At 33.7% G+C, this 71,754-nt stretch overlaps 6 protein-coding genes and 2 pseudogenes across 8 annotated transcripts; 2 read left to right on the forward strand and 6 right to left on the reverse strand.

Moving 5' to 3' along the window:
* The first annotated feature begins 915 nt into the window (after window positions 1–915).
* LOC107032639 (putative anthocyanidin reductase) lies at window positions 916–3,126 on the forward strand. Its single transcript, XM_015234229.1, has 4 exons — window positions 916–1,075; window positions 1,234–1,400; window positions 1,676–1,888; window positions 2,749–3,126. Exons 1-4 carry the CDS (start codon window positions 916–918, stop codon window positions 3,124–3,126), a joined length of 918 nt encoding a protein of 305 aa, XP_015089715.1.
* A 6,411-nt stretch (window positions 3,127–9,537) lies between these two features.
* On the reverse strand, window positions 9,538–11,000 carry LOC107032640 (annotated as a pseudogene).
* A 701-nt stretch (window positions 11,001–11,701) lies between these two features.
* On the forward strand, window positions 11,702–15,011 carry LOC107002747 (putative anthocyanidin reductase). 3 transcript variants are annotated; one of them, XM_015200902.2, is made up of 5 exons: window positions 11,705–11,890; window positions 12,046–12,227; window positions 13,018–13,230; window positions 13,760–14,133; window positions 14,716–15,011. In XM_015200902.2, exons 1-5 carry the CDS (start codon window positions 11,770–11,772, stop codon window positions 14,849–14,851), a joined length of 1,026 nt encoding a protein of 341 aa, XP_015056388.1. In that variant the 5' UTR covers window positions 11,705–11,769; the 3' UTR covers window positions 14,852–15,011. The 3 variants fall into 3 exon arrangements, with proteins under 3 accessions (XP_027768332.1, XP_015056388.1, XP_015056389.1); XM_015200903.2 differs by having other exon boundaries at window positions 11,707–11,890; window positions 12,061–12,227; XM_027912531.1 differs by lacking the exon at window positions 13,018–13,230 and having other exon boundaries at window positions 11,702–11,890.
* A 62-nt stretch (window positions 15,012–15,073) lies between these two features.
* On the reverse strand, window positions 15,074–17,464 carry LOC107002748 (probable WRKY transcription factor 30). The gene is made up of 3 exons (XM_015200904.2): window positions 16,637–17,464; window positions 16,402–16,530; window positions 15,074–15,847 (listed from the first exon to the last, which is right to left on the reverse strand). The coding sequence occupies exons 1-3, from the start codon at window positions 16,861–16,863 to the stop codon at window positions 15,331–15,333; spliced, it is 873 nt and encodes a 290-aa protein (XP_015056390.1). The 5' UTR covers window positions 16,864–17,464; the 3' UTR covers window positions 15,074–15,330.
* Window positions 17,465–33,522: 16,058 nt separating this feature from the next.
* Window positions 33,523–38,335, reverse strand: LOC107002443 (rhodanese-like domain-containing protein 4, chloroplastic). Its single transcript, XM_015200478.2, has 9 exons — window positions 37,651–38,335; window positions 36,902–37,004; window positions 36,747–36,830; window positions 35,965–36,039; window positions 35,813–35,887; window positions 34,836–34,916; window positions 34,553–34,696; window positions 34,130–34,318; window positions 33,523–33,763 (listed from the first exon to the last, which is right to left on the reverse strand). The coding sequence occupies exons 1-9, from the start codon at window positions 38,277–38,279 to the stop codon at window positions 33,716–33,718; spliced, it is 1,428 nt and encodes a 475-aa protein (XP_015055964.1). The 5' UTR covers window positions 38,280–38,335; the 3' UTR covers window positions 33,523–33,715.
* A 2,507-nt stretch (window positions 38,336–40,842) lies between these two features.
* On the reverse strand, window positions 40,843–42,668 carry LOC107032395 (hydroquinone glucosyltransferase-like). Its single transcript, XM_015233991.2, has 2 exons — window positions 42,137–42,668; window positions 40,843–41,910 (listed from the first exon to the last, which is right to left on the reverse strand). Exons 1-2 carry the CDS (start codon window positions 42,666–42,668, stop codon window positions 41,012–41,014), a joined length of 1,431 nt encoding a protein of 476 aa, XP_015089477.1. The 3' UTR covers window positions 40,843–41,011.
* Window positions 42,669–46,100: 3,432 nt separating this feature from the next.
* LOC107032642 (protein trichome birefringence-like 24) lies at window positions 46,101–50,400 on the reverse strand. Its single transcript, XM_015234230.2, has 4 exons — window positions 50,355–50,400; window positions 49,138–49,410; window positions 48,462–48,739; window positions 46,101–47,038 (listed from the first exon to the last, which is right to left on the reverse strand). Exons 1-4 carry the CDS (start codon window positions 50,398–50,400, stop codon window positions 46,256–46,258), a joined length of 1,380 nt encoding a protein of 459 aa, XP_015089716.2. The 3' UTR covers window positions 46,101–46,255.
* A 1,646-nt stretch (window positions 50,401–52,046) lies between these two features.
* On the reverse strand, window positions 52,047–59,752 carry LOC107001797 (annotated as a pseudogene).
* Between the last annotated feature and the right edge of the window lie 12,002 nt (window positions 59,753–71,754).

The raw sequence follows: 71,754 nt of genomic DNA on the forward strand, positions 1-71,754 counted from the left end.
GCTTTTGTATCAATAAAATCACTCAACTTAAGCTTTTATATCAATGAAATCACTAGACTAAATTTTTCATTTAAAATAAATTTGACATTACAAAATAATACATAAACATGAACTCAGCAAATAAATAAAACAAAAAATGTATTTAGAAGTTTTATGCACAAATTCAATTAGTGAAAGAGCTATTATAATATTATTATGTATTTAAAATTTGCAATATATCATGATAGGTGTATGAGAAAAATGAAGTAGCACATATATTTTAAAATTATTTCTTTGATATCAATAAAATATACTTGTATATTAGATAAAAAATTGATCAGTGTCGTTATTTTATGTTCAAACTTCAAATTGATCAACATAAAAAAGGAAATTATATCATTAAAAAACATATATTTTTTTATTTGTTAAAATTTAATCAAACTTGGCATTATCAAACTTGGAAGCAACCTAGTTCGCTTATATGTAACGCCTAGTTAAAATAAATTATATCCGTTAAAAAGTTTTACTGGTTTTAAATTTTATTTATTTATGAAATTCATATTTACATGCTATAAAAAGAAATTATTTTGTCATTTCAATTTTTTTTAAAATGATAAATTTGTAGAGTGATTTTATTGATATAAATGTCTGAGTTCGGTGATTTTATTGATACAAAATAAAATTCAATAACTTTACTAGATAAATTTTCAAAGTTAAATGACCTTTTGAGATATTGACTCCAAGTTGCATTGATACTATAAATATTTCATTAAAATGTCAACATAACTAATATATTAATTTCCATATAGTGATATAGTACCTTAATAAACTTTTAACAGATAATAATACAATAGGACAAAATAACACATGGGGTCCCCTAGTTTTATATAGTCCACAAGCTCTATTTATCAATCACTTAAGGATCATAATATAGAAATGGCTGTGGAGGAAGAGATAAAGCAAAAGGCCCAACAAATGGAGGAAAAAAACACTTATAAAGTTTGTGTCACAGGAGGTGCAGGGTATATAGGTTCTTGTCTTGTTAAAAAACTTTTGGACAAAGGTTACATTGTTCATGCTACCCTAAGAAACTTAGGTATGCTTTTAATTTCCTTTATTCGTGCTCGAATTCTTCAAAATGTGTGTAAAAAAACTGGTATTTTTACACATTCAATATTTTAATGAGAATCTATTTTTCGTTTTCGTAGTGTGTGAATGTTTTTAAGATTATTAGTTAAGTTGATTTAAATGTAGAGGATAAGTCAAATGTGGAACTACTGAAGAGGTTAAGTGGTGCTGACGAAAAATTAAAGTTATTTGAAGCTGACATTTATAGAGCTGAGGAATTTGAGGAAGCTATTCAAAGCTGTGAATTTGTTTTCCATGTTGCTACCCCTTTATGGCATTCTCAAGTATCTCAGGTATGGAATTATCAAGGTCGGATTTAGAAAGGAGCAAGGGTGTTTATTTGATAAAAAAATTACCAAGTCAACCTCTAGTCTAGAGGTTCGCTTAGTGATTTAGGCATTCAAGATTTATTTTTAACTTTAAAAGTTTAAATTCGAGATACATATCCCAATTTCGTCATGAGTTTGATTTATATGCATTGACATTACAAGCATGATTTTAGCACTATGTCTAACACATATTTTTATTTCTTTTATAAGTAACTTTGACCTTGATATATATGAAACAGTATAAAGATAGAACAGAAGCAACAGTTGATGGAGTGAAGAAAATAGGAAGGATTTGCCTTAAAAGTGGGACAGTGAAGAGACTTATTTATACTGCCTCTATTGTAGCTGCCTCCCCATTGAAGGAAGATGGAATTACTTACAAACAATTAATGGATGAAACATGTTGGACACCTCTTAATTTCTCAAATCCTTACACTGAACAATGGCTTTGGGTGAGCCTAATTAATCTATTTATTTACCTTTATATATGATGCATTATATTATTATAAGGGGTGTCAACTGGACGAGTTGGATTGAAATTGGAGATATAAAACGGTTGAAATAAAAATCGGGTTGGGTCTTGACCTGCCAAAGTTTACTTTGGACTCAAATATATTGAGTTCAAATAGACTTAAAATGGGTTGGTCTTGACCCGCTCGATTTGATCCGATTAATCTCAATATTTTTAACATAGTGATATTTAATTTTTATAATCACAATTCGAATTTCAGCTCAAGATTATTTTTTTTAAAAAAAAACAAATGGATAGATAAATCCTAAAAGATGTCAAATAGATAATAATTCATACCTTTAATATATGAACAAGTCTTAGTAAAGAGTTTTAAAACGGGTTGAAATTTGAGATTAAATTGAGATCAATTGAGGATCCTTTTGAAATGGGTTAGGCTTGACGGGTTAAGATTGAACCCAATTCAAATTATCTTGAGCCCAACCCTTAAAATTATGGGCGGATTGGGTGGGTTATTTATGTTTGGGTTCATTTTTGACACCCCTAATTATTATCATCTAAATTTTTTAATTTCAACTATCTGTTGTTTCTTTTTTCTATATTAACTATCATTATCTCTCTCTCTCTCTATATATACACACAGTAAAACACACCTAGTTCAGTAGATGTTGATAGTTCAGATAGGAAAATGAAACAAATTATTATACTAGTTAGCGTCGAAGTATGTTTTACTAATACATAAGTAGTGATAATTCAGGTAGAAAAAACGAACAACTGATTTATAGTTAGAGCGTGAAACTTTAAAAAAAAAAACATAAATTTTGGTTATTTATTTATTTATAGGACTATACAGAGTCAAAGATGCTAGCAGAGAAAGAGATATTGAAGTTTGAGAAGGAAGGTTTGGAGGTGGTTGCATTATGTTGTGGCCTTGTAGGTGGACATACTTTTTTGCCTTATATCCCAACAAGTGGTGCTATGTTCTTGTCAGTGTTAACTCAAGAGAAAGAATTGTACAATACACTCAAGTTTTTAGAGGATCTTAATGGAAAAGTTCCAATAGTGCATATTGAAGATGTGTGTGAAGCTCATATGTTCTTCATGAATAATGTTGGTTCACTCAATGGACGTTTCTTGTGTGCTAGCTCCTTTGTTTCTACAGCAGAGATTGGCAATCACTATCAACACAATTATCCTGAGTTTAAGGTCAACCAAGAGTAAGATGTTGTTATCAATCTTGCATTCTACATACATTACTTCCTTGATAATCGACTTGGGTTGTGCTGGGATGGTTGAGATACCTTCATACTTAATCAAAGGTTTTGGGTTCAAGTCCTAGGAATAGAATTGATTCAACTAGGTGGGTAAGGAGGATAAAATAAACGTAGAATATATCTATTAAGGAAGTCAATTTCTTCGTTTTTAAGGTCTTTTCATGTGTGGACTGTTGGATATTTTTCGGTGTGGAGACGATGGGGACACTATCGATTTCTCACAACTTGAATTTTATTATATCAAACTAAGAACCCGATTCGGTCTTACAATCTTGATCACACTTGTTGCTTGCTTCAGCACTCACTCTTGCTTGCTCTCTTGCTTACTTACTTGGTTGCTTTCTTTCTTGGTCGATTACAACTCAAATGGATCACCTCTATTTATAGGAGGTGATGGAACAATCTAACTAAGTATATTTTTATACTCTATTCTAGAATATTCCTTCAACTACTTAATTCTAGAACTATCCTATCTAGAACATTTCTAGACTATTCTCTCTAGAATACTTTTTCTAGAGATCTTCCTTCAATTCTCTGTTAGCGGAAACGTGAAACTAAAGAACAAGGAAGAACAACAATATTTAACGTGGTTCGGATCAAAATGATCCGACGTCCACCAAAGAACAACTGCACCAATATTTATTTCACTATACAAAGAATATAAGTGAAATACTACAAGAGAGAGAACACAATGCCTTAGAAGGTGAGAAGGCAAGTGAAAGGATGATATGAAAATGAATTAAGAGCTACCTATTTATAGGAATAAATTCATCCTATTGATGTCATCCATGACATCACTATGTGTCAAAATTGTCAAGGTTAAGATAGCAAACCATTTTATGGTTTGCCTAACTTTCACCTACCAAGATACAATCTTTGACTTGTATTTTGTACTAATTATCTTCCTACCAAATATTCATATTAATTCATCTTCCATTTAGTTTGATTCCACAAGAACCAAAACCAACTCTTTCAATCTCCACCTTGGTTTGTGTTCCAAGCATGCGTATAAACAACTCCGGCCAAAACTTCTAAGCTTACTGGGCAATCCCATTGTAAGAAACAAGAAGAATCAAACCTTTGTTGAACATACCAGCTCCACCTAGCAGTTGTTCTCTTAGAGTTGCATCATACTCCCGCCAAGTCCTTGCAGTGTGCAAACTTGGCAAGCGGGACTATTTTGGTCAACATGTCTGCAGCGTTATCGTCTGTGATAACCTTCTCAACCTTGATAGCTCCCTTTTCTACGACATCTCGAATAAAATGAAATCTGACATCAATGTGTTTGGTGCGCTCATGAAATCTTTGATTTTTAATCAAATGAATAGCACTTTGACTATCACATTTTAGAATTGATTTAAGCTGAGCTGAACTCAATTCTGCCACCAAACCTTTCAACCAGATAGCTTCTTTCACTGCCTCCGTTGCTGCCATATATTCTGCCTCTGTTGTAGACAAAGCGACAATCGACTGTAAAGTCGATTTCCAACTAACGGCACTGCCAACGAGAGTAAAGATGTATCCAGTTGTGGACCTCCTTCGATCAAGATCCCCTGCATAGTCAGAATCAACATAACCGAGAATTGAAATACCTTCACTTTTCCGAAAGGTTAGGCCAACATCAGGAGCTCCTTTGAGATATCTCAATATCCACTTGACAGCTTCCCAATGCCTTTTTCCTGGATTTGCCATGTACTTGCTTACTACACTTACAGATTGGGCAATATCTGGACGTGTGCATACCATAGCATACATAATGCTACCAACTGCACTCGCATAAGGAACCTTTGACATATGCTCCACCTCATCCATAGATTGAGGCATTTGTAACTCTGAAAGCTTGAAATGAGAAGCTAAAGGTGTACTTACAGGCTTGCTCATATCCATATTGAATCTTTCAAGAACTTTTCGGATGTACCTCTTCTGAGAAAGATGTACAACACCATTTTCTCTTGAAATTTCCATTCCAAGGATTTTCTTTGCAACTCCTAGATCCTTCATGTCAAATTCCTTGCTCAACAGTTTCTTCAAAATATTTATCTCTGTGATGTTGTTAGCAGCAATAAGCATATCATCAACATACAACAAAAGATAAATCATAGAGTTACCAGACATCTTCTTGTGATACACACAACTATCAAATGCACTCCTCGAAAATCCATGTGTAGTCATGAATGCATCAAACCTCTTGTACCACTGTCTAGGGGATTGCTTCAAACCATACAAAGACTTCTTCAGTTGGCATACATGGTCTTCTTTTCCTTCAGCTAGGAAACCTTCAGGCTGATCCATATAGATTGTCTCTTCTAGATCACCATGTAAAAAAGCAGTTTTGACATCAAGCTGTTGAAGCTCTAAATCAAATTGTGCAACCAATGCTAGCAGCACGCGAATTGAGCTATGTTTCACGACTGGAGAAAAGATCTCATTGTAGTCAATTCCCTCCTTCTGACTGAAACCCTTTGCAACCAATCTCGCCTTGAACCTAGCAGCTTCCACTTCTGGAATACCTTCTTTCTTTTTGTAGACCCATTTGCATCCAACTGTCCTCATCCCCTTTGGCCTTTTAACTAAGACCCATGTCTCATTTCTGTGAAGAGACTCCATCTCTTCCATCATGGCCAACTGCCATTGTGCAGCATCTTTGCAAGAAGTTGCTTCAATATACGAAGAGGGCTCGAGATCCTTAATCTCTTCTTCTGCAGCTACGAACGCTTGTGCAATCAGATTTTCTTGCTCTATAAGACGTTCCGGTTTCCGTATCCGCCTTTTGTCCCTTCCCTTCGCAATTGTGTATGGTTCATTGGAAGCAAGTTCTTCTGCATCTTTTGACTCATCACTTTGAGTCTCTTGATCCCGTTTCTTGGTAAGCTCCACCGGTAGCTCCACCTGCTCGTTGTTCTCGTTTCTAGATAACTCCATAGAAACTTTACGAGGATCAAGTATAGAGGATTCATCAAAGGTAACATCTCTACTAACTACAAATTTGAGTAAAGACAAACACCATAGTTTGTACCCTTTTACTCCATCAACATACCCTACGAATATGGCCTTTTTAGCCCTTGGTTCAAGCTTACCTTCATTAACATGATAATAAGTTGGACACCCAAATATTCGCAAGTATGAATAGTTAGAGGGTTCACCTGACCAGACCTCATTCGGAGTCTTAAAGTCAATCGCTGATGCTGGAGACCGATTGACAATATGAGAAGCAGTATGAACTGCTTCAGCCCAAAATACTTTGGACATCTTAGCTTGTAAGAGCATACAACGAGCCTTCTCAAGAAGAGTTCTGTTCATTCTCTCGGCAACTCCATTCTGCTGTGGTGTGTGCCTGACCGTCTTATGCCTTGCGATCCCATGAACCTTGCAGAAATCATTGAACTCTTCACTGCAAAACTCCAAGCCATTGTCCGTGCGAAGATACTTGATTTTCCTCTCAATTTGATTTTCAACCAAAATCTTCCACTCTTTAAATGCTTCAAAAGCATCACCTTTTGTCTTCAGGAAACGCACCCAAACCTTTCGTGAAAAATCATCAATGAATGTGAGAAGATACCTCTTTCCTCCCTTTGATGGAAGCTTAGAGGGACCCCATAAATCTGAATGGATGTAGTCTAGCACCCCTCCCGTCTTGTGCTTGCCAGTGCTGAAGCTGACCTTTTTCTGCTTCCCTAAGACGCAGTGCTCACAAAATTCAAGTGTGCTGATCTTCTCACCATTCAAAAGGTTGCGGTTGCTCAACATCTCCAATCCTCGTGCGCTCATATGGCCTAGTCTCATGTGCCATAATTTTGCCTTGTCATCATTAGATAACTGCACTGTAGATGCATTTACAGAGCCAATAATGGTGCTTCCCGCAAGTGTGTAGAGGCCATCCTCCAGCTTGGCCTTCAACATGACTAAAGACCCTTTAGTCACTTTCATAGTTCCTCCTTCACTCATGTACTTATAGCCTTGTTTATCTAAAGTACCCAGGGAGATCAAATTCTTCTTTAGATCAGGAACATGACGGACTTCTGTAATAGTCCTCATGATTCCATCATGGCAGCGAACATGAACTGAACCAATGCCAACTATTTTACAAGTTGCATTATTGCCCATTAATACAGTTCCTCTGCTTGTTTCATAGCTGCTGAACCAATCTTTTCGGAATGTCATATGCAGAGTACAACCAGAGTCTAAGATCCATTTGTTGTCATAGACTCCATTATTGCATGATGTTGTTAGTACATAATCATCATCATTATCATGTACTTTCTCAACAATGGATGCACTCGCCTTTTCTTTGGACTTCGACATAGGGCAATCTCGTTCAAAGTGCCCCTTCTTGTGACAGCCCCAACACTCCGCATTCTTTTTGTTCACACGAGACTTTGATCTGTACTTCGATTTGCTCCTTCCCTTTTGGCTAGTACGACCTCTTACAAAGAGTCCACTAGCTTCGTCACTTTTGTCTCCTTCAAAATGCATCCGCACATCACAAGAGTTTAGTGCTTGCCGCACTTGCTCAAGTTTAATAGGTTGTTTGCTATACATCATTGAATTCTCAATATCACGATATTTTGAAGTCAATGAAAATAGTAAAGAACATGCAAGTGTCTCCTCGTCCTTTTTAATTCCAGCAGTTTGTAAGTCCATCACAAGTTTATTGAACGCATCTAGATGGTCTTGCAACAAAGTACCTGAATCCATCTTAAATGTATGAAGACGCCGTTGTAACAACATCCTTGTTGTCACTGACTGGTCCTGGTAAAGCCCTTCCAGCTTTTCCCATAACTCTTTGGCCGTCTCTTCGGTACTTGTACTCACTTCACAAAGTACGTTAGGTGCAAGGGACAGTTGGATTGCACTCAATGCATCTCCTTCAATCTTTTCTTTGTCGGAATCCGATATCTTATCGGGGTACTTTCCGTCAATAGCATGGATTGAACCTTCCCTCCGCAGTAACGCTATCATCTGGATTTTCCAGATATTGAAGTTGTTGCGCCCACTAAATCTATCAATTTCAAACTTCATGGAACTCATTTTTTTTTTTACTTGTTCTTCCTTTTCTACTACAATGTATTTGGAACTACAGAAAACCAAAGTAATCCTTTTCTGATGTGGAAGTTCAGACTGTGCTGCAACCACAGAGCATACTCAGACAGAACCTTGCTCTGATACCAATTGTTAGCGGAAACGTGAAACTAAAGAACAAGGAAGAACAACAATATTTAACGTGGTTCGGATCAAAATGATCCTACGTCCACCAAAGAACAACTGCACCAATATTTATTTCACTATACAAAGAATATAAGTGAAATACTACAAGAGAGAGAACACAATGCCTTAGAAGGTGAGAAGGCAAGTGAAAGGATGATTTGAAAATGAATTAAGAGCTACCTATTTATAGGAATAAATTCATCCTATTGATGTCATCCATGACATCACTATGTGTCAAAATTGTCAAGGTTAAGATAGCAAACCATTTTATGGTTTGCCTAACTTTCACCTACCAAGATACAATCTTTGACTTGTATTTTGTACTAATTATCTTCCTACCAAATATTCATATTAATTCATCTTCCATTTAGTTTGATTCCACAAGAACCAAAACCAACTCTTTCATTCTCCATAACTCTGGAATATTCTAGATTTTTCTTGACTTGTCTTAAATTCATAATTAAGTTGGTGATGAATTATTAACTCGGACATGATTCTTTTTATGAGTTAATCACGTGATAATTCTTTCTAATATAGGTGGTGATGAGATTAGATCTCAAAACCTTTGACTGCTTTGATACAATGTTAAAGTGTGTAACTTTTTCATTGAAAAACTTAAACTATTAGAGAGAGCAACACTTTTATTATTTAATTATATTTTCAACACACTCCTCGCCTATCCACCCTTTGAGTATAGAAATTTGATCAATTAGTCACATGGAGTAAAATTTCCTGTCATGAAAATGGTGATATTTTTGTCAAATGTGATTCTAAAACTTGTGAATCTCAGGTACTTGAATGACACCAAGAGAGAAATCAAGTGGGGATCAAAAAAGTTGGTTGAAAAAGGTTTTGTGTACAAATATGAAATGAAGGAGATACTTGATGATTGTGTTACTTCTGCTAGGAAGAATGGCATTTTATAAAGAGAATGAATAAATAATTTTATAATTGTAACACTTACTTCTATAAGTTTATTTTCCGTGCAATTTGATTTATGTTGTGTTTTAAAATTTGTGGCCAGACCTTTGAATTCATTATAGCTAATACATTTGGACTATGGTGTGTTTTTCGAAAAAAAATAATAATTGTTGCTACACTATTGCTTTAATTTGTCATAGACATGATATTTTATTATATTTCAGACAAATCTTAGAGCACTTGACATTTCTTTTTCGTCTGTAACAAGTGATGTCAAAATTTATGTTAAAGTACATTGCCAAAAAAGTTCTTCTAAAATTGGCATAGGAGAAAAAAAAAAAGTAGACTTTTCCAAAGAGTTGGCTCTCAAGTTAGGTCTCGATCGAAAAAACACTCGATATAACCAAATTCTAGGTCAGAGGTTCAAATTCTAGGTTTGACGCTCTGACATCTTATAAATTCCTGGCGCTGTTACTATTCTTAAGTAAGGTGAAATATTCAGAAATATCGATCATCAAGTTAGGATCATGAACATCAATTTCATCATCCACGGATAAATCCCAGTCTCTAGAAAATGGCGAATCAATTATTGAAGTTGGCGTTGAGCTAAACACAATATGATCCGATTCCGATCTCTGAAAAATCTTGTCCATCTCAAACTCCTCTTCTTGATTTGGCAACAATGACAAGTACATGGATTCTGATGTAAATGGCTCTATTGAATTGACAAAGAATTGGGCATTTTGGCTTTCACATTGTAGTGGAGTGAAAGGAACAGTTTCTTCTTTGATAGTATTCAAGTTTTCAACTCTTTGTTTCTTTATTTGACACTGATTTGGCTTTTGGTTTTCATATGAAATGAATATTGATGATTGTGAGGATTTGCAACTATGCATTCCTTTATATGTCACATCAAAGACTAAAGGGTCTTCCTTTGGTTTTTGAACTTGTTTGTTGCTAAGCAACCTTGTATATTCCTGTGAGTGCACCTATAATAAGCCCTGCAATTTCAAATGAACATTCATCTTAGATAAAAATTCAGATTAAGCTTTTGCTATGCTTATCTTGTATCTCTGCACGAGACTATTTATAAAGTTTAAACTTTTAACCTCCTGATCACATGACAATAACTTTATCAGTTACGTCAAGGCTCCCCTTCTCCCAGCTAAATACTTAGAACTAATTTTAATTTTATTAAAGAAACACACTTGTTCATGTTCAATAAGCAAACATACTTCATGAGGTATCTATAATAGAGTAATAAGTTTGTCTAAATGGAAATAAAATTGTAACTACTTCAGGGGTTTGTCTATATTTTTCAAAACTATCACTAGTTAATAAAAGTGAAGAAATGTGGTTTCATAATATGAAAAATGGTTTACCAACATAATCTAACTTGTTTGCTCCAATGCTGCATTTTCTTTCTACAAATCCAACAATAAAAAAATTAGAGAAAAAGTCAATACCTCAATTTCAAGAAACCATAGAAAATGATTTAATTGAGGAGTAAAATTAATTGACCTTTTCTTATTTTGGCCTTGATCCCTCAATGGACAATGATTTGTCAAGAGAAAGAAAGTATTTTCTCAAGAAGTAAATCACATTTGCCAGAGGATCAAACTGATTTACAAACTCTTTCCCTTGAATAAGCTCTGTAAATAGACTTTCTTTGTCCCAAGCTTTAACTTTCTCCATTTGGGGATCAATTTTTAGTGACAAAATACCAAAAAGATTTAATTTTCAGGGACAAAAGAGCAAAAAGATTCAATCTTTAGTGATAAAATAGCAAAAAGATTCAATTTTCAGGGACCAAAAGAGCAAAAAGATTCAATCTTCAGCGACAAAATAGCAAAAAGATTCAATCTTTAGTGACAAATAATGCAAAAACATTCAAACTTAAGTGACAAAAAAGTAAAAAAGATTCAATCTTTAGGACAAAAATACAAAAAGATTCAATCTTTTAAAAGATATTTTAGAAATTTTATCTTTTTCAAAATTAATTAATTGAGAATATAATAGGAAAAAAAGTTCATTTTTTTATTTGTTAAAATGGACAAATAAAAAAAAAACTAGACACATAATTAGAAATGGGGGAGTATCATGAATTTGAATAGCGATACTCAATATTTTTTGGTACTTAGCATAATAATGAGATATAAACACATGTCAAGTTGCATTGATACTATATTTCATTATAATGTCTAACATAACTAATATTTTAATTTCCATATAGAGATATAGTACCAAAATAAACTTTTAATGTCAACATAACCAATATTTTAATTTCAATATAGAGATATAGTAACAAAATAAACTTTTAACAGGTATATAATAATACAAAAGGACAAAATAATACATGGGGTCCCCTAGTTTTATATAGTCCACAAGCTCTATTTATCAATCACTTAAGGATCATAATATAGAAAAGGTTGTGGAGGAAGAGATAAAGCAAAAGCCCCAACAAATGGAGGAAAAAAACACTTATAAAGTTTGTGTCACAGGAGGTGCAGGGTATATAGGTTCTTGTCTTGTTAAAAAACTTTTAGAGAAAGGTTACATTGTTCATGCTACCCTAAGAAACTTAGGTATGCTTTTAATTTCCTTTATTCCTAAGTTACGTTGCTCAAATTCCTCAAAATGTGTGTAAAAAGACTAGTTGTTTTACACATTCAATGTTTCAATGAAAATCTGTTTTCCGTTTTTCGTAGTGTGTGAATGTTTTGTGAAATGATTAGTTAAGTTGATTTAAATGTAGAGGATGAACCAAAGGTGGGACTACTGAAGAGGTTAAGTGGTGCAGATGAAAAACTAAAGTTATTTGAAGCTGACATTTATAGAGCTGAGGAATTTGAGGAAGCTATTCAAGGCTGTGAATTTGTTTTTCATGTTGCCACACCTTCATTGCATTATGAAGGATCTCAGGTATGGAATTCCACTCATCATTAGTCCCTCTTTTCAGGAGCGGATCTAGGAGGGACGAGGGTGTTCACTCGATAACAATTATATATAGGGCTTCAGAATTATTTGTTTTGAGGTTTCATGTTCAAACCATAAATACTATTTGAACTCAGGGAAAATTTTGAATTCATCACTGCCTCTCGTCCCTAATTATAATTGAGTTTGAATTATGTGCATTGATATTATAATTTATTTATTTTTATCATCAAATGAAATTGATTTATAATAATATGTACTCTCTTCATTTTAATTTACGTGAAATAATTAAAATTTTGAGAGCAACCAGAATCTTCCTTGACTGAATTTTTTTTAGTGGTTTTTCAGTATTTTATAAGTTATGATACCATATTAATATTGATTAATCAAGAATCAAAAGAGTTGAAAAAAGTTTCAATATATACTTCGTCCCATTTTATGTTGCACTTTTCGAATTTCGACATTCAAACAAGTCTATCTTTAACCGTAAGTTTTTCATAAATCTTTTGAACATTTTGAATTATCAATTATTGTAACTTATAGTACTTTTTACGTAGTTTACAAATATGTCAAAAAAAATTGAAGATTTTCCATGCGCAAATTCCCTATCAACATAAACTGTTTAACTCTTGAAAAACAAAAAACCATCTCAATCTTTTATACTCATATTTGTTATGGTCCACACTTTCTACTTAGTATCATATATATACATTTTGTTTTTAATTTAAATAAATCTTGTTTCTTTTATTTGTAATCTTGACCTTAATATATGAAACAGTACAAAGATAGAACAGAGGCAACAGTTGATGGAGTGAAGAAAATTGGAATGATTTGCCTTAAAAGTGGGACAGTAAAGAGACTTATTTATACTGCCTCTATTGTAGCTGCCTCCCCATTGAAGGAAGATGGAATTACTTACAAACAATTAATGGATGAAACATGTTGGACACCTCTTAATTTCTCAAATCCTTACACCCAACAATGGCTTTGGGTGAGCCTAATTAATCTATTTATTTACGTTTCTATATGTTTGTCTAAAAGTTTCTTAACTGTTATAAATATAAATATGTCATTTAACTTGACTTCAGTTCACATTTATGTCCTTCAATTTTGAGTGTGCACAAGTAGACACTTAAACTTGTGTAATGTTAGACAAATAAATACACACGTCCTACGTGACATCCTACATGAAAATTTTCATCATACGTGGTGTGATGTCTTATGCGTATTATGTCATGTAGGACTCATGTGTTTACTTGTTCCATTTTATACAAGTTTAAGTGTCAAGTTGTGCACACCCAAAGTTGAAGAGTATAAATGTGAAATGAAATCAAGTTAAATGAAATATTTATGTGTTATGTCGTTATAATAAGGTGTTGTTATATGTATACACACTGATATATGACATTTATATCTCATTTAGTTGTTATGAACAGAAGTGTGCAATTTTTATTTATTATGAATACAGTTATATAAATAGTCAGTATATATAACTTAAATTCTCTTATATATTATTATAGGATTATGTAGAGTCAAAGATGTTAGCTGAGAAAGAGGTGTTGAAGTTTGAGAAGGAAGGTTTGGAGGTGGTTACATTATGTGTTGGCCTTGTGGGTGGGCATACTTTTTTGCCTTATATGCCAACAACTTCTGCTATGTTCTTGTCAGTGTTCACTCAAGATGAGAAATTGTACAATATACTCAAGTTTTTAGAGGACCTTAATGGAAAAGTTCCAATTGTGCATATTGAAGATGTGTGTGAAGCTCATATGTTCTGCATGAATAATGTTGGTTCACTCAATGGGCGTTTCTTGTGTGCTAGCTCCTTTGTTTCTACTGCAGAGATTAGCAATTACTATCAACACAATTATCCAGAGTTTAAGGTCAACCAAGAGTAAGATGTTATTATCAATCTTGCATACTACATTACATTATACAGTACTTCCTTGCATAACCGACTTGAATTGTGGTGGGATGGTTGAGTTCCCTTTCACACTTAATCAAAGGTTTTGCGATGGTCAAGCCGTCAAGGAGTAGGGTTGGGGGAATTGGGTAGGTAAGGAGGATAAAATAAGCATAGAATATCACTTATAAAACGTATGTTCCTATCATTCTATTAAGGAAGTCATTTTCTTAGTTTTAAGGACTTTTCATGTGCGGACTTGATTCTTTCATGAGTCAATCACGTGATAAATCTTTTTAATATAGGTGGCAGTGGGATTCAATCTTAGGATCTTTGCCTGCTCTGATATTATGTTGAAGTGTGTGATCTTCTCATTTAAAAACCTGAATTGTTAGAGAGAACAACACTTTTATTATTTAATTATATTCTCAACTCGCACCCCTCGACCATCCCACCACTGAATATAGAAATTTGATCAATTGGTCACATGGAGTAAACTTTCATGTCATGAATATGGTGATACTTTGTCAAATGTGATTTTTAGTTTTCTTTCCTAAAACTTGTGAATCTCAGGTACTTGAATGACACCAAGAGAGAAATCAAGTGGGGATCAAAAAAGTTGGTTGAAAAAGGTTTTGAGTACAAATATGGAATGAAGGAGATACTTGATGATTGTGTTACTTCTGCTAGGAAGAATGACATTTTATAGCAACAATGAAAAAACAATTTTATAATTGTGACACTTGCTATTATAAAATTGTTTGAAGTGTCCATCTATTCTTGGGCTTCCCAAGGAAACTTAATTAACTAGTTCCTGTATCTGAATTTGTTTGGTTAAACTCTTGTGTATGCAGCATTTTACAAAATTATACAAGTATATTAATAAGTACTGACTTATATTTTTAATTTGTCACAGACATGACATTAAATGTATTGTAAACAAATCTTAGAGCCATTTGATATTTTTTTTAACGTTTGTAACAAGTGGTGTCAAAATTTATGGTGAAGTACATTGCCAAAAAAAAGTTCTTTTATAATTGGCATAGGAGTAAAAACAGAATAGTACAAAAAGTAGATTTTTCCCAAAAAAAAACACACTGATAAGGCCCAATTCTAGGCCAGAGGTTCAAATCCTAGGTCTAACTCTCTGGCATCTTATAAATTCCTGACGTTGTTACTATTCTTAAATTAGGTGAAATATTCGGAAATGTCGATCATTAAGTTAGGATCATGAACATCAAGTTGATCATTCACTGATAAATCCCAATCTCTAGAAAATGGCGAATCAATTATTGAAGTTGGTGTTGAGCTAAACACAATACGATCCGATTCTGAGCTCTTAAGAATCTTGTCCATCTCAAACTCCTCTTCTTGATTTGGCAACAATGATAAGTACATGGATTCTGATGCAAATGGCTCTATTGAATTGACAAAGAATTGGGCATTGTGGCTTTCACATTGTAGTGGAGTGAAAGGAACAGTTTCTTCTTTGATTGTATTCAAGTTTTCAACTCTTTGTTTCTTTATTTGACACTGATTTGGCTTTTGGTTTTCATATGAAATGAATATTGATGATTGTGAGGTTTTGCAACTATGCATTCCTTTATATGTCACATCAAAGACTAAAGGATCTTGTTCTGATTTTTGAACTTGTTTTGTTGCTAAGCAGCCTTGTGTATTCCTGTGAGTGCACCTATAATAAGCCCTACAATTTCAAATGAAAAATTCATCTTAGATACAAATCCAGATAATTCAGTGCACTAAGTTTCCGCTATGCTAATCTTACATCTATGCAAGAGGCTATTTACATAGTTCCTGATCACATGATAATAACTTTGTCAATTACGTCATACGCCCCCTTCTCCCAAGTAAATACTTAGAATTAATTTTAATTTTATTCAAGAAACACACTTGTTCTTGTTCAATAAGCAAACATACTTCAAGTATCTAATAGAGTAATAGGTTTGTCTAAATGGAAATAAAATTGTAACTACTTTAGGGTGTTGTCTATATTTTTGGACACCCTTCAAGCTTAAAAGTAGAATTGTTGTGAATTTAAGGACATTCTTGCATTGAATATTCTATAATTTCAAAACTATCACTACCTAACAAAAGTGAAAAGGTGTGGTTGTCATAATATGAAAATAGTTTAACAACCAAAAAAGAAAGAAAAACAAAACAAAAGACAAAAAAAGAAAAAGAAGAAAAGGGGTTTCTTTTTCCTTCTTTTTTTATTATTTTTATTTTATTTTATTTTACCTTGGATGAATAGCTCCTAAAATGTTTTTTTGCCCATATTTTCTCCAACTATAACCATCCTCATGATTAAAACTTTCAAGCTCTGTCCCATATACTCTAACTTGTTTGCTCCATTGCTGCATTTTCTTTCTACAAATCCAACAACAACAAAAAATTAGAAAAAAAAAATTCAATACCTCAATTTCAAGAAAGTACCATAGAAAATTATTTTAATTGAGGACTAAAATTAATTCACCTTTTCTTATTTTGGCCTTGATCCCTCAAAGGAAAAGGATCATTTGTTCCATTATAAACTATACAATTCAAAATTGACAATGATTTGTCTAGAGAGGAAAGTATTTTCTCAAGAAGAAAATCATTTTCCTCTGGTGAAGCCAGAGGATCAAATTGGTTTACAAACTCTTTCCCTTGAGTAAGCTCAGTAATTAGACTTTCTTTATTCCAAACTTTAACTTTCTCCATTTGGGGATCAATCTTTAGTGACCAAATTGCAAAAAGATTCAATCTTTAGTGACAACAGAGTAAAAAGACTCAAACTTCAGTGACAAAAGAGCAAAAAGATTCAATCTTTAGTGATAAAAATGCAAACAGATTCTAATTTCAATGACAAAAGAGCAAAATGATTCAAACTTCAATGACAAAAGTGCAAAAAGATTCAATCTTTAGTGACAAAAATGCAAAAAAGATTCATTCCTCAATGACAGAAATGCATAAAGATTCAATCTTTAGTGACAAAAATGCAAAAAGATTCAATCTTGAATGACAAAAGATTCATTCCTCAATGACAAAAATGCATAAAGATTCAATTATTTTTTTTTTGGGAATTGGAAATATTTAAGCCAAAGCACTAAATGGGGTGTTTCAAAACAAGAAAACAAGTATAAAATGAGTATTTAAAATTACTGAAAATTTATATATAAAGATGACAAAATTGATCACTAAAATTTTTGAAGAAATAAGCAAGGACAAAAGAAAGAAAGTGAAGGTGTTATGTAACTACAAAGAGGTTTCTTTATGAATTGCATAAAAAAAGTAAAGAAAAGATAGGGGGGATATAAAGGAGGAAAATTTGTGGAAAGTGGGAAAGTAGAATTTGTAATGTGAACAAAGAATTCAAGAAAGTTTCTAATGTGGGCCATTTTTTTGGGCTACCACCATCAATTACATTTAACTTTCATTTGTTTTTCTTCCAATATTGTCTTTCCATTTGTCCCTTGATTGATTAGTATGTCCTCCTCTTTTTTTTTTTCATCATTAATTGTTGTTAGACAGTACTACTAAGATTTATGGCCTTTATATTTGCTACCTGTCTGTTAGGTTTTATTTGTCCTAAATTTTTTACCATAAATAGGTTTTTCTTTTAGGAAAAGGTTTTGGATTGACTAATTCTTTTTCTGGTAGGAAAATGTTTAGAACTCTATAAATAGAGGAATGTTCCTTCTAACTTAATCAGCATTCACAATGTAGTCTTAGAGGCTTTGAGAGTTTTGGTTCACAATGTAGTCTTAAGGGCTTTGAGAGTTTTGGTTAGGGGGAGAATTTATGGGTCACAAGCTTGATATGTTATCACTTGTGTGAACCTCCCATGTATTCTGAGTGATTTGGTTGAAGTTGTTTCCCTCTGTATTTTGTACTTTCATATTTATAGTGGATTGCTCATCTCCTTTGTGGACGTAGGTCGATTGACCGAACCACGTTAAATCTTTGTGTCTTTTGGTATATTTCTCGTTGTCTTTTGAGGTTTGATTTGCTAGCTTCCGCATTTACACCTGCTTATTTTCGGTCCTAACACTACCTTTTTTTTTTTTGAAAGAATTAGTTGAGTAGTGTTTATTAATGTAGAATATGATGTTGTAAAAGATCTATGTTATTATGTCATAGCTAGAATGTCCTTTTAAATGAACTTTACTTAGATCTTATGAGAAAAAATTGAGACTAAATCCAAAACTATAAGATTGCAAATTGACTAATTCTAAACTTCTTATTTTATTTGGGGATAATGCACAAGTACCCGCTCAACCTATGTCCGAACTCTCAGGGAAACACTTATACTGTACTAAGGTCCTATTACCCTGCTGAACTTATTTTATTAATAATTTTCTACTCCTTTTCGGTCTACGTGGCACTATCTTGTGGGTCCAACACTAGTTGACTCTTTTTAAGCTAGTGCCACGTAGGCCGAAAAGTGGTAGAAAATTACTTATAAAATAAGTTCAGGGGGTAATAGGACCTTAGTATAGTAAAAGTGTGTCTCTGGGATTTTGGGCATAGGTTGAGAGGATACTTGTGCATTTTCCCTTTTATTTGTAATAAGATAAGTTATAGTTACAACTTACATATGTTTATATGATTTATTTAGACCATATATTTCAATAGTCTTTCTTTTATTTTAAACTTTATATCCAGTCAAACACATTCATATATACTGATACAGAGTCACTGTGGGAGCAATTTTTGAAGCGGATCCCCTTCATTAGTTATAAACTATTTCTTTCATTTTAATTTTTTATAATTTTGATTTGATACGAAATTTAAGAAAGTACAAAAAATTTATGAATCTTGTGATCATAAACTAAAAATACATCAAATGTATCATTTAATCTTATGGTCTTAAATATAAAAAAATCAAAAAGAAAAGAAACGATCTTTTTAAAATAGATTAAAAAGAAAAAAACAGAACATATTTTCCCACAATTCTTCATGAGAAAAGATGATTAAAACTTATAGTGCTTATTTGTCAGTAAAATGAAATTTTGTAATGTCAAAAAATGTTGCAAAAATAGAGAACACATTGAGGTGGATGATGATATATATATATGACGTTGATAGGTTAGTATTCGCTTTTTTGATATTTGAATAAATATGTTAAAATGAAATTATTTTTAAAATATTTAATATAATTTTGATTATGATAGAAAAGAAAAACCAAAATGAATTGCGATTATTTTTCTTTTAACTTGTTTTGTTGAAGAAAATATTTTGATTCATAAAGAGCTAATAAGATGTTTAGTTATAAATTATTTTATAATATAAAAATAAATTGTTTTTATGAAATAGATAAATAAGCAAATAGTACAAGATAACAAGAGTAAATATATGTTTTGACTCTCCTTTTTTATTATTAAAAAACTAGTATGAGATAATGAGATTTTCAGATGTCTAAAGTGTTAACTTTTCGTTTGAACTCATGAATCCTTAATTAGCTCCGCTTTTACAATAAAACAATGAGATCCTCATATGTCCAATTCAACATAGAGTCAATCTTATTTATTTCATTTTATTTTATATTGTCAACATGAATATGAATGAGAAAACAAATAATACTATCATTTAATATGATGCATCATGTATATAGATACCCTCCGGAGATAGTTATGAAAAAGTATAAAAAAAGATGGGCAAACGTGACTTATTAAGTAGAAAGTTGGGACTTGAGACAGTTGCAAGGAAGTTTCAACAAAATTCTCATTTTCTCACTTTTTATGTGATACTTTATTTATCTTTTCATATATTGTATTCAGCCTGAAAGCTTTTGAGAAAAGTGGAGTCATTTTGCTCCTATTGATGCTAAGATACAACACAATCATGTCCTATATAGAATATCTTGTGTTACATAGAGGGCTATTCATAGAAATTGTAAATATGAGCTAATCCATTCTATTTGGATTAATTTATATAGACTTTGAAATTTTATAGATCAGTTTGGGCTAGCCTATTTTTGATATGGGCAGAAAAATGGTTGGCTCCGCCCATAAGTACATGGGCTACGACCACTCTTAAAAATATATTTTTAAATCAAATCATAATTTAAAAATATTATCATAAATATTGACAAGACAATATTACATGGTGTATGGTGTTAGTGTTATTGCTTGTTAATTAAATTCACCAAATAAATTATATTTATAATATTTATTAAGTTTGATTTTAAGTAAAAATATAAATAGCTAATAGAAATATTAACCTAATTATTTTCATATGATCATAATAAAAAACAAAAGTTATGACAATATTACATAAGCTACGACCTATGTAGTGATACCCTAGAAATTTTAGGGAGCTTTTATTTTATGTAGTATATATTTTATAAAAGTAATGTGTATCGAAATTGTAATTTTTCAAACTTAAAACATATTTTGAGTTTAAATTTTTGTTATTTTTAATAGAGTAATTAGCAAATGTAAAAATCATATTTGTATATTATACCTATAGTTTGCATAATTGCGATCAATAGCAAACATAAATATGTATATTTCGCTAAACATATAAAAAACAATTGTATAATTCGCTATGCATATACAAAAGAAAGCAGTTGTATATAAAAGATCAATTGTATAATTTATGTATGTATAAAACGAGAAAGAGAAAAAGACAAAAGAAAATTGAGCAGGAAAATATTTGTACTGCATAATTATAAGTGTATATGACGAAAATATATGTATTTGCATGTGTGTATACAGTTTTCTCTCGTTTTATACAACATAAACGCGATTTATACTTTAATTTCTGTTTGTATAAGCGAGAGACGAGGATGGTGAGTGAGATATGGGAGAGTGACGAGCGAGATCTAGGAGAGAGGAGAGAGGGGAACGAAAATATGTGTACGTATACAATTTCCTCTCATTTTATACAAACACAAACACATTTTATACATTTGTGTTTGTATAAAAGCGAGAGAGGTGAGTGAGACTGCCACCAAAACGAGAGTGGCAAGCGAGATTCCATCAAGGAGAGAGGAGAAAATAACAATAGTTTGTTATAGGGTACAATTAAATCAAATTATATTTATGACATTTAATTTGAATTAATAGTTTGATATACTCTATTTTATTTTCAATTTTTGATTAATTGGTATGTAGCCCACGGGCTGACCCTGTCCATATTTTTCAAGCCCCATAAATCGTCAAACTTATTTTGACTGGTCTAAGAAGCTCTTTTCTGAAATGAACTCTAAAATCGTAGCTCAGCCATATCAAATCACAGGTTAGGCTAGGCCGCCTCAACGGACCTAGCATATATTGACGAGTCTAGCTATTCATAACATAATGCCTATTGATGATAAGATAGCCAATAAATTTAAAATAATCATTGTTTCTAAATGTGTTTGTTGTGTAGCTGCAGGTATGAACCGTGAACCGGAAACCTCAGAACATCTCTTTTGCAAAGGAGACTTAAGGTTTTTATATTTAAAATAAATTAAAACAAAATTAATTTATATTTTACATCCATAAGTAATAATGTTTTCTATCATTCACATATTTCTTTATCATCACAAACTATTTACAAGAGGAATATAAATTTATTATTCAAGTTAATTTTGTATGCGCAACTCAATAATAATAATAATAATAATAATAATAATAATAACAACAACAACAACAACAATAATAATAATAATAATAAAAATAATAATAATAAATAAATAATAATCATAACAATAAATAATAATAATAAAAATAAATATAATAAAAATAACAATAAATAATAATAATAATAATAAATATAATAATAATAATAATAACAACAACAACAACAACAACAACAACAACAACAAATATAATAATAACAAAAAAAAAGAATAAGGATAAAAAGGTAATATACTTGGTCAACATAAAATGACTTTTAAGTTGAAAAAAAAAAACACTCTCACCTAACTTTTAGCTTTTGACTTAAAATAAGTCATTTTTTACTTAAAATAAGTCACTTTGATAATTGTCAAATACTCTAATAAGTCAAAAATTGACTTTTAAAAGTCAGTTTGACCAGCTTTTTAAGCCCATCCAAACAGGATCTACACACAACTAATTAATCTTGAGCTCCATAATTGGCAAAAATGGGCATTAATATCACAAGGCACATAAATATCAAAGAATTATTCCAAAGATGCTGGAATTTCACGTCCAAAAATTTTGTGACTGAGTATATTTTAAGAATCATCCCTCCAATCATTATCTGAGAATTATGGAGATAAAGATGCAACTTTAGATATAAGAAAGAAAGATCATCCATTAGATTTCCTTCTGATCTGTCACTTGATCCAAAAAAAATCTCCTACTTAACCCTCCTAAGAATTGAAAAAGCCTGCTTAAGCCTATGAAAATAAAGCTTGAGATACTATTCACACCACGGTTAAAGATGAATACAGATGGATCTTGTATTGGAGAATCTAGTGAAGGAGGTTGAGTGATCATGCAAGATTCAAAAGAAAGCTTTATTATGACCATCATTCTTCTCCTCGGCAATGGAACCAACAATATTGTTGAAGCAAAAGCCTTCTTCTTTGGCCTAAAGTGGTGTATTTTTAATAGGCATATATTCACTACATTTGAAACTGATTCCCTCCACCTCTTAAGTAATATACTCAAGTTATGTCTACTCCTTGGAGAGTGAGAGAAATGGTGAATAAAATCATGGAGTTGATCCTTAGGTACAACATCCAGATCAATCATTGTTATAACGAACCCAACAAAGTGGCTACAAACTTGTTTTTTGTAGCCATCTAACCAACAACACCATAGTACTTACCAACATATTTTTTTACCAATACAATTTAAGGGACTCCTCAACTTAGATAGATGAAAGTTTCCATCCTTTAGTATTTTAAAAAGAAAACCTGCTCTAATTTACAATGACTATCCTTGAGATGTTCATTGTTGTTACACCTTTTTTTCCCAAACTAATAAAGTTTTAAAACAAGACAGTCTACAATAAATCAAATAAGACGGGATATAAGTAAATTTATTAAGACAATAAGTATAATATATCCAAAATAAAGTCAAGCCAAATATAAATCAATAAAGCGATTGTGCTAGAACCACAAAACTGTAGCGGTGCCTACACCTTTCACTCGATCAATAGAATTCTTATCCGAAATTCTAGCTCGCAGACTAATAGAAATTAGATTCAATAACCTTTTGAACATTGATTCAAATAAGTAACTTGAAAAACTAAAATTCAATTTCAAATGTTTGTAAAATAAAATAATCATTTTTCAAAATGTCACTTTAATTAGATTTTTTTTCAAAACATTCATGTTGGGAAAAAATAGGGTGTGACAATTGTTAGCTGTTACCTTTGTGTAACTTCTTTTTTGCCTATTACTACTGTAACTGGGATGATTTGAAAGTGAATGATGACAACCAACAACAATACTTTGATCAAGACGTTGTAAGAAGAAAACTTATTGATGTCATCATTTTACATGAATATCCATTGTCTGTAGTTGATCATGTGGGATTCAGAAAGTTTGTTGCTAGTCTCCGGATTTTGTTCAAAATGGTGTTAAGAAACACAATCAAGAATGATATCTTGAATAATTTTGACAATCTGAAAGCTAAAACGTCCAAGTTAGTGAAAACACTCGTACAATTGCAATAACAACTGACATTTGGACTTTAGATAACAACAAAAAAGGATTCATGGCTATTACGTCACATTTTCATGACGACTTATGGAGGTTTCAAAGTCATATTTTAAGATTTGTTTATGACCACTAGTTATAAACTATTTCCTCAATTTTTATTTCTTAGTCTAGTTTTTGTTTGATACAGAGTTTAAGAAAATATAAAGACTTTTAAATCTTGTGATTTTAAATCAAAGATATATCAAATATATCAAAATGTCATTAAATCTTGTACTCTTAAGCATATATATGAAAAGTTAAAATTAAAAAATTATCAAAAGGAGGAGATATTATTTTTGAAACATATTATAAAAGAAGGGGAAAGGCTCATAAATACCCCTCAACTTTATTTTATTTGTTGATCATGACCTTATATTAAAATGAAGTTATTCTTACCCTTGTCATTACTAAATACATCATTGTGCCCCTCAATTGGATGGAAAGCTTTCAAATCAACTAAAATCATCTAATTAAACCCGATCCGACCCCCTTAATCATATAACTCTTTTTTTTTCCACCCAAATCAACTTTGTTTTCTATCATCAGCACCTCCACTTAAACAACAACCAAAGCTACCACCCTTTCCAAAATCCTCAACACCACCATCTTCTAGCGGTGGGGCAGAGAAACCAACAGATGCTTCCAGGGCTTCTGCAGGCATAAGCGCCTCTGATACTCCAGATCCTGTGAAAGATGTCGAAAGTTACCGAATCGTGAGCACTTCTCAAAACAAAATCCTTGCCACATCCCATCTTGCTCACCACAGTGCTATACTTTTTCTTCAATTAGCGGAGTTTCCCCACAAGATGATTTTTATCGAAATCCAGTTGGAATTTGGAGTTGATCTGCTCATTAAATGCGGTAGTACTGTAATAGTGCTGCTGGGAAGAAGTGTTCAGGCCACGTTGGGTGGTGTACTCCAGAAATTCTCCCAACAACTCAATTTCATGACTTTGGTGGTGGTTTCAGTGGAGTTGTTGCTGGTGGAAATCAAAGTTGATTTAGGTAAAAAAAAGTGGGTTACATGATTAAGAGGGTCAGATCGGGTTAAAATTGAGTAATTTAAGTAAAATTGAATAGTTTTAGTTGATCGGGGCTTTCCATCCATTTGAGGGGTACAAATGATGAATAACGACATGGTAAGAATAACTTCAATTTACAATAATAATATATTATATAGTCAACCAATACAACAAAACTGAGGGATATTTTTTATCCTTTTTGTAATACCTCATAAAACTTTTGAGCTAAGACTCGAACAATCGTTCGTGGTGAGTAAATTTTTTCCGAGGAATTTAAATTTTTTAAGTATTAAGTTCAGTTTACTAGATTTAGCACGTTGAGTTCCAAAGAGAATTAAAATTGAAATAGCAAAATCTGAAATTTTGCAAGTTAAGCTAGGTATGAGTTTTGGATCAAATTCAAACGATCATAACTCCTAGTACAGGATGAGTTAGTTGTTCTACAAGATATCTAGGAACGAGCTTTGAATTATATTTCCAACACCATCAAGTTTGCTAATTTTTGAGTTCGGATGAGTGAGATATGACCTTTTGAAGTTGGTTGTCCAGTTAAGGAAAGTTAGTCGAAAATAGTGAGGGGTATTTTGATCCTTTCCTTACCCAATCAAATTTAATTCATTTTTACTAGTATTTTAGGGGTATAATACTTTAGGTTCAGTTTTATAATCGTAACTCACGCCTAGAGTTTTAGTTGAGAGTTCAGGAAGAGACAAGAAGAAAAAAAGAAGAGAAAAGAGGAGAAAAGAGGAAAGGATGAAGGCGTTCGTCGACATTCTTGAGTTTAGTTGCGGATTTTCGCCATGGGTTTAATTCCTAAGAGGTATGTAAGTTTCCATAGTGTTGGGTTTGTTCACCCACACGTCAAACATGTTATTTTCAACGTAATTTCATTCTCAAAAACTTGAAGAATTCAAGTTCTTGAGGTTCATTGTATATCTTGTCTTGTTGGAATTTTGATGATTTCTTGAGATGAAATTGATTCTTTGGAGTGTTGTTTTGAGTGTACTAGTGTTTAATTAGGATGGATAATTGAATCTAAGGAAAACTTGAGAAAAGAAATCAATTAAAAGCGATTTAGGGTCAGAAAATGAAAGAGATGTTCGCAATAAACATGCCTTGGAAGATGCTAGCGCGGCGCGCCCCAAATGCGCCCAAGTGGCTGGGGCGGCACGCCTGCAGTGCTCCCAATTCCTCTGATAGTAGGGGCTGGCGCCCCGCGCCTGGAACGCGCTGAGGTCGCCTGCCCCCACTCCTTTTCCATCGGTTGTCCCGTTTGAGCTTATTTAAAGTGTATCTTCACTCCTTTTGATTCTAAACACTTTACAGTACTTCTAAACACTTAAATATCATTCATAACATGAATCATAACCTTGAAATAATAATTCAAATTCACGGCAAAGTTAAGATTATGTTTTGAAAGTTCTTTCGAACCTTTTGAGAGAGTCCCTTCGAGCCCTTTTGAGGAGTCTTCTACAACTTCTAATAACTTGTTTCAAGACTCAAGTAAGTGAGCATGAGAGTGAGGATAATGTATTCATGATTCTAAAATATCACCTAGATCTTTCATATCACGAACCATAACTCTTGAATTCATAATTCACATTCAAGAGAGAGTTTAAGAGTAGAGTTCAAGAAAACCTTTAATTTCAATTGTCAATTCTTGAGATCAATCATTGATTTGAACTAAGTTTTGAGGAAGTGAATAAGAAAATGGTAAGAGTCATATAAATGATTTCCATCTGGTTACTTAAACCTTCGGGTCGAGTTGTTCATGCCCATAACTTCGCATGAATTCCATAAATTGAGTATCATTGAGAGGAGTAGTATCTCCAAGTTCTAAGTCTTGAGTATTGAATTCGTCATTTCCTTTTTAGATTATATTCCTAATCATGGAACTCTTACATGTTACCCATGAAATCTTTGAGATGATTAGTACATGCCCATAATTCTACATGAACCCTATAAGTCAAAAAATCTTGAGGTAAGAAGTGTCTTCGAGTCCTTGAGTTGAGCAGTTCATGTTTATAATTCCGCATGAACCCTCCAAGTTGAACATCATGAAATCATTCATAACTATGATATCATGAACCTTGAATTCATAATCCAATTCAAGGAAAGTTAAGATCAAAGTCAAAGGAGTTAAGAGTTAAGTCTAGAAATTAGAAGCAAGTCAGAGTAAAGTTTCTTAAAGTTTTCAAGAGTCATTACTAAACATTTTAACTTCGTTTTAAGCCTTAAGTTTCAAGTCTAATAAAGAGTAAAGAGTTGAAGATCTTCCTTCAAATTAATATAAGGGAACTAAGTAACCCCTAAGAGTTGAGTTCATTTCTCAAAAGTTATAAGGGAACTAAGTATTCCCTAAAAGCTTATAAATGTTTTCACATTTAAGTTAAGAGGAAAGTAAGATTTCTCAAAAGAATTTTGAACAAGAAAAGGAAACATTGATTCCAAGAGACATTTTTAAAGCTAATCTGTTGAGCAAATAATCCCAACCACAAGAAAGGAAGTTATTTTAAAAGTATGAGCTAAAGCATATTTTGGAAGTAGTATTGAGCACCGATATGGGGATGCGAGTTCATATTAACTCATGTGTCCTTGTAAACCATGTAGCCATCATGGGTATTAATGGGTCATACTTTTTAAATGATCACGTAAGTTAAGCTAGTGGATCCACTAAGTTATGGAGTTCTATGCGACGGCAAAGTGTAGGACAGTTCTGGCAGCGTGGGCAAGACGTTGTATCACCACTTAGGCTCATACTGGTGGTTGTCGGTTAGAGAATCTTCCACACAATATATATTACTTTCTTATATATGTAAAGTTGAGTTTGTTATTGCATTTTCTTTAACGAACTAAATTGCTTTTACTGTTTTATAAAGTTCTTTTATATATAACATGTGTATTATTGCTTTATATTAAGTTGAGTATCCATAGTCGAGTATCATATTTTTGAGTTCAGTATTTATTCTCTGAGTTGAGTATCTTATCTATGAGTATCCTGAGTTGAATAAGTTGAGTAGCTTGAGTATTCCTTGAGTTTTTGAGAAGAGGTAAGTACATTTCCTTTTTTATCAAGTATCAAGCTTATGTTATGCTTTAGATTTCACATGCTCGTACATTCCACATACTGAGTCATTTGGCCTGCATCTTCTCATGATGCAGACACAGGTATTCAGGATCATAACAGGAGCTTTGTTGATACATCCGAGAGTTCGAGTTAGCTATAGTGAGCCTCCTTGCTTCCGGAGGATTTCATTTACTTTTCAGTTTAGTCAGGATGTTGTGGGTCTTGTCCCGACTTTCATTCTTGTTAGTTAGAGGTTTCATAGATAGTCAGCTTAGTTAAGAAGTCTGTATCATTCATTTATTTTGTTAAATGTATGAAAGATTTGAGTTGCCTATTATATGACGAGTTGAATACATTATTATATTCGAAGTTTTTCATTTGAGTTAAAGATTTGTATTCCAGTTTCATAAATTTTGTTCAGTTTTTAAGTTTTTGCATGCTTAAGTCAGTCTTTCACTTGTAGTCAATCAAGATCTTGGGACCAGCAATGGTTTTTGAGTGTCGGCCACATCCAGAGTGTAGACTCGGATCGTGAGACTCTTAAAAAGAATAATAAGACAAACAAATTGAACGGATAAAACATTTTCAAGTCTCTTCAAGAGAAAAGATGATTTAACTTATACTACTTATTTGTTATTAAAATGAAATTTTCCACAAAAATGTTGACAAAAATAGAAAACACATAGAAATGAGGCGGAGAATCCACTATTCAAGTGAAGAAAAATAATAAGAAGAAAGGAACACTCTCCTTACATGGTTCCACGTTGTTGCCTTTGACAAAAAGGAGTGATGTGACATTCATAGGGTAGTGTATGATTTTGCAACTTATTTTTTTTATATTTGATAAATATGTTAAAATGATATTATTCTAAAAAAATATTTAATATGATTTTGATAAACAAGATGAATATTAATTGGGGAGGGTTGTCCAAGGGTATTGGGGGGAGGGGGGGTGACTGAGACAAGAGAAGGCAAGTAAGGGGTGGGGTGTAGATTATTGAGATTAAAAAAAAAATTAAATGCGATTTATAAAACTTATTTTTAAAAAAACTTGTTTCGTAAGAAAAATATTTTAATTAGTTACATATAAGAAAACTTTAAAAATCAAAATTTTATAAAAATAAATTGTTATTAATTTTTTTTTTTTTTTACAAACTTTAAATTTTGATTCTAACTCTAAACATACATATTTTTCTTAACAAAGGAAAAACTCTTTTTTCTCCAATGATCTCTTGAAAATTGAAATGATGGCAAAACCCTCTTAATCTAAAACCATACTTGTATATTATTGATTAGGCATAAGAATTTTCTTTCAGTTATATTAAAATTATCATTTACATATTTAAACTATGTTAGGGTTTTATTGTATTTTTAATTAAAATCCATTGCTCTATATCATTTATAATCCTAAACTATATGTAATAAAGAGATTTTCAAAAATTTAAAATATGATGTAGGTGACATTTTTCAACAGAGTATTAGAATTTAAAGAAAATATGTATTGATTTTTTAATTGTTTCCTAGAAGTTGCGCCCAAGGTCATGAAACTCTCTCTATTGACTTGTACAAAATTTCTTGTAAATATTTTATTTGTATTTGTCATTTTTAATATATATAAAAAATATTTATTAACGTATATAAGAAAATTATTTATTGATATATATATATATTTAAAAATTTACTTTTAATGTAGGTGATATTTTTCAACATAATCCTCATTATGTCCAGTACTCCAATTCGTTGATACAGTCAAATCTTATTTATTACATTTAGTTTTATATTGAGGACGAAAGAGGAAACAAATAATGTTTTCTTTGTTTCAATTTATATATTATTTTTAAAATTTAAACAAATTTTTATTTAATCAGAAATTTTTTGAATGTTATCTTTTGAATATTTTAAATATCCATTAGTGTGACATGGGATAGTTGCACGGAGGTATCAACAAAATCATTAATTTCTCACTTTTTACGTGATAGCTTTATCTTTTCGAGAGTAATTTTTCTAGATAGTTATTTATGTTTTAAAATTATCTAAGTATATCACTTATATTTTTTATTTTAGGATTATAATATTATTTAATTTTCCTATTTATCTCAAATATCCTTGACATAAAAAATATATGATCTCTCCTATTACGATGTCATGTCACATTATTTATTTTTTTAATTAAAATTTTTTTAGACAACTCATATATTATACCCAGTAAAAGAATTACTACAAAACTATATATGAACTCCTTTGATTCTTCAAAATATGTGGCTTCCTTCGATTCTTCAAGAAATAAATTAACGAATTTATATAAGATACTCTCTCCTAGGTGTGTGAGCTTCCTAAATGAACAACTAGGTGATTGGATTTCTTATCTAAACTAACATTACCTTAATTGTAAATTGTTCACTTTTTCGATCTGAACAATGATGATATTTTAGATAAGAAATCCCACCTCTAATTATTGAGGTATTCTTTAATAAACGCACACACTTAATAATTTAGATACAAAATTCAAAAAATAAAATAAAATAAATTGAAATACTTAAGAACATGTTTTTAATCATTACTTTCTCTATCCAACAATATTTGTCCATTATCAATTTTGTATAGTTCTTAAAAAATTATAAATAAAAGAATAATTTTCCTATATCATCCTTTAAATATAATATCTTAAAAATTATAATAGAAAATCAACTATAATTAATAATAATAAAAAAAATTAAAAATTTAATATAAAATTATCTATCAATTTTATAAAGTGAATAAGTGTTCGACAGAAGAAACATCTTTTAATACTATAATTTTTTGACCAAAAATATGTGCAAGACTACACCATATGTCCCACATCACAAAGTGGAACGTGTAAGTTATGGATGACTATCAATTTATAATTGGTTTTCTTTGCTTTTATTAGTTTCGTTAGAATAAAGGGTTGAGATGTGTCCATAGATAAATTGAATTGAAAAAATATGCTATTAAGAAGTTGGGTATTGAAATGTTTTTATCGAGAAATATTTAGTGGCTAGATATTTTGAGTAAACTAGTGAGAAAAAAGATATTCTTTTCACACAAAAATTAAAAGATTTTCTAATATTTTAATGAGAACATATTTAATATACATTTTTTTTCTCAATGAGCAAATTCAATAAAAATAAAACGGAAAAATCATTTATTTTGTAATATTTCTATTATTTCACAATGAAAATATAACTCTATTTATATTAATATTAGAAGACTTGTTTTTCCTTATAAAGTCAATCAATACTGTTCTAAAGCTAGCTCCGATTCCTCCCTTAGTATCTTCCTTGATTTGGACCTAAAAATTAGGTAGGTATTGTCATCCCTAATAACAAATTAGCAATTAAAGCATCACTATTCGCAAAAAAAAATAATAATTCATTCTTCTAAATATCTTAAAGTAAATTTGTCAAATAACAAATCTGACATTATAAAATATAAATATATATGGAAAATTCGTCCAATTGCTACTTTTTTATAGAATCGTCAATATGGGCTAGGCCTGTTGGACCGGCCTGGCCTAACTCGGAATTTAATAGGATCGGGTTACGATTTTTGGAGTTCATTTGAGAAAAGAGCTTTTTAGTCCGGCTTGAATAAGTCTGCTGATTTGTGGAGCTTGAGAAATATCGGTAGGGTCGGCCCGTGGACAAAAAAAATTAATCAAAAAATATAATATAATATTAAAATTTAAAATTAAATAGAGTCCAAGCTCAAAACAATTATGTTAATATTTTTATTAGATATTTATACTTTTACTTGAAAAAAACTTAACAAATATTATAAAAATAATTTTATTTGTGGATTTGATAAAAAATAGTAACATTAAAATCACGCATTACTATTTTGTCGATATTTATGATAATATTTTTAATTTATAATTTATAATTTAATTTAATAATTCTAAAAATAATATTATTTTTAAAAAAGTGGGCTAGCCCGGCAAGCCTGTAACCCACGTATTTGTGGGTTGGGCCGATCGTTTCTGGCCCACACTAGAAATGGGCTAGCCCGGCCTGTCCCATAAAATGTCGAAACCTGTATGGATTAGCCTGGATGGGCTGGGTTAGCTCATATTGACAACTCTACTTTTTTATATGTAAAAATTAGGTGTACGGTTTCTATTTCAACATTTTTTTCTTAATTAAAAAATAAACTCCATTTCAATCCACGACAAGAAATACTGATTGAAAAATTGTAATATATTTAATTGTGAAATAAAATTAATAAATAAAAAATAATATTTGAAAATTATAAATTGCGACAGATTTGGAAAAAAAACAACGTGTAAACTGATCAACGGTAGAAAATCTTAAAATTCAACACAATTTCGTGATATGATAAATACTTTCATCTGGTATTAATATCAAATCAAGTGAATCTAACCTTAACAATTAAAAATTAAAATAATTTTTTTTATTCAATTAACATATTTAAATATGATTAGAAGCGAAGTCATAGGGCACAAGGTGAGAATGACCTTTACAAAAAAATAAAATGAGAAGAGCAAAAAATTGAAATGATTCACACATGTAAGGTGATTGACTGTAGTAGGGATATAGGTAAGTCGAAGAAGAACAATTGATGGTGAGGAAACTTATTAGATAGAATCAGATATATCATAACTTCAATTGACTATGAACATGATCTTATATAAAAAGATATAAAAATCGAAAATTAAGATTCCACTTGATTGGTATTAAGTTATTAACTTTATCCTATTATTCTCATTTCACTTTTTCACCTAAATTGAAGAGGGATATATGAAATAAATGAAATTCTTGCGTTCATACTTATAATTTATCGATTTAAAAAAGGAGGAGGAAAAAATTTAGTCCATCATGGTGGCAAATTGTATATATTATTAATTTTTGGTTCATAAATATATTAAATTGATAAATAATCAAATTAATAAAATATTTTATTATAGGTATTTTATTTTTAATTTAACTGATAAGAAAATGCTTATATAGTCATATTAATAACAAGATCACAACACAAACTTACACTCTCTCTTTTGGTTAAGACATAATAGTTTGAATTCCTTCTAAAGTCTCATGCAATAAACTACAAAAGCAACAGTGAATGTATGTCTTTGTTTGCGTAGCCATTTCAAATATGAAAAAGTAAGAAAAAGAGTCAAAAGTGATTCAACCTCTATTATATATACATATAATTTAATTTTTAAAAACATATATAAAAAGTATAAATATATTTGAAAAAATATCGAATGAACTACTTTGGTCTATTATTTTTACAGATTTTAGATGACTAGATATATTTGTCTAATGATCTTTTTACGTTACATAAGGTGTTTCATTATTTGTACTTATCAGAGACTATTAGGGCTAATCTAAAGTTAATAAAACTCCTTCTAAGGAAACATTACTATTAAATTTAATGGTAAGATAAATTGGTTCTTTTTGGGAGGTTTAGATCTTACACAGTAGGAACGGAGAACTCAATTGGGAACATTTCGAACCCTTTAGTGGGGTTATGTGACGTGAATCAAAATTAGTCAGGTCAGTGAACTTTAAATATTCGAAGGATTAAAAGAAATTTAAAGGTTTAATGATTCTAATGTTTTTCATTCCTATTACTAATATATATTGCTATGGTTTTGCTTAGAAGTGATTGTATTGCTTAAGTCACACAAAACTTCTACAACCATATCTATCTACATAACATGATGACATTCATCAATAAATTACAAAGAATGGAAATATTGTTACAAACTTTCCTTCAAATTTTACAAAAATTGGCAATTGTGGAGTTGATACACCTTGGATATGGAAATCTGCAAGTCCAAAATTATGCTTGTGTAGGCATTGGCGAAGTCGGAGGCTTGAGCTCAGGATACTACAACCACAAATAAAGAAAGGATTTAACTTATATACACTAACAGTATAAAGAATTTTTTTTACATAATTAGTGTACGTTTTATCGTGTTGCAGTAGGTAGTCTGCTTAGTTTTTAGGTCGTTAATCCTAACTTTAATGAGCGGTTATATGAAGTTATCTTTTAGATGATAAGTGTATTGATGTTATTATGAATGAGATGACAACAGCAGGGGATGTGGATGTCCCAGAGACAAATCACATGTAATTGAATCAGTCCATTCAGCAATATACTACGACAATCTCAGAATTTAATCGAGGATCATTCTCGATTGATCCTAAAATAGTGAAATGATGGGACCAACTATTGTGATAAAGAGAAACTTACATTGGGATATGGAGAAAGTGACCTTGTAATTCCAGTTAGTGCTTCTGCTGTTACTTCTGGTTTTGGAGCTGAACTGATTTCTGGAGTAGACTCGGCAGATACCTCTACCTTGGAAACTGTTTCAGTTTTCTCCACTCTGCCACTAGGTTGTGAAGGTATCGGTGACGTTGGAGGCTTGAGATCAGGATACTGCATAAACAAATTAGAAAGAGATGATGACTACCATTGATGGCTCGGTGTGGACAACTAACATTCTTTTACCATGAGCTTTGAAGTGGATCGTATAACATAGTTGTCTGGACATGAGGTTTATAAAGTGAAGGTTGATCCAGGACGAGCTAGTGACTCGTGTTATGGACAAGCCACTACACAAATCATAATGAAATGATCAAACTAACTATTCAGGATGAAGAGGAAACTTACATTAGGATATGGTGAAAGTGTTTCGACGGATGCTTCTACTTTAGATGATGCAGCATCCACCTCGGGAACTGATTCACTTGTCTCTGCAGGTTTAGGCAGATTTTTTCTAGTCACTGGAACAGGAAGAAGAGCCAGCCCAATTTGCTGAAGTTTCAAGGTGAGAAGCTTAGTTATATGATTAATGAAACTGTGACTATGAAGTATTTATCTTGTCGAAAGCAAACATACAGTTCTCTGATATGGCAAGCAAAACACTTAAGTTCTGAATGTATGACCATATTACCTTGATGTCACCTACAAGCTCCTTTGGAGCAATCTCTTTGGTGAGGAACTCATCAACTTGTTGCAGACTTTGCTTTCGGTCCTGGAAAGTGAAAATGTCCAACATATTAGTGGACCTCTCAAGTTCAAAAAATTTCTACACAGTATCAATGTTAAGTAACTTGTGGAAACCATAGAGGCTAGTCTCTAATAAAATTGGATTCACCTTCTATCATAACATAGAGCAGTTTTAGAAGTAAAATTAATAAACAAATGATATTTCTTTCATGGAAGTTATGGAGGTCGCGAACTAGGGTGGTACGTTAGTAGGTAGTTGAGCGTCGTCTCGTTGTCCAGCGAGATAGGCTTCTCCTTGCATACCAGTAGTATTAGCACCATTCTTGTTGTTTTTGGTCACTCGATTTCTGCTACTACATGTTGTTTTTTGTGTTTTGGCTGTCATTTTATTTTGTTGTGGCTACAGTTCCTTTTCTCTGTATGTTTTAGAGTACTTCCCCTATTATTTGCGATGTCTTTATTTATTCTGTTTTCTCCTTTTAAATATGCTTTGATATGTGTTACCTGGGCCGCTTCTGTTTTCTCTTTTTAGATCTGCTTTGATTTGTGTACCTGGCTGAGGGTCTTTCGGAAATGGCCCCTTTACCACCACGAGGTAGGGATAAGGTCTACGTACACTCCACCCTCCCGAGACCCCACCCATGGGATTTTACTGGGTATGTTGTTCCTGTTGATATTTATTTTACAAGTTATCATTTGAGCCTTCAAGTGGTCTTCAGAATACACAATTTTTAGATTCAAGATCTTATTACAGTTGGAAGGATATATTTGTTACTTAAAAAAGGATAAGAAACACATCAGGTAAAAGAAACGAGCAATTCAAGATAGATGACTGCAGTTAATGGCCAGATGGGCAGGACTACATTTCTGACATCCCTTTCGAGGCAAGAAATGGATACATTGTGAATGGTGCTGACGTACCTTTGCAAATAGAAGTTTTGTGCTGACTAGTTGGATAAGTCCAGCTGAACCTAACAGTTGAAGTAATGTTTCCGCCTGATAAAAAGGACCAATGGTGAGCTTTCTAACAAATTGTGCTCAAATGTTCAAGATAAGATGCATTGGAGCCCGACCTCTGAGAACACCAAAAGTCCAAACGCAGCAGCTGCGGCAACACCCAAACCTACAGCAACAGAATCAGAACCATCCTGCATATCCACATTCCACCAAAGTTATCTGAGTTAAGTCAAGTCAAAATGTTAACGCCAATTGTAGCAGTAGACTAGTAGTTTTCACCATATAGCCAAATGGATTTTGATAAAATGCAAGTTGAGTTGTCTCTTAAATAAAACTATGTGAAATATCACTTATCTCTATCATTTGTTTTAAAGGGATGTTAGGTGTTACCTGTATCTGTCATCCCAAAACCATTCACCTAGGAATTGTTATATAAGGATTGTGGAGTTAAAGTGCAGAAGATCTAGAAAACAGAAATGTACAACAATTCCTTGCGTTTTAAAATAGAATTTTTTTTTCTTAATTTGTCCACTTCTACTATATGGCAAGAAATCTAAAGAAAACCATAGCTAAGAAGCCAAGTTATAGTCAATACGACCATTAGGTTTTGACATTTTTTGTGCAATTAGGAAAAATAGAAGTTGAATGCATTGAAAATATCAGGAAGTGAGATGTCAACTCATTAAATTCTGCCGTGACATCCTAAATAAACGTCACTCCTATTGCATGCATATTTACCATGCCTTTTCCTTCGATGAGTTTATAGACTCCAAACATTACATATTACTTATTTGCAGTCACAGAACCCCATAAACTTCTTGGACTCAAATGGCATAACCATATCTGTATTTAGGAGGTCAAATGCAAAGTAACAGTACTTCAAGAGAGAAAAACATACCCCAAAAAGACCATCAAGAACATCAGACAGGCCCAGATCAAGACTAAATGTTTTCTTAGGAAGTATCCAAGGGAGGCCACTATTCTGCAGAAATCGGAATTCATTATGCTTCATGACACCAACATTCTAAAGATAACAAGATTTTTAAGTATAACCTTCCATCCTCGGGGACCTTCAGCACCATCTTTAATTGCATATGCAGATTTAAAACCATTTGCTGTGACAAGCTCTGCAACCAGTTCAGAGTTTCCATCAAATCTGGCTTCATTACAATCCAGAAAGAAAAAGGATTAGAGTTAATTTGTTCAACTAGTTGGCTGATACAAGCATATTTGTGGCGGCTATTTTTAAACAAATTATTTTTTTTAGAAATTATGCAATGCATGTTATTTTTAATATACCACACTAAACACAAGAAAGGATCTCAGTAAAACTAATACAAGCATAACTAATACCAATATTAATAATACATCATACTTAACACTATTCTTGTACTCTCTACCAAACGACCCCTGATTGGTCAAAGAAGGTAAGCACGTGATTCTTTGTCTAGTTCAGTTTTAAGGGACAACTTGCGCCAGGTTTCACAAACATTCCAAAAAGATAAACATAATGTAGAAGTGTGCGACCATCTCATCTAAAAACTTAAACGGTTAGAATGATCACACCTTTAGTTACTTAATTACGTCTTCAACACGCCCCTTCACCCGTGGGTGTGAATCTCTTTCTTAGACCAAGTTCCTTGAACAAAGGACCTCTTTTTGCTATGAAACCATATTGAAGTGTGTATCACTCTAACTAAAAATTTAAGTTGTTAAGATAGCACACACTTTTATTTACTTTAATTTCGAAAACACAAAACTCTACATACACAATCAGCATAAGAATAATTTTGAAATCTTACTTGTCTAGAATGAACAATGTGGTATTCTCTGGCTCCTTAAACTTCAAAGCTAGCTTATTCAAGAACCCCGTCTTATCTTCACCTTTATATACAACTGTAACTGGCTTCTTCTTGAAACCACTTATATCTGGACTCCCCTCTTGCTTCAATTCAGCAGTGGCTCTTATATCAACTAACTCTGAACTCACATCATCAGCCAATTTTGCATAAGCTTTCTTAGCAGACTCAACGCCCCATGATGGCTTAGGCATTTTACCAAACACCTGAGACACAATAAATGGTAAACCCAAAACAGCAAAACCACCAGCTATAACTAAAGGATTATCTGATACGAAATCAGTTAAGGTTTCAACAAATGCATTTGCATCAAAATCAGAACTAGTACTAGTAGTTGATTGCTGAAGTGCCTCCTCATATGTCAATGCTTTAGCTAAACCTGTATTGAAAACAGAGGAAAGTAAAACTAAACCCCCTTGAACATTTCTTGATATACCCTCTACTGATCTCGACAAATTGGTGCTTAAATTGGGGAAGTTCTTGAATTGGAAAGATGGGATTTTTTTGGGTTCATTTCTTCTATCAGAAAAAACTGAAACAGGGGTTAATCTTGCTGCATTGAGAGCCTCCATAGCTATAGAGGAATTTTTATGAAAATTTTAGCAAAATCTTGATATCCCATAGTGAAAGGTTGTAGATATGTGGAAGCATTGATGATTACGTGGGCCAATTTTATTGTGATTTGGCAATTTTGGTGGCCAAGAATTGCCAAAGAAAATCTTTTATGGAACTCTACATTTTTCATCTTTGCTTCATTTGCAGTACAATGTACTTTTAGTGCTGACACCAGAATGAACTCTCTTGGCTTCAATTTTTTTTTTTGGGAGAATTCTGTCATTACCTAAGGGGTTGTTTTGGTACGTGGAATGAGAATAATAATCTTCGAATAAAAATTGAGATTAGGTTTATTCAGTGTTTGACTAGTGCTTAGCTTCAAAATGGTATAATTGAATTATCAAAATGGTTTAACACAATGATCTTGTATATGAATAAGTAAGATATATGAATATAATGTAATAAAGTGATTGTGACGTGTATTTGATCCTAATAATGGATAGGAGTTTGGGAGCGAAACTTTGTAATTTTTTTTTTTGTTTTTCCATCTAATATCTGATACCGACTATTCCAGAATCCGTAGCGTAGGTCTCATTCAGTGGAGCTTTGTAACCTTTGCTGAAATGAGCTCTATGATTATATTATCGTACAATCCCTTTTGGTAATTTTTCGACGAAAATATGGATTTGCAAAGAGAAAAGAAAAGTGCAATGTTTAAGGGACAACATTTAAGAGTTAAAGGTTTTTCTCTTATTTAATTTTGTGCTTAGTTTTCTCCTTGAGCCCAAATTAAATACTTAAAAAACAACGACTATTATTATATATATATATATATATATATAATAATATATATATATTATTATCACACCCTGCCTTCTATCTATCAATCATTTCATTATGGAACTTTCTCCCCGAGCTTTGGAACTAACAAGTCTATTAGAAAGTTGAATTAGCCCTCGATGCGGAATGAATAACACACAATCTCAAAATAAATTATTTCACGATTTTATTTCATTATATATATATATATATATATATATATATATATATATATGGATATAAAATTGCTGATGTGACACCTCTTAAAGGCTAGGATTATTATTTATCTTTTTTATTATTTTTTGAGCTTTTCCTTAATTTTAATTTGTGTAAATATGTAAACGTCCATTTGCACCTTTACCTTTATTTTTTTTGTTTCATTCGCTACTAAGTACTAATAAATGTATTTAAAAGACTCATAAATAAAATACAAATAAACGTTGCAATAACAAGCCATCATTAATTCCACCTTAAATGACCATCTATTGTAACAGTTTTAACATGCACTTAAAACTCAAGAATTTGAAGCAAAATTAGAACCAATCGTTACTTTATGCAAAAGTCTCATCATAAATTTGTTATGCAAATTGGCCATCTGATGCAATTCCCCAAATATTTATAAATAAAAATTGATCCTTCTCCCCAAGTCTATACAACATCATCAAACTCAATCATAATTGTTTTGTGATTATATGCAGTTACATATTATTATCGATATCCAAATATCATCATTGAAAATGTCATTTTTTTCAAACAACAGAAGATCTCAGGTAAAATGATTAGGATCTCGGACATTTATTTAAGTGAATATCATCACTGAAAATTTCATTCTTTGTACAGGCAATAGAAATATCTCAGGTAAAATTATTAAGATCTCAAACATTCATTTAAGTGAATATCATCACAGAAAATTTCATTTTTTTGTAGGTAACAGAAAGATCTCAGGTAACATTATTAGAATCTCAGGCATTTGTTTATGTGAATGTCATCACCAAATATTTCATTTTTTTTGCAGGCAACAGAAAGATCTCAGATAAAATTATTAGGATCTCAGGCATTCGTTTAAGTGGAGCATTACAAGTTTATTATCTTTTCAAATGTTTCTATTATAATTTTCATAAGTTATTCGTTTGTTCTGTTTGTGGAGTTTGAATAACATTTCTATCTATAGAGTGAATTAAGGCAAAAGAAAAATATAAAACAATTGGTGAAGAACAAAGGAACAATCAATTAAAGGAGAAAATCTATTTGGTTTGTATATTTTTCTCCAATGCCATATGGTTAAGAAAAGAAGAAAAACCGAGCATATCGGTACGTTTTGTTTTAATTATACAGTAACTATACTATATGAGAGAGAATAATATCAAATTTGAAAAATGCACTATTAAAAATTTAAAACAATTTAAAATATGAGTTCTTACTCAACAAAGCACTATCATTCACAAGTATTTTGATATCTTTGACTCATCTATTTACCTACCATTGGTTTTGTTTCTTCTACCCAATAAAATGTTACGATTGTTATCAAATACAATGTTACTCACACTTTATATAAAAACTAACATGCTAAAATTTTATAAAGTGTATATATACATATACACGCAAATATAGGAGATGAATGAATGTTAAAACAATTCTTTATGATTTATAATATTTAAAGAATTTTTAGCCAATTAGCATTTAGTTCGTATATAGACTATAGTAGTAAATTAATTTTTTAAATTAATGATGAATTTGTAAAATGGATAATCACACCGCATGAAGCGCGGTTAAATTTACTAGTTTTGAAATAAATTTTAAAATGAACTTATCTCATGTTTGGTTAGAATAACATCGAGAGATAACTTATTCCACGGGATAGTATGACTTCAGCTTTCCAATAAATGTCTCAACAACTAAAAACACTTGTAATAATTTAGGGATAATATAATTATGTGACACATTTTTTCAACTCAAAAGCAAGTTCATCTAGTGCTTTAGTTGAAGAGCCATCTTCACTCAACACCTTTTTTGCTGCATCTTTTAGCTCTTTCATTCTAATACACACTTCTTTTCCCTCTTCACCTTCCATCAATTCTTTCACCACTTCACTAATTTCCGATCGCCCAACGATACCATTATCATGAATTTTCGGCTTTAGTGCCACTTTTAAATCTTCAATTAACATTACCGCATTCGTTCTTTGGTCTGCAAAGAGAGGCCAAGCAATAAGTGGAACACCACAAACTATACTCTCCAAAATCGAATTCCATCCACAATGAGTCAGAAATCCACCAACCGACACATGACTGAGAATTTGAACTTGTGGTGCCCAATTAGCCAACACAAGACCTAACCCTTTGGTCCTTTCCAAGAACCCATTAGGTAAAAAATCAAGAGGGTTAGTTGAATTTTGGTTGTTGAAATAAGTGCCATTTGGAATTCTATCATTTGGACATCTAATTACCAATAAAAATCTTTGTCCACTCATTTCTAATCCAATTGCTAGTTCAATTATTTGTTCATGTGAGAGGGTCCCACCACTCCCAAATGAAATATAGACTACTGATCCACGTGGCTGCTTGTCAAGCCATGTCAAACATTGTGACACGTCATCATCAAATTTTTTATCCATTAATACAAGTGGTCCAATAGAGTAAATTTTTGGCCTATTGTTATATGCCTCTTGTAGATATTTAATTGTTTCAGGTTCCAAATCAATGAAGCTGTTTAAGATAATGCCATGAGCCATTTTGAACCTCTTAGTATGGTGAAGAACCCATTTGTATGCATCATCTTTTCTATCATGAAGTGGGTCCGGAAGATCCTTTGCGTGTATAGGTCTGCATCCTGCAATCAAAGATAAACTTGTTTAAATCTCGAAATATGAAATGTGATATATAAATTAAAACAAAACGAGTATAGTACTTGTGAATATAAAAGCTAGCATGTTATGACATTTCTATATGAATTGGGCTTGCTAATTTTAGGCCCATAAAAAAAATGACATGAATGAGCCTTTTTCGTCAAACAGATAAATCAAATTTTAAACAGATGATATAAACGAGTCTCTCACCTGGAATACAAACAGGCTCTTGCAAGTCTTTATACTCACAAGAAACAGTTTGATCAAGCTCCGGAAAATACAAATCTAGAGATAACATCGTAGCCGTGGTAGTATAGAACATATAAGGTGACACATTGAACTCATTAGCTAAATCAAATGCATCAGTACCAAATAAATCAACCACAAAGGCCACTACTCTGTGGGATTTGACTAGAGACTCAAAAACCTCACGTAAAGAAGAAAGAGAGCGAGTTATAGTAAGGGAAATACGTGTTTCAATTAGAACATCATCTGATAAATCATCGAAGTTAACAGGAGGGAGAAGGCGATAATTGAGGCCCGAGGGAAGGGAGCTAAGGAAAGTGTTTTGAGATTTCGAGATGGGGCCATCAGTAGGGAGGATGATTGTTATAGAGAAGTCGTGTTGTAAAATGAGTTGTTTGGCGAATTCAACTAGAGGGATTAAGTGACCCATGCCTGGTGTTGGTAGCATGACTATATGGGGTTTTTGTGATTGTGTTAGGGTTTGTGTATTTGCCATTGTTTTTGTAGTACAAAAGAAAAGAAATGATGAAGAGATGATGGAACTTGTAGTAATGAGAATATATATAGAGACAAGACAAGTAGGGTGAGTTGTGTGAGGTAATTATTTTTCTCGATATTTTGTACTCTCACATGTATATACTAACATCTCTTTTTGTGGATCTAGGTTTGGTTACTGAACCACGTGTATTTTCTTCCTCAGCATCTACCGAAGTTTTGTTAACTTTAGCATGACACCTAATTATTTTCACTACAAGAAAACTGTGAATTACATGATTTTATTCTTTTTATCTTTACTTAATTTATTTTACACTGCGGTAAATAGTAGAAAATCTCTATTTCAACTCATCAATTTTTAACCAATAAAATATTTTTGAGAATTTTAGTAAAAAATTATGTAAATATACATGATATCAAAATAATAACTGAAATATTGGTCATCTTTGTACTGATAAATGCCAATAATAGTGGTGAAAGTTTTGTTGAAGGTGACCATTGCTTTAACGGATAACTAAGATTAGAAAACTCTTGGTAGTTGTGCCTTGTTTCACATGAATAAAATCGTTAGAAAACTCTTGGTACTTGTGCCTTGTTTTACATGATAAAATCGTATACAATGATGTCATGAAATGTCTAAATTTATGTATCGAAGAGCTATGATAGAGTTGTAGGTATTTTCTTCGCTTTTAATAGTATGTTTTGAGTTGGAGTTTTTCAAGGCGTAGTTTTTGTTAGAAATCGTTTTACCCCTCAATGTAAGATTTTTCATTGTAAATATTTTGTTGAGAAAGCTTACAATCTTCTTCAACGGAAGTTACAGCTATGGATAATTGAGAGAGGAAAAGAACTGAAAGCAAAACAGAAATAGCATATTCTATTATTCCATTCTCTCTTACGCTTTACATTGTATGCACTAATACGTATATATACAGATTACAATATGATATTCTACTCACTTCTAACTAACTTCTGACACAATTAACTAATTAACAAAATGACTAACATTCTCACTTGACAGCTGACTTCACGTTCTAGAACCTTCATCTTCACATCAAATTTATTCAAACTTTAATATGGATGTCGAATAACAAAAAATTATTTAAATTTATTTTGTCGGTCCCATATCTTTATAATTTTTCTATTTCTCTTCTCACTTCTCCAATCTACCTTCTATTATGTCTAATAACAAAAAAATATCTAAATTTATTTTGTGGGTCCCATATCTTTATAATTTATCACTTCTTTTCTCACTTCTCCAACACACCTTTGATTTAGCCCCCCCCCTCCCCCCTCTCCCCCCTCTATGTAGAGTACTTTGTAATTTTTTTAAAACTAATATCCTAAAATTAGAATCTTACTATCTCTCTTTTTATTTTTTTTTCGCATTATTTCTCTAATTCTTGAATAAACAATGGTAATGTCCTAAAATTAGTAATTTATTTTCTTTATCGTTTTCATAATTCATAATGATCATTTGTTGAAAATCAAATAGAAATAAATGTATTAATATTAATTTAGATTTAAAGTCTAATAATTACGTATTTAAAAAAAAAAGTTAAATTAAGATTTGTGCTCTTAACCTAATACAAAATCAATCATATTATTTTTAGGAGAAATCAACAATTCTTTTTAATATATTATTTTTTTCTCAAACTTCAAGCTATAATTTTTTTTTTAAAATTATATTGAGATGATAAGAATTGCAACTAATAATATTTTGGTGGAATCCAACGGTAGTCCCTTAAAGTTGGCATCAACTTTCACTTAGACATTTTAACTGGAGTTTGTTCATTTTAGACACCCCATTTCATGGACAATTGTGTCATTTTGACACTTTTTTTTTAATTATCAATCAAATATATAAAGTGTTTGTAATACACTTGTTGATGACGTGTCAAAATGACGAGTTAGATAAAGACACGTGACATATATATAAAAAGATAATTCTCAAATAATGATTTTTACTACAAAAAAGAAGTGACCAATGAGTGCATAACATGTGAAATTTTTGCCCAAAAAATTTTAAAAATAAAATAACCCAACCCCAACCAGATCGACTTCTCCACCCCACCCATCCAACCCCTGCGTTTTCTCCACTCTTTCCCCCACCCACCCAACGTCTTTTCCGCCTTTACCCACCCTAACCCAAACCCCTTCCCCACCCATATCATCTTCTCAAGTAGAATAACAAATCCACACACACCCCTACTGAAATCTAATTTGAGATTATTCATGAATTTGTGACTTTCCATTTTTTTCTTTACCATAGCAAGTTTTTTTTACATTGTGCTCTTTTAATTTTTATTATATCATTATATTATGAGTCCAATGGGTTCAAATTCATTTTTTTTCATCTGAAGTATTACCAAATTTATTTCTTCATAAAAGGAGTTTAAGTTTTGGGAGATGATGACTGAAAAATGAGGAAGAAGATGAAAAGAATAAAATAAAAATGATTTAACAAGTCTTTCACGCGCCAGTAATGAGTGTATTACACTCTCTATGACATGTCAGCAAAAAGTGTCAAAATGAAATAGCGGGATATGACATGAAGTGTCTAAAATGAACAAAGCTTAGTTGAAGTGTCTAAGTAAAACTGGTGCCAACTTAAGAAGGCCACCGAGAGATTCCGCCTAATATTTTTGGTTGAATTGCAACTTATTGAGAAGGTTATATTTTTGAACCAACACTATAAGTTGCAATTCTTATCATGTTAATATAATAATAAAATATTTTTAAAAGATTAATTAATTTTCACATAGCTTAAATTTTAAGAATAAAAAATATATCATATAAATTGAGAGAGTATGTATGTATGTATGCAAGAGTTTATGGATGATTTTTGTTTTGGATTACATGAAAATAGAAACAAAACTTTTGTTGTTATTTGTCAATATTATAAATGATTTTCTGTTATATTTTCTTGTTGTAGAAATTTTGATACATTTAAGTGTTTATGAAATTAGAAAATTATGAAATTATTGAGAAGAGAAAAAAAAATAATATTATACTCCTTTTGTTTTTCGAATTAGTTATTTCACCTTTTTACCACATTCTTTAAGAAACATTAATAAAAATTACAACTTACTAATTTATTCTTTAAGGATTTTTTTTTGCAATTTTACAAATTTTATGTACATTTTCAAGAAGAACTAATTGCTAGGATAATAAAAATACAAAAGATGATAATTTAATTTTGTTAATTGATAAATAATTTTAATAATTATTTTTAGTAATTTATATAATTAAATGTAAGGAATAAGATGAATTAGACTAAGTTTCATACTCATAAAATTATTTAAAAGAGGGTCAAACAAGAGAAAAGACGTGAACATCACAAAACAACCTTGAGGATCGTTACAATAATATGATTTAAGATATTTGTGGTACACTTTGTGTATTGAGTAAAAAGGGAACTTTTTGCAGTATACTATATATTTCAAAAATCTCAAAGGGGAAGAGGGAATGTTATACATGAAGTATCGACGATGATTTATTTAGTCGAGTCTAATTTATGTGCAGCCATGGGGACGTATATGTATAACCGTGGTGTCTGGGTCAACCTATAATACATGATGCATGTTCTCATCTCAAAATGCTGATCAAAGTTTCCATCATTAAATCATTCCAAGAGTCTATTGGACCAGGCAAGCACCAATGTAGACAATCATTTTGAACTTTTTCAAGTCTGTTTCCACCAGAAAATGGCTGGTATTGTCTGTAGACTCCTGGGTGACCGTCTGCCCGAAGCAACGAAAGAAAAGTAGTGTCAAACAGTTTTAATGTCAACCCAACTTCTGAACTTATTCTCAATGCTCTCTCAAATTCATCCAACTCAATTTTACGCATTGCCTCATCGATGTCTCTCATGTCAATCTCACCTTTTTTGAAAGGTTCTGTTCTATTACAATAACCTCCAGTGTTCCATTCACCCTTCTCAAAATGATCTGGTGTTGTCGTTCTAAAGAAAGTAAACGTCTTGTGCTTCGATCTTGTGATGTGTTTCAGAGTCGAGTTCAGTGCTTTGCGATATGCATATTCAAATCCAACCTCAGTTATGTTCTTACCTTTGCAGTTGTGGCAACCAACAATCTTACTCTTCTCATAGTAAACTGCTGTTTTCAAGTACCATTTCCCTCCAGCAATAACTACGTAATCAAAATTGTCAAACTGTTGAGTCCAAACATCGTCAAGTTTATCAAGATGGAGCTTGATGATATCCGTTGAAACTCCATTGTCATCTTCAAATACAGTGGCGTTTACAAGAAACGGTGACCAGACAACTGAAAGAGTTAAGTCATGAATTGGAAAATACCATCTTCTGCTTTTGTATTGCTTGTCATGGTAAACCTCTACACCTTTTTCCTCCTGCACGACGTCTTAAACATGAATCCAGATACTGAATTCTTTGACGTAGTTGACAACTTAATATATAACCTTAACTATAGAACGTGAAAATAGCCGAAATATTTCAACACAACAACAAAGCAAAGAATGACTTCTCAAAATAACAGTTGCTTCCGTGGGGATCGATTTATCAGCAACACGGAATTACAATCTTCTCTAAAAACAGAGAAGTGTCATAGCAATTCACCCTTTTCACGTCATTTTCACGTATGGTCACAAAATATTGTTCGTCACATTAAGTCACAAAACTATATTATCACATCAGTGTAACTGAATCAAGTCTAGATTACTCACAAAAATAATAAATACTCATGATCTGAGAGACACAACCACCAGCTTATGAAACAAGACTGTCGAACAAATTTTAGAATCTTGTTTTGTTTTTGAGATGTATATTGACCGTTTAAGAGTAATTATAGATGTTAATATGTAGTTCAAGGAGAACATCTAAACCATGACGATAACAGTTCCACCAGCTAGCAAATTTTGGACTTTATCATCATTTGAAGAATGATTTAAACAGAACAAAAGGTGTAAAGGAAAGAATAGTGTTTTACAATTGGGGTAGGAGGCATTTCATTCATTTGACTTCGCATGAAGACGAGGTGCAAGCCTCGAGACATGCGGTATAAGTTCCATGAATCTTTAGTTTTTCAGTTTTTACTTTGATAAAATAGCATAAAAACACAAAAACGTAGATAATATATTAAAAGTTGAAGAAAATAAAGAGAACTTAATAGGAAACAAAATATCTTGCGTACTTCTATAAGTATAAACAATGCAATCGAGCGCTTGGGGCATTAGGAAAGCAATCAATTTCCTCGTGACACATAATGAGGGCTTGGTTGTGTCTCGCAAAGCAAAGGAAAGCAGTCTATTTGATATTCTCCTAAAAGAGCCAAAATAGCTATGCCTGCAAAGTCAGCAACACCCTTCTTCTATCTCATACGTCACTTTCTTGTTCTATATCAACGTCATCACTTAGACACGAAACAGTCTAATCATGCTAAATTCCTTTCTTTGAGGGTTCGCTTCCTTCTCATTTAGCTTAAGATCATCCCGATGGGTTCATTTCATCTAGTCTTGTTTGTTTTCTTGAGTTCACACGCGAAGTTCTAGTTATGTCAATTTTTTGGATCGACCAATTAACCAATGGATCAATATATCAAGAACATGTTTAGCTTCTCTTAGAACTTTCCCCGCTGTCCAACCCACAACCCACACACAACACCACCTCTTCAAGTACGCGTAAAACCTATACATACTGCAATCAAGAACTCTCTACAGAGTACAAACTCATCCCAAACTATAAATAGACTATAAAAAAGGGAAAATAACGCAACACAAGTAAAATTATAGCTGATGGTTGAAGCTAGAAATGTACCTGAGAGAGAATGCAGAGCAATGACTGGACATGATTGCGCATAATTGAATCACCAATGAAGGCTAATGATTTGTGTCGCGTCATATGAAAAAACCTCTTGGGATTGAACTTAGGTAGCTCACAATCTCTTGGTTTCCATCTCCAGTAAAGATAGCCAGTATCAGGCCTCCCATTTCTCATACAATTTTGGTGAGCTTCAATGGAATAGCAAGTTTGATTAGTGTAAAATGGACCACTGGTATCTGCTACCCAATCTCCTACATATAAATCACATTTTCCTGCAAAAATATAGATACTATCAAGTCGATAACTCTTCATAGATGCCTAGCATGGTAACCTGTCAAAAGAAATTGTTTCTAATAGACTCTCGACTCAAAGGAAATGTATTCGTCGTAAATTACAACATACATACTACTCCCTCCGTCCTATTTTATGCAGCAGTTGTCAACTTTCGAGATTCAAATAAGTTTATCTTTGATCAAAAGTTTTTCACAGATCCTTTATAACATTTTGAATTGTTAATTATTGTGACTTAGTATTTTTTTAATATAGTTTACAAATATATAAATTTCATTATGAGCAAATTTTCATTTAAAATTAAACTGTTTGAAATAAAAAAAGGATTTTTCAAGAATCAAACTTTTTTGGTAATAATGTGTAAAATAAATGAACCAACCATTTCGTGAACTTGGGTCCATCATCTTCACGGTAAGATTACCGGATTCCGGCGCCGGGAACAATGTGTTTTCCGGTGGAAAATCCTTGTGAGAAACCTCAAGAGGAGAAAATTGCAGAGAGGTGGAGGAGAAGATACGATAAGCAAGACCCATCAATAGTAAACATAAAGAAAATTTTACAAAAATTACTGAAAATTTCTTCTTGTTAACAACTTTGTTGGTAACCATGCTTTTGGGTCTCTCTAAGATTTGAAAAACAAAAATATTAATGTAAAAATAGGAAATTTTTTTTAATGAGAATTGAGTGTTCATACTTCACCTTTACACTTTGTTCCAACATTTATGTGTTTGTTTCATAATGTATGTATTATATTGGCATAATACGTAAACTTGCCGTCAATTGACAACTATATTCTCTAACTTTGAGTGTGCATAAGTAGACACTTAAATTTGAATAAAATTGAGCAAATAAACACATTCGTCCAACATGACACCATACATAACAATTTTGTATTCTGCGAGACATCCTATTATGTCATGTAGGAAACTTTTATCTACTTGTTCAATTTTATACAAGTTTACGTAGTATCTACTTGTGAACATTCAAAGTTAGAGACTATAGTTGTTCGTTGAAACCAAATTAAAGGTCATTTTTATGTATTATATATGATATTATATATCATGTTTGAATAGATTATACTCCCTCCGTTTAAAAAAGAATGACCTCCTTTCCTTTTTAGTCTGTTTTAAAAAAAGAATAACCTCTTTCTTTTTTTAGTAACATTTTAATTTCGGTTTTCCACGTGTTTAAGGCCACAAGATCAAAGGACAATTTTGTAAACTTGACCTAACTTTAATTTAGGACCATAAGATTCAAAAGTCTTCTTTTTATTCTTAAATTCCGTGCTAAATCAAACCAGGTCATTCTTTGTGAAACGGATAGATTATTATTTTTTGTCCTTATATAAGATAAAATAGATTGTACGGATAAAACTATTATGATAAAATAGAATTATTAAACAATACGTAAACACAAATAAGAAGAAAATATTAAGATAATGTGATCATACCAGATTGATCGTTTATTTTGGAAGTGTAAAAACTTATCATGCCTTTTTATGTTAGAGGTACACAACAAGCTAGAGAACTACTTGGCCTACTAACTGCACAAGACATCATTTTTCGGAAATAATGGTGGGAACCTATTGTCCTTTACCTTGGCCTTCAAAGAGAAGTAGAAAGGAAACAAATGGTGAAGTCATAAACGCCAACTACCTTGTTTTGCATTTATTGTCCTTATAGGTAGGGGTTTTATTATATGAGGCGAATGTGGAAGTAAAGATTAATACACACGTCATACTTACGAAAGGAAATTTATTTAAAGATGTTTTGATCGATATATGTGTTGACATATTATGAGATATAAGATGGAATCCTGGAGAAAGAAGATATAAGGGGGTAAGGTGCACATGACTCATCTCTAGCTTACCAAAGATACGATCCTAGGTAGAAAAGTATGGAGGACAAGGATTATGATCGAGTGTTAGTCCATAGTCGAGTGATTTTCTCTTTCCTATGGGAGAGCATGATTCTAGCTTAGAACACATTATATGCTTCTTCTTCTACTTCTTAGTATCTTTTTTTATTGCTTTGGAACAGAAGGGTTTTATTATGAGCAAACTACATAAATCTCATTACTTTAGACCCTAATTACTAGAATTCTCGTTAGTTATTTATATTACTTTATATACCATTTTTTGGCTTTCGAATACATGTATCATGGCCCGTTAGATATATGTATCCATCAGATTTGAAAATCGAGATACACTATTTAATTACTTTTGAATTTAAGATTATAACTTATTTCCTCAATTAAAGGAGTAAATGATGGAGATTAACAACCAACACAGATATAGAGGATTCTTCCAAATCAACTATAATTTGTTTTACTAAAATATCAAAATCATAAATCTTAATATTTTTGAAATTGTAAACTTCATCTTCTTCGTCAATACCTTTCTGTGTATCCTCAAGTTTCGAGTTTTTTTTCCAAATAGTCAACATCACATATTATCGAGGCATTCCGATTCGTGACTCTCTGAAATCGAATACAAAAATAAAGAATGAAATATAATTTAATAGCATGCAACTGGCCGGTACTGATTTATGATCTTGACAACGTTTCTGAGCCATCAAATGGGGAGTGCTGCTTTGTTAAGTCAGCCCAACAGGTGCTCCTTGGCACCCCATCTACTCCCACTCTATGTCGATTCCTCCTCGAAAGGAATGACACACCATCAGTATTATTATTGCTAATAATGGTGAAGTATCTTTTGAGCGAGATACATCAATTGCTCCATTGAGAGTTGAAGGTAGAATTGAAACTCCATGTAATGCTACTTCATATACATATATAATATTTCGTTCATTTCTTTTCCAAAAACACAAAAAGTGTATAAATATTCTTCTTGTTCAATTTTCTTTCTTTAAATCGCGATTCCAATCTTCATTTCGAATTGTAACTGTGATAGTGATTTAGTCGTTGATAGAGAAATGCAAGGAGAGAGTATTTTGTGTGAGTCTATAGCCTATAATAGAAGTGTTACAACCAATAAAAACTGTGTGAGGCTATAATACATTTTTTCTCACACATCGATAATGTATTATTTATATAGTTCATGTGGATCTATAGACATAAAATTCTATCTGAACTATTTGTTTTCAAATGATACTAACATGGGCAAATTCACACCTATAATTGCAAGTATAATATAGAAAGAAACAATAAGCTTTCTGCTCACCACATTTTAGGAATTCTCTCTGTATATATAGATATTAGTCCAAAAAAACATAGATAAAATAAGAAATCCCAGCAGGGCTACAAGTTTTGAAAGATGCATACATAAATTTAAAAGAAAGCAATACTGGAATAGCTCGTAACAACATTACTAGACAATATTTGGATCAATGAGCTATTTTTAGGACCAACACATCTAGGGGTTTTGAATTGGCTCACCGCGCCTCCTAATCCAACGAAATGATCCAATATCTTATGAAAGGTTCCCCTCTTCACAATCTTCAGCTCAAGTGCTCCAATTGTATTCATTTTCCTGTTATTCACATAGCCTGAATCGAGGAACGATTTGTCCAGACAGTTGCAGCACTCTTGCAATATTTCATCAGTTGCTTCCCCACTCAGTTCCCAAAAGATGACATAGTGTCCTGGATCAGATGAGATGTTGGCATGGCTGGTGAAGTCCACCACTTCTAGTTTTTTGTCAACTAAGTGCTTACCTGCAGCTTCCACAGCTAGTTGCAAATCTTTCTCAGTGTTCTTGTCTATGTTAATGCTCAGCACAAGGTTCCTTCGATAGACAAACTGGATCTCTGGAGTGCCATTGTGGAATCCTTTTATCTTGACAACATCACCTAGTTTATAACGATATAAACCTGCATATACAAATGCATAACTCTTATCAATTTAACATATAGCTAAACTTGTATATGTTCCTGTAAATGACCAACTATCCCAAATTAGAGCAGAACTCGTTCACCGAGAAGAATCACTGGATATAACAAGACTATGTTGCTGTAAATGACAAACTATCCCAGGTTAAGCATGTTATGCTCACTCCATAGTTCATATACGAAGAGAGAACAATATTTGATGAGCATAAAATTTTCAAGAAAATTGTACCTGCGAAATTAGTCAAGACAATTTCATACTCTTCCCCAAGTTTAACTTCAGTCAGGCCGACAGGTGAATTTGCTTGCTCCATGCTGAAGGAATATTGATTGTATTGAAGTGTTAACCTAATAAGGGAATACATGGGAGATATATATAGGAGATATAGGAAGGAGTACTAATCCTAATAGGACTAGGATTAAGGAGTACTAATCCTGAGTTTGCAAACATGTTGAGGGAAGCGGGGATCAACATAGCCCGGTGGTTGCGTCATGTAGATAGTTTCATCAAGCATGCCATGAAGAAAAGCATTGGAAACATCCAACTGATTGATGAGCCAATTGTTGCGCACGGCGAGTGACAGTACCAGGCGAATGGTTTCCTGCCGAATAACAGGACTGAATGTCTCGGAGTAATCAAGCCCATACTCCTGATTGTAGCCTTTAGCAACCAAACGAGCCTTGTACCTGGAAATACTGCCATCTGCATTGTGTTTAATTTTGTACACCCATTTACAGCCCACTGGGTGCCGCCCATGGGGCTTAGGTACAAGAACCCAAGTTTTCTGATCAGTCAAAGCCTTAAACTCGTCATCCATAGCATGACGCCAATAAGCATTTTTTGAGGCAACAGAGTAGGTTGTTGGTTCACTATCGGGAAGGGGTGTATTTGGTAGTATGGTAGCCTGAAAGGTTTTGGGTTTAAAGATACCGGCTTTGCCACGGGTTAACATGGGATGAGTATTGGGGGGTGGCACGGGCGGTGGTGATTCGGGGGTGGCCGGGAAGGACCCAAAACGGATCGGGCTGGAGATGTTGTGGGTATGGGGTGGTTCGGGTTGGTTGTGAGTGTGGGTGGTGGTTGCGGGTGTATTGTGGGTGACGGTCGAAGGGGTGATGAGGGGTGGTTGGGTAGTGGGTGGAGGTGTGGGGGAAGGTGGTGAGGGACCCTGTGAGTATGTTGGAAAAAGGGGAAGGACGCCAATGAATGATGTATTTGTGGAGGAGGAAATAGACTCGTAGGGAAACTCATTTTCGACAAATTTGACATGACGAGATATGTAGACTTTATGAGTTTGTGGGTCAAGACAGCGATAACCCTTGGAGGTAGGATGATAGCCCAAAAAAATACAAGGACGGGATCGGGGTTGTAATTTGTGAGTAATATGAGGGCGTAGCCAAGGGTAGGCAAGACACCCAAAGACGCGGAGGTTGGTATAATTGGGAAGTTCTTGGTAAAGGAGTTGATAGGGTGATTTGTTGGAGAGAGTGTGACTGGGCATTCTGTTAATGAGGTAGTTTGCGGTGGCTAGAGCTTCTACCCAAAAGGAGACAGGGAGATGAGATTGATGTAGAAGAGTAACCACCGTTTCAATGAGATGGCGATGCTTACGCTCAGCCACCCCATTCTGTTCGGGAGTGTATGGACAGGAGGTTTGATGTATAATTCCCAGGGATTGCAGAAACTGGCCAAAGATGTTATTGACATATTCCTTTCCATTGTCACTTCGAAAAAGTTTAACATGAGAATTGAATTGTGTTTTGACCATTTTTTCAAAAGTGACAAAGGTGGTGTATGCCTGTGATTTGTGTTTTAGTGGGTACAACCAAGTGTATTTTGTAAAATCATCCACAAAACAAATATAATAGCGAAAACCAGCAAATGAAGGAACAGCAGTAGGACCCCATAGGTCAGAATGAATAAGTTGAAAAGGTGCAGTTGTACGCTTCTCAGATAAAGTAAAAGGTAATTTATGAGATTTAGCAATTGAACAGGAGTCACAATTGTTTACATGAATGGAAGAAAAACCTAATTGAGACATTAAAGAATTTATTATTTGAGTAGACGGGTGACCCAGACGACTGTGCCACAACAGACTGTGGCCATCAGCCGAAAGAGCCACCGGAGCCACAGGAACGCTTTCTGAAACTGGGTGGGCAGACGAACTTGTGCCAGGAAGAACGTACAGACCATGCTCACAGGGGCCCTGAAAAATCACCCTCTTGGTAGTATTGTCTAGGATCTGAAAATCATTAGAGGTGAACAAGAGTGAGCAATTATTGTCTTTTGTGAATTGGTGAACTGAAAGGAGATTGGTTTTAATAGAAGGGACGTGGGTAAGGTTACCTAGGTGAAAGATAGCGGTGGGGGTTTTAATGGTACCCGTGCCAGTGTGAGAAATATTAAGGGACTCACCGTTGCCAACAGTAATACCATTGGAGCCATGATATGGATTTGGAGCGTTAAGCTTGGATAGATCAGAAGTAACGTGCATGTTGGCCCCAGTATCCAACAGCCATTCAGAGGAAGGGCCGGCTTGAGATGCATAATTGGCACGGTTATCACTATTTCGGCTCTCCTCATACCGAAACCAGCAACGAACAGCGGTGTGTCCTGTTTTCTGACAGATTTGACAAGTTGGACGATCCCGCTCGTAAGTGCCCTGCCCGCCGCTGGAAGATGACTGCCCGCCGCTGCCGAAGGAGTGCAGGCTGTTGTTGCTGCCGTGCTGCTGACCGTCGTACGGCGGACGACTGCCCTGCCGACCGCCGCGCCCGCGGCCTCCGCTGTTTCTGCCGTAGCCGCCGCGGCTCCCCTGCCGGCCGCCACCACGCCCCCCGCGATAGTTCTGGCTTGCGGTGAGGGCGGTGGCCGGCTCCATAACAGCGGCTTCTCGGAGAAGAAGTTTGCTCTCCAGATCCACGTTGATTTCTTCACTTTTTAGCCACGAGGAGAGAGTATCCAGGTCAACGGGCGTTGGACTGATGCGAACCGCCTGTTTAATGGAGGAGTAAGCTGATGGGAGCCCCCGAACGACGCACATGACGAGATCTTTTTCGGGAATGATTTCGTTCACGGTGTCGAGGGCTGTGATGATGGTGGAGACCTCGTCTAAATACTCCGCCATAGTTTTCGTGCCTTTGGTAATTGTGTGGAGACGATCACGCAATTGAAAAATATGAGAGTGGGAAATTGATGCATAGCGTGTTGCGAGGGCCGTCCACAGGGCTGAAGCAGTTGTGTAGGATCGGACGTGTTTCTGAACCGTGGGAGAGATGACCGCAATCAAACATGATCGGATCTGGCCATCCACGGCTTTCCAGGCGGCATGGGCCGGATTGGTTTTTTCTGATTTGTCTGTGGTGGTGATGACTGCCGGCGGCGGTTCTGTGCTTCCATCGACGTATTTGAGAAGGTAATTGGCCTCAAGGGCTGTAAGAACGGTGATTTTCCATGTAGGGTAATTTATGTCTGATAATTTTTCGGGAATCAGGGCATGAAGATGCCTGAGAAGGAGTTTAACGCCAGAAGGAAGTGAATCGAGAGGATCCACCTCGGTTGTCATGGCTGCCGCCGCCCAAGAGAAGAAAGGGAACGATCAGTGCCCTAAAGAGAGAAAAAAAAAACTTAGAGAAAAGAAGATCTAGGTTTTCTGGCTCTTGATACCATGAAGGAATATTGATTGTATTGAAGTGTTAACCTAATAAGGGAATACATGGGAGATATATATAGGAGATATAGGAAGGAGTACTAATCCTAATAGGACTAGGATTAAGGAGTACTAATCCTAATAGGACTTGGATTAGTACACAGTAAATACTAATATTATGTAATACTATTTATTTAATACTATCTGTTATTACATGCCAATGAGATTTTCCTCGAGTGGGAGGAATTCAAAATAGCCATTATTTGGTAACACTGCATAAGTAACCATCTCAGGGGGGGATTTCGGGTTAACGTTTACTCCGAGACATCCTTCAGAAGAACCATAATCTGCACTCACTAGAGGTAATTCCCCTGCATAGTGCCTCAGTTTCTTCAAGTAAGGCTCCATGGAACCTGTCATGATACCATAAATGTACTTTGTATTCGGGAAGAGTTGAGGAATCAAGCCAAACCAATTGTTTAAACTTGAGCATTTGCTATAAATTGTATCAGCCAGCTCTGGATCAGGCTTCAGCAATTTCGACATGGCCAATCTTATGGACGGGACAGTGACTCGGCTGGATAAAACTCCATCCCTTATGTCTAACAACAAGTTCTTCCCATACTTGTTCAAAAGTTCGAAAAGCTTGGACAATGCTATGTGCAAATGCAGACGAAACAACTTGAACTTCATCGCGGAAAATGAGACCAGACAGAAGGTGACAGTATAAGGATTGTTGAAAATCAGGACCAAATATCACTTCATCAGGACTACAAACTGGGGTAGACATTGCCTTCATTGTCTTCTTGAATTGTGTATTTTTATACACATGGGTAGTGGTTGTTCCTACTGCCAAACCACCTTTAGATTTAAACTGCTTGCTGCTGTAAATAATCTGCAATGCCTTCCCATTTCCAATTGGAAATTCTCTAAAAGAAAAAAGAGAAGTATTACATTAAGCCATACTATTGCAGAAAGAACCAATAGTTCCTTCTTTTCTTACGTGTTCCTAAAGGCAAAAGAAGTCTTGTATATCTGCATGGTGGAATCCATCAATTCATCATTAAAAGGTACAAACTTTGGCTTCCCTTGAGTAGTACCAGAACTGCAAATCAACCATTATATATACTCTTTAAACATACAACAATATACTCTCTCGCAAGTAAATCTAGGTAGAGTACAGTATACACAGACCTTATCCCTCCAATAGATAGACCATTAACTCGAAGAAAAAACACATCAAAGCAAATTGAAAAAGAATAGTTGAAGTGAAGGGATCATGACAGAATATCGCTGACAGTAACTACACTACGAAAGTGTGATAATCAAAGTACTTGAGATAGTAGATGTTTCAATTAAGAATGTGATTGCGCATCTTTTTTGAGACAATTAAAAGAAAGTGTGTCTAAAATATAATCAACTTCATCAATTTATAGACAAAATTATTAGGTGTGGTCCGAAGAAGACAATTATGCCTCTAAATCTCAAGACCAAAAATGTGGTTACTATCTAGGTCGAGATCAAATAAAAGTTTAACAAATAAAAAACGCGAGCAAATCATGGCCTATAAAAATATATCTAAAAAACAGTTAAAATAAGTGTAAGTCCATAAAAGCAACCATGCTAGAAGAAGATTTTTTATTTCTTCATTGCTAAGAAGGTATACTTGACCCCCTTTTATTGCTTGATAATCATCCAAACATGTCTAGTCTAAATAATTGTTTTCAAGATTTTATTGTATCTAAATGTTGATATCTATTATGATTAACATGGTTCTTGACAAATGGGCGATGTCAATCGAACATAAGTTTATTTTGTTTTAAGTTAATTAAATCCTACGATTTGAGACTAGATATATAAGGCTCCATCAATTAGAAAAGAGTGAGAGGAGTGGTGGCTTAACCAAAATTCGTAGCAAAAAAAATTAACACAAAAGGAAAATATAATTGTCTTAAATTTAAAATGGACGAATATATGCCTCTTACAGTAGATGAGTACAAAATTTTCTTAAACAAATAAAAAATACAATTTTATTTTTAACCCCAATCCTCGACCCCTCCACCCCCAAGGCCGACCCCCAATAAAAAATTTGAGTTTGATTTTAAAAAATATTTTCAACTTCAAATTAAAATTTCATTTTTTTCACCCCTACCCTTGACCCCACCAAAAAAAAATTACGTTTGTTTTTTAAAAATAAATTCAACTTCAGAATTTCATTTTTTCGCCCCTACCCTCAAACCCCCACCCACTCCTACCAACCCCCCTCCCAAAAAAAAATTAAGTTTGTTTTTAAAAAATAATTTCAACTTCAATTTTTTATGTTTTCACCCCTACCCTCGACCTCCTACCCCCTCCCCAAAAAGAATTTACGCTTGTTTTTTTAAAAAATATTTTTAATTTCAAAAAATTATTTTCTACTCTAGTAAAAATAAAAATATTTCTCAAAACATTTTTCATTCATAAATCAAACAATAAATATATTTTCCGGAAAATACTTTCTACTTACCAACCAAACATGGGAAAGTAAGTCAAAAATCTACTTGTTTTCCAGGAAAACATTTTCTAGCATACTAAACACACCCTAAAAGAAACTCAAGGATGCGGTTACACACTTTGGCCAAAATATTTTAATAATTAACTTTCATTAATTTAATCAAAAGTTGTAATAGAAATTATTAGGTGTGAGATACTCGAGAGGAAAAGACAATTATGCCTCTAAATGTCAAGACCAAGAATTCGATTACGCATCTAGGTTCAGACTGATAAAAATTCAACAATAAAAACAAATAAAAAAAATAATAAGAAAATCATGGGCGGTAGACACAAATCATCCAAAAATATATTAAGATAAATAAGTCAATAAAAATGACCGTGCTAGAACCATAGACTCGAGGGATGCCTAATAGCTTTCCCTCGATCAATAGAATTCCTTACCCGAATATCTAGTTCGCAGACCATAATGAAGAGTCATTTCCTATTGATTAGGGATTCAAAAAAGGTGACTTAGAACACCATAACTCAATTTCAGGTGACGACTCTGAAAAATTAAAATAACTTATCACTAATCAATACCATCACTTAGATTGAAAAAACCTTACTGTTGGTCGGAAAAAGGGTGTGACAGTAGTTAGTAACAAAAATCGACGGACAAGAAACTTGTTTAAACAACAACCTAAAAAAAGGAGAATTTTTTTCCTTACCTGAAGGAGATGGCTTGAATGGGCTTTCTCGTAAGAATAGGTGAAAGATCACCATCAACAATTCTTTGAATGTAAGGATCCAAATCACTATGACTTACAATGGGGACACAAGCTTTGAAAGTCTCAACATCAGTTCTACCATTCAGACCCCATTGCTTCAAATACTCTGTTCCCCCATTTTCTTTCAGAATTTTCTCAAGTGTCTCTTCTTGAATCCTCCCAACATCTTTTGTCATCACCTCAAAATCCTCAATCACTTCTTCTGCATCAAATTTCTTCTCAATATTTTCCATCATCATCTTCACAATCAAGAAAAAAAGACTTCAACTTTAAGGAACAACAATCAAGTAAAAGCAGTTTCTTGTATGTGACTAATCAAGAATCCTTAATTTGAGAGATGGGGTTGGGAGGTTTATATAATCTCAAGAATTTAGGCAAGTTGAGCTTTACAATTCCATAGTTATGACTAACTTTAATGCAACTTACCTCATTAAAAAAAAGTCTGTTTGCAATCTATAAATAACACTAAAATCTTTAAATGCTAATACCAAAAAAAAAGAAGGGAAAGAGTCATCACCTAAGTTACACAGAGTCAACATAAAAAATCTAAAATAAATAATCGACCAGAGAACTCTAGAATCACACAAAATCTAAATAGTGTTATTCATCTTGTATTCCTAAGATACTTAGAATAAAAATTTTAAAAAATTTAATAAGAAACAACAAAGTTTAAAGGGTACTTTCAAAACTAGAAAAGTAAACTAGTAGAGAAAATAGAACCAAAAACATATTAGAAACAATATACAAACTATTTTTCTTAAAAAATAAAATCGAGTCCACTGAGTGCACAGTGTCCCCTTAAGGAAATTATTTTCCTCAAGTACCCGAGGTTAATGGAATATATCCTCCTAGTATAGAACAATCTTACTCATCGGTGTATGGATACCTAAATCCATGGTGTCAGCAAACCACTCAACGGCAGTAAAGTACACTTAGAATAATAGATTTAGTAGTAGTAGAAGAATTCAAGAAAGTTTATTATCATTTTTTCTAAAATGAGAAGAAATCCCTCAATTTATCGAAAACAAAGGGTAATTTGAAAAAGGTTCTCATTGTACCTTACCAGAAAAGTCACAAACCAATGCAAAAGTCACAATCTTTCGGAAAGATCACAACCTTTCATAAAAGTCACAACTTTTCATAAAAGTACCAACTTTTCATAATAAAGTCGCAACTTTTTATGAAAGTCACAACTCTTAATTAAAGTCGCAACTTTTCATAAAAGTCACAACTCTTCATAAAAGTCGCAGCTCTTCATTTTCCCCTACATGAATGGGGATGACTCCACGACAGTGTTAATTTTCTTTAGTTTTTTCAACTAACCCATGTCCATTCTGTCACGCCCCAAGCCTACACCGTGGACGTGGACAACACCCAATGACTATTGTTGTTTATGAGCGAACCCTTGACCTGACTTACTTAATTCAGCGTAAGACTTAACTTAATCGTAAGGTGAGAATATTCTCATAAAATAACTTAAATAAATGTCTTGGCCAAAAAGACACTTACGTCTCAAAACTTGAACATCTGAAATGCAAGATAAGGAGAGACACTAATTGACAATCTGACTGATTATCTGTCTATGAAGCCTCTATAATACTAAGATGAATGTTGGGACAAACCCCACAACATTCTATAAATGATAAGACTGGAAAGCAATAAAGGGATCATCCGGAATACTAAAGGCTCACCACAAACTCTGAGTGCTTAAGTTAGATCAACGAGGCGCTGGATGCTGATCCTGGTTACCTGCGTCTGTATCATATGACGATGCAGGACAACTGTCATCGCTACATTGAACGTACCAGTATACGAGTTGGAATGCTAAACAACACTTAAGCTCGAAAGAGTAAGAAGAAACACTTGCCTTGGCTCTACTCAACTATTGAAGTAATAAACTTAATATGAAACAATAAAGACACATGCAATATATATAAAAAAAACTTGTAAAACGGTGTAAACAACTTAGTTCGTTACAGAAAATGCAATAACAAACATAACTTTACTTATATATGAAAGCAATATAATTTTTATTGGAGATTCTCTAACCGACAATCATCACTACAAGGCTAAGTGGTGGTACAAAATTTTACCTCACGTTGCCAAGGATCATCCTATACCTTGCCATCGGTATATGACCTTACTTAATTTAGTGGATCAACTATCTTAACTTACGTGATCATCTGAAAAGTATGACCTGTTAATTCCCATGATGGCTACATGGTTTCCATGGAGACTTGAGTTAATTGTGAACTCTTATCCCCACATCGGTGCTTAATAATACTCCCAAAATGTACTTTATCTCATACTTAAAAAAAACATTCTTTTTTTGTGTTGATATATTTTGCTCAACATTTTAGCTTTACAAAGATATCTTGGGAATCAATATTCCGTTTTCTCTATCAAAACTCTTTTGGAAATCTTACTTTCCTTTTAACTTAAATGTGAAATCATTTCTAAACTTTTTAGGGAATACTTAGTTCCCTTATAACTTTTGAGAAATGAGCTGAACTTCTCTAGTCTTTGCTTAATTTGAAACTTGAGTCTTAATCAACTCTTAGGGAATACTTAGTTCCCTCATAACTTTTGAAGGAAAGACTTTAACCTTTTTACTATTTACGTTAACTTGAAACTTCAGCCTAAAAACAAAGTTAGAACTTTTAATAAAGACCCTTGAAAACCTTTAAGAACTTTGCTTTAGACTAGCTTCTTAACCTTAGACTTGACTCTTAACTTCCTTGACTTTGATCTTAGTTTTCCTTGAATTGGATTATGGATTCAAGGTTATGATTGGTGTTCTTTGATAATTTCTTGGTGTTTAGAAATCATCTTAAGTAACTAGAATCATTGGAAGGTGTTAAAGTACCTTAGAAGGACTTAAAAAAGCTAATCTACGAAAATTAGGCGAAAACGCCGATCCAAGCGCGTTCAGGGCGCGCCGCGCCAACCTCAATTGACTAAGGCTATTTCCTTGAGAACTTGTAGCATGCCGCGCCAGGCCCTAGTGACTGAGGCCACTTTTTGGCGCACTGCAGGCGCGACGCGCCTGGCCTGCCATGGTGCGTCTGACGAATTTTTCAACTCATTTTTCAATCTCGAAACCCCCCAAACCTCCCTAGTTATTTCACCACACACTTGGGACTATTGGTACCCCAACACCCACTGAATTTAACTAAAAAACAACCCGAATATAGAGGAATGAACCAACAATAGGCAGCCAACAATTCAATCAACAAGAATTCAATACTTTTCTTCAAGAACTTCACTTTTTAACATGAAATCAATTCATAGGTTTGCTGAACTGAAACAAATTGGCGTGTGGGTGAAATAATCCAACACAAAAGACCTCACATACCTTAATAGGGATCACCCCCGACGAATTTCACTCGCAAATCCTTGGCGGTCTTGGCGAAACCTTGATCTTTCTCCCTTCTCCTTCTTCTCTTCTCTTTTCTCCCAAGCCCTAAGCGTAAATTGATTTTCCAAAACTGACTTAAGGCTTAATTTTTACCCCAATTAAACCTTTAAAACAAATAGGAAATAAATGGGTGCAAAGACTAGTGTGCTCTTACTTGAATCTGGAATTGGACTTTCCTCGTTACGACAATCCAATTTTCGATAGGCATATCTCCCTCATATGATATTGAAAATGCGCAAACTCAGCGGCATTGGAAAGATCTCCAAGGGCTTTCAAACCACATGAATACTTACCTCTAACTCATCTTGATCTAGAAGTTATGGCCGTTTGAAAATGACCAAAAACTCATTCCTTAAACTTAGAAAAATTTCCAGATTTTCCCCTTTCTTTCCAAAAGTGATTATTTTCAATTTTTAGCTTGTTCTTAGTTATTTCGAGTCACGAGAAGTTATAATATCTCCCCCTTGGGAACATTCATCCTAGAATGAGATTTCTTCCACTAAGCTAAGAATAGTAACCTCAAGTTTAACACTTAGCAATCAAAAGCAAGTAATAACATGCTTAATCATAAATTATAAAATGCAAGTAGAGAATTAGTACCTTGATATACGTTCTCTTCGGATTCAAAGAGATGTGGATATCTCTAATTCATATCCTCTTTAGCTTCCCTAGTCGCTTCTTCAACAAATTGGTTCCTCAAAAGGACCTTGACTGACACAACCTCCTTTGTTCTCAACTTGCGAACTTAGCGATATAAAATCTGAACCGGAATTTCTTCTTAGGATAAGTCATCCTTAATCCCAACATTTTTAGTTGGTACTATCAATGAAGGATCACCCATACACTTCTTCACCATGGATACATGAAATTCTGGATGAACTGTTGCTAACTCTTGTGGTAGCTCCAATTCATAAACTATATTGCCAACTTTTTTGGATATTCTATAAGGACCAGTATACCGGGGACTAAGTTTCCATTTCTTAACAAACCTCATAACACCCTTCATGAGTGAAACTTTCAGATATACCCAATCATCCACTTCAAACTTCAACAGCCTCCTGCTAAAATATGTGTAGGACTTTTGATGACTCTATGCTGTTTAGAACCTCTCTTGAATCACCTTCACCTTCTCCATGGCTTGGTGAACTAAATCTGGTCATATTAACCTTGCTTCACCAACTTCTAACCACCCAATAGGAGATTTGATCTTCTCCCATAAAAAGCTTCATATGGAGCTATTTGGATGCTCGAATGGTAGCTATTGTTGTAAGGGAACTCAATAAGAGGTAGGTGATCATCCCAATTCCCCTTGAAATCAACCACACAAGCCCTCAATATACCTTCTAAGGTCTTGATAGTACGCTCTGCTTTCCCATCCGTGTAAGGATGAAAAATAGTGCTTGAGTTCACCTTTGAACCCAAACCTTTCTGGAATGACTTCCAGAACTGAGTAGTAAATTGTGCACCTCTATTTGATATGATCGACACTGGAACTCCATGAAGTCTCACCACATCCTGAATGTATTGTAACAACCCTTAAAATGAACTAGGTTGGACTAGATCTTCACTTGTGTTTTAAGGGTTGTTAACTAGCTCATTTAATGTGTAAATGAGTTTATAGGTCAGTATGGTTAAGTTTGAGGTCAAACGGCAAGGAACAACCAAGACGTTCGGAGACTAGTCGTGTATGTGATCGTGTGTGCCTATGTGTTTTGATGGAAGTTTAGTGAGTTTTTTAAGATCTTAATCAGTAGTGACGACCCTAGAACCTAGATGATCATGTTTTGGGTCAAAACATTGGAGTACGGCTACCCGAGGACCACCCTAAGGGTCTTTGAGGAGGACCTAAACATGGGCCAAGGAAGCTGCCGGGGCAGCCCCTTTTTTAGGGTGGTTGCGCGTCGCGCAGCTGGTACTTGAAAGAAGAAATGTTGCCTTGCGACGCGGAATTGTCACGCAGCTTATTGCCTCAAAATAATTTCAAAAATCAAAATATGAAGCTGCCTCTGCGACGCACATTGGCTGCGCAGATTTGGTTGCTCGAATTAAAGTCAAGTTAGACTTAATTAAAAGGGTTCAACTTATGTAGGAGTATTTTGGGTATTTTGGGGTTATTATATACTGATTTTAGGTCATTATGCCCTCATTACCCTATAAAAAATCCCAAACCCTCAATTAGAAATCTAAAATTCAAATCTCTCAAAAGTTCTTCTCTCCCAAAATTATTTCAAACCTCCATTTAAGGTTAAGGTCTTGGAGCTTGCTAAGAAGGATGGTTTCAACTGATTTCTTCTCAATTTTCGTTGGGTTCTTTAAGAATAAGGTATGTGAGTTCTTCATCTAAGTCTAGCTATCACCTTAGAGCCAATTTTAAAGTGATTTCAAAGATATAAAAAAGTCCAATTTTCACTCTAAGTCATGGATTCTTGCATGAAACATTTTCAAATGATTAGATATGATATTATTGATGTATAATTGATATTTTCCAATAAAAATCTCTATGAACCTTTGATCTTCTCAGATCTCTAAATTTGGCTTATGAATGGGTTAATTGCTTATGATGTAATGATGATAGAATTGAATTTAGATTATGTTGTATTATTGATTTCCATTTATAATGTGAATTGTTGGAGATGTTAAGGAATGGTGATCTTGGCTATTGGAAGAAGGTAAGTTGACCTAATTCCCTTAGTTAAGGTAGAATTGATATAAAATTGCTACTGATTGGTATGGTCCACTTATGGTGGCGGTGGTGATTATGTGTTGTATATGATGATGATCATGGCCTTGTTGGCATTATTATGTGAATTTTAGAATAAAAATGTTAGGGTTCATGTGAAGGTATAATGTGAAGTTGGTTATGTGAAGTAATGTGACTATATGCAAGGTGTTATGACTTAGATGAATGTATAAAGTGAAGTACTCATGTGATGTCTATATGATCTTATATTGGTACTATAGCATTCTGAATCTTCTCTAATTGATGATATGTGATGATGAAGTACTATGAAGCATCCTTATAGAATGGTGTTGTAGCTTGTGTTAGTAGACTTAGTTGTCCCTACTTGGTACTTAAATGATATTGAATAAATGATATGATGAATGTTGTGTCTTGATTTCTAGACTTAGGTCCCTCTTTTTGATACATGAAAGTTATGTGAAAGTGATATCTTGACTTGGTAGGCTTAGGCACCCTTGGCATGTATGTGTATTAATGAATGAAAGAATGAATGAAAGGCTAGGATCGGTAGACCTATAGTAGGTGCCTTTCTAAGAATGACTAATACAGGACCTTGAATATGAAAAGAAGTTTAAGAATGTGAAACCTTGAATATGAAAAGAAGGTTAAGAATTTGAAACCTTGAATATGAAAAGAAGATAATATTGAAGCCTTGATCGATAGACTGTAATGGTTCCTTCTTGAGCGAAATGATGGACTTAGAGGTAAGTTGAACGGAAAGGCATGAAACCATCTCTAAGAAAGTCATAAGATCTATCCTAATAGACCTTTATTGGCAGCCTTAGTGGACCCATTCTTGGTAGTGGTATTGTGAGTTGGTAGAACTAAGAATTGTACATTCTCAAATACCTTTATGTGAATGAACTTACTCTATGAGAACCAAGGCAGACCATCGAATAAATATGCTTGTGTTAGTACTTCTACTTGAGTATGAGACTATAGTATAAATAATCCCTTGATATCCCTTAAATATGTGCCAACATGGGATGAGTCCTAGTTCTACGTTTGGCAAGTAAAACACCTTCCACGGAGTGGGGTCCTTATGCCATCGGATTCCATACCTAGCTAGTATAGTCTATGTCGGTTAAGCCATATTCTCTTCATGTGGGATGTGAATTCTAGTTATAGGATAGGTTCTACAACATGTGAATAGTGGAATGAGGACACAATCTACACATTGCACGAGTAGGCTTTGAAGATGCTAGGCTGAGTTCCCTAGGTCCTTCAAGACCATTATGTGAAGTCCTCTAATTGATTACTCTACTCTTAAATGAATTTAATGAATAATGTTGATTTAGTAAAAACATGTTGAATAGAAAAGTCTTATCTAAGGTGGCTTTGAGGATTACGTATGTGTGCTTGAAGAGGGTGTATGTGCGTTCTCTTTATGTGTTACCTAGGCGAGTCTTAGAGTAACCTTAGGTAGAGGGTCTAAATGATTTAAAGGCTTACTTGATGAATATGGAACTAAGTGATATGTGATGGAAATGAATATCTTTACTTTAGGTAGTCTTGAGGATCATCTAGGTGTGTGTGAATGAATAGTGTGGGCGACCACTTCAAATCTTACTTAGGTGGGTCTTAGGATAACCTTTGGTAGGGGGTTTAAATGTTTAAATGGATTCTAAGTGATTATGGTCATATCTTGTGGATTATTTAGGTATTGTCTTATACGTGATTGTTGACTTGTATTATGTTTATTTAACTCTTGTAATGAAGGTTTTTATAAAAATTGCATGAAAGCATGTTGCTATATAAAATGTCCCTTTTTGCATGGTTTTTGCATGACTTCCATACTTAGTGGATTAAATGTACTAACCCCTTCTTTTCCCTTTTTGACTAAAGCGTAGGGATTGGAAGTCTTGATATGCCATGGATGAGGGATAGGTTCCTAAGAGTTGAAGATGAAGTTTTTGTGAGTCCCAATAGATTCGAGGACAAGACCCACATGTTGCTTTTATGTCTTTTAGTCTTTATTTCAAGTCTTGTATGGGCTTAGTCCCAAATATTGTACTCTAAAGTATAGATGGTGTAAATATACATTGTAAAGGTAGAATATTTTTAAAAATTCTTCCGCTTGCTAGTTAATGAAAGTATTATTAGTGTGTGAAGAAACTTTTAAATTCTTACTTATTTTGAGTATTGTATGTAATGATTGATACGTGTGGCATGTATGAGACCTCCTAGAGGTCGATTACGCCTTGTAAATTATAGGGGGTTCTCTATGGTCGTTACATGTATAACTTTGCATAATCATCTGCTGAATGAGTGGTCTTTACCGGCAAGAAGTGAGCGGATCTTGTCATTCTATCGACAATCACCCAAATTGAATCATGCTGCATGCGGGACCTTGGCAAGCCTGTGATGAAGTACATATTAATCATCTCCCACTTTCACTCCATAAGTTCTATATTCTGATCCAACCCTCCAGGTCTTTGGTGTTCTACTTTCACTTGTTGGAAACTCGAGCACTTGGAAACAAGCTGAGCAATGTCCTTCTTCATATCTTCCCACCAATATACCTCTCTCAAATCGTGGTACATCTTGGTGGAACCCGAATGAATGGAATATCTAGAGCTATGAGCCTCCTCCATGATCCTTTCTTGGAGTTCATCCACCCTAGGTACACACAATCTACCTTGATACTTCAGCACACCATCCCCCTGGTTTGAAACCCAATACCATTTGCTTATGAACATTCGCCTTCAAATCAAGCAAAATGGGGTCTTGGTCTTGCTTCTCTTTCGTTTTTTTTACACTAATGATGACTCAGCCTCATTGGTCAGCACTATCCCCCCTTCTGTGAAATCCATAAGTCTGACTCCCAAGCGCGCAAGTCTGTGCACATCTTTGGCTAACTCCCTCTTTTATTCCTAAACATGGGCGGTACTTCCCATGGATAACCCGCTTAAAGCATCAGCAACTACATTAACCTTACCTGGGCGGTAATGAATACTCATATCATAATCCTTGAGTAATTTTAACCACCTTCTCTGTCTGAGATTGAGCTCCTTCTGGGTGAACACATATTGTAGAATCTTGTGATCAACGAATGTATTAACATGAACACCATACAATTAGTGACGCCATATCTTCAAGTCAAAAATACAACAACTAACTCTAAGTCATGGGTTGGATAATTCTTCTCATGAACCTTCAACTATCTGGAGGCATAAGCTATAACCTTGTCATTCTGCATTAACACGCAACCCAAACCGACTCTAGATGTATCACAGTACACCACAAAACCTTGAGTACCTTCTGGTAAAGTCAATATTAGGGCAGTAATCAACATCTTCTTCAAATCCTGAGCTTCAGACCATTGAAACTTAACTGTCTTCTGAGTCAACTTGGTCAAAGCAGACAAAATTGATGAAAAACCTTCAACAAACCTTTTATAGTAGCCAACCAAACACCAGAAACTCCATATATCAGTTGGAGACGTGGGTCTAGCCCAACTCTGAACTGCTTCTATCTTTTTGGTGTCAACTCTAATCCTATCACTGGAAACTGCGTGGCCCAAGAATGCCACAAACTTAAGCCAAAACTCACACTTGGAGAACTTGGCATACAACTCTTTCTCTTTCAAAGTCTAAAGGAATATCCTGATATGACTAGCATGATATTCTTCATTCCTTGAATAAATTAGTATGTCATCAATGAAGACGATAATGAATATATCTAAATAGGGCTTGAAGACTCTGTTCATAAGATCCATGAAAGCTGCTAATGCATTGGTCAACCCAAAAGACATAACTAAAAACTCATAATGCCCATATCTGTTTCTAGAGGTTGTCTTTGGAATGTCACATTCCCTAACTCTAAACTGATGGTAGCCAAATCTGAGATTAATTTTTGAGAAATAGGTGGCATCCTGAAGTTGATTGAAAGATGGAAACCTTATTCAATTGGCGGTAGTTTATACACATCCTAAGGGAACCATCTTTCTTTCTTACAAATAAGATCGGAGTGACCTAAGGTGACACACTTGGTGGAATAAAACCTTTATCTAATAGATCTTTCAGCTGTTCTTTCAACTCTTTAACTCTGCTTGTGCCACTCTATATGGCGGAATAGAGATAGGGATGATATCTATATCGAAGTCTATTTCTCTCTCAGGAGGACAGGAGGGACTCCAGGTAGATCATCAGGAAAATTTTTTTAGAAACTCCTTTACTATAGAAATTGACTGAAGTAAAGGTACTCAGCACTTGAGTCATTAATTCGGACTAAGTGATAGATACATCCTTTTGAAACTAACTTTACCGCCTTGTGGTATGAAATGAAATGACCCTAGGGCACTGCTGAACTACTACTCAACTCTATGATTGGCTCATTAGGAAGCTGAAACTTGACAACTCGAGTTCTAAAATCTATTGACGCATAACAGACATGAAGCTAGTCCATACCTACAATGACATCAAAATCTACCATGTCTAATTCCACTAGGTCAGCCGTGCTGTTCTTTTGATTAATATAAATTGGACAATCACGATAGACTCTTTCTGCTAGAATAGACTCTCCAACGGGGGTAGAAACCCAGAAAGGTTCACAAAGTTCCACAGGAAGAATAGCAAAATGATTTGCAACATAAGGAGTTATAAAAGACAAACTTGCTCCTGGGTCTAGCAAAGCATAAACATCAAAAGTAAAGATTATGATCATAACCGTGACAACATTCGGAGAGTTCTCTTGCTATTGACGGCTAGTGATTGCATAGAGGCGGTTTGCCCCTACGCTAGTACCAGAAGTGGCTCCTTTAGGTGCAACCTTGTTTGGTGGAGCAACTGATGAGCATTGGGCTTTGTTACCCGGATTTCCACTACCTTGCCTGTTCTTAGGGAAATCCTTCATGAAGTGACCCTCTTTAACACACTTAGAGTAACCTGTCTGGACAACATAGCATGCCTACCACACTTAGCACATGCAGGAGCCTAATTACCCCCATGTGCCACACTTCTTTGAGACTGCATTGGTCTAGCTCTGAAGTTCTGCGAATTCTGGCAATGATGCTTATCTTTGTTTCAGGGTGCAGGAGCACTAGCAAATGACGTTGCAGACCCCTTTTGTTTTTGGAACTGTGGCCGATTCGAACCACCTTTGTTCTGACCACTCATTCCCAGTCTTTGCTTTTTTGTTCTTATACTCTTTTCTATCCCTGTGCTTTTCTTCTTCAACCTGCTGCACATAAACCATCAACCTGGATATGTCCATGTCATCTATCAATATTGCAACTCTGTATTCCTTGATTGAAGCACGACCCAAGCCAACAACAAACAAGATCAGTCTAATCCTCATATCCCTAACCATTTCAGGAGCATAGCGGAACAACTAGGTGAACTTCAATCCATATTCATGTACACTCAAGAAGTCTTGTTTCAATGTAAGCAACTCTCGTACCTTATCTTCTTTCAATTCTCGGGGAAAGAAACTCCCCTAGAAAGCTTCTTCAAAGAAAGCCCAACTCGGACGTGGTGCATCCTCATTTGTGCCCTCCTTCCACTGATTGAACCACGTCCTATCCTTATTCTTGAGTTGATATGCAACTATCTCAATCTTTTTAGCGTCAACCACATGCATCATATCAAATACCTTTTTCAATTCTTCCACAAAGTTTTTTGGATCCGCAATAGTGCTTGAACCAGTGAAACTGGGAGGATTTATTCTCAGGAACTCACAAATCCTTAAAGTGTCAGTCTCTTCTTGTCGATCCCCCTCTGTTACCCGACTTGGTTAGTCATCGCCTAGCATAAAATCTGGATAGCCTCACAGAACTCGGCATTGATGACTTCTCCTTGAGGTTGCACATTTGGTGCATTAGGTACCTCTGGTTCGTCAACATTCCTTTTGGTTGGAAAACCTCTTTCTGCTCTTCGTTGAGGCATGCTTATATGAAACACGTGCAAACACGAATTAGAGAGAGTCTTTTAGAGATAACTTTAACGCACGAAAAGGCATGTGAAAGAAGTGAAGGAAATTCCTAAATGTTGCAGCCTCCTAATCATAGATGTGGCGCACTTCACACCGATGACTAGGTTTCTACAGATACGACTTCATAGACTCCCTAGGGCTCTGAACTCTAT

This window comes from Solanum pennellii, chromosome 10 (assembly GCF_001406875.1).
Source record: "Solanum pennellii chromosome 10, SPENNV200".
NCBI classification, from domain to species: domain Eukaryota; kingdom Viridiplantae; phylum Streptophyta; class Magnoliopsida; order Solanales; family Solanaceae; genus Solanum; species Solanum pennellii.

Excerpts from the sequence above, each read along its gene's own strand:
- LOC107032639 (XM_015234229.1), top strand. The coding sequence starts at position 916 with ATGGCTGTGGAGGAAGAGATAAAGCAAAAGGCCCAACAAATGGAGGAA. Across the intron at positions 1,076-1,233 it reads TGCTACCCTAAGAAACTTAG|AGGATAAGTCAAATGTGGAA; the intron begins GTATGCTTTTAA and ends ATTTAAATGTAG. Across the intron at positions 1,889-2,748 it reads ACACTGAACAATGGCTTTGG|GACTATACAGAGTCAAAGAT; the intron begins GTGAGCCTAATT and ends ATTTATTTATAG.
- LOC107002747 (XM_015200902.2), top strand. The coding sequence starts at position 11,770 with ATGGAGGAAAAAAACACTTATAAAGTTTGTGTCACAGGAGGTGCAGGG. Across the intron at positions 13,231-13,759 it reads ACACCCAACAATGGCTTTGG|GATTATGTAGAGTCAAAGAT; the intron begins GTGAGCCTAATT and ends ATATTATTATAG. Across the intron at positions 14,134-14,715 it reads GAGTTTAAGGTCAACCAAGA|GTACTTGAATGACACCAAGA; the intron begins GTAAGATGTTAT and ends TGTGAATCTCAG.
- LOC107002748 (XM_015200904.2), bottom strand. The coding sequence starts at position 16,863 with ATGGAGAAAGTTAAAGTTTGGAATAAAGAAAGTCTAATTACTGAGCTT. Across the intron at positions 16,531-16,636 it reads CAAGGCCAAAATAAGAAAAG|AAAGAAAATGCAGCAATGGA; the intron begins GTGAATTAATTT and ends TTGGATTTGTAG. Across the intron at positions 15,848-16,401 it reads TTAGGAGCTATTCATCCAAG|GGCTTATTATAGGTGCACTC; the intron begins GTAAAATAAAAT and ends TTGAAATTGTAG.
- LOC107002443 (XM_015200478.2), bottom strand. The coding sequence starts at position 38,279 with ATGGAGGCTCTCAATGCAGCAAGATTAACCCCTGTTTCAGTTTTTTCT. Across the intron at positions 35,888-35,964 it reads GACTTTTGGTGTTCTCAGAG|GCGGAAACATTACTTCAACT; the intron begins GTCGGGCTCCAA and ends CCTTTTTATCAG. Across the intron at positions 33,764-34,129 it reads CACTTTCTCCATATCCCAAT|TATCCTGAGCTCAAGCCTCC; the intron begins GTAAGTTTCTCT and ends TTGTGGTTGTAG.
- LOC107032395 (XM_015233991.2), bottom strand. The coding sequence starts at position 42,668 with ATGGCAAATACACAAACCCTAACACAATCACAAAAACCCCATATAGTC. Across the intron at positions 41,911-42,136 it reads AGAGCCTGTTTGTATTCCAG|GATGCAGACCTATACACGCA; the intron begins GTGAGAGACTCG and ends CTTTGATTGCAG.
- LOC107032642 (XM_015234230.2), bottom strand. The coding sequence starts at position 50,400 with ATGACTTCACCATTTGTTTCCTTTCTACTTCTCTTTGAAGGCCAAG. Across the intron at positions 48,740-49,137 it reads GGACCCAAGTTCACGAAATG|GAAAATGTGATTTATATGTA; the intron begins GTTGGTTCATTT and ends ATATTTTTGCAG. Across the intron at positions 47,039-48,461 it reads TGCTCTGCATTCTCTCTCAG|GAGGAAAAAGGTGTAGAGGT; the intron begins GTACATTTCTAG and ends GACGTCGTGCAG.